Raw genomic sequence first — 72,089 nt, 5'->3', positions numbered from 1 at the left:
ACCGAACTAGGGTATGGACTTGATCCTTGTGCTAATCTCACTCCGATTCCTAGCACATTGTTTTCGTCATGTATCTTGCCACGATTGAGATCATCTTATCCAGTATAAATGCTTCGTAGATTAGGTTTGGATTGAAAATTTAGGGTTAGGTTTCCACCGAAACCATCTCAGATCAACCGAGTTGTAGAAATCGGTTCCACCGATTTGGCCAAGGCCATTGCACATGTGATTCTCGGTCTGACCGAGAATTGCAAATCGGTGCGACCGAGTTCAGGACTTTGTGAAACCCTAGCAGTCTCGGTGCCACCGAACTGTGACTCGGTCTGACCGAGTTCACTAGTTTAGGCTCCTAAAGCTGCTTCGGTATCACTGAGTTTACAAATCGGTAGATCTGAAATGCTTTCTGTGGAAAACTAAAACTAAGTTTTTAACTCATTTTTTGCAAAAAACCTCTATGCTTTGTGATGCTCATCCTCTCTATCTCATATATATCTATTCACAGGGCCTGCTGTCAGTGTTGGCGTGATGTCTGATCAGAGTGACAGCCAGAACAGGAAAGAAGAGTAAGTTCAGTTGAGTGAGGGCACTAGTCCCTCCAGTTCCTTAGATGAGGGCAACAGGAGCACTCCCAGCAACTTGCCTAAAGCTGCCACCAGGGCCAGAAAGAAGAGAACCTCAGAGTCTGAAGATGAAGACTATGTGGCTGTAGAGGATGAGGCTACTTCCAAGAAGAAGGTGCTCAAGAAGGAATACGGCACAGCTGCTGCCACTAAGCCAGGAATGCAAAAGAAGGCACCTGCAAGGAGAGTTGCCACTTCCAAACCTAGGAAGGTAGCCACTGGTGAAACCATGAAGTTCACCATTGAGTCTGATGATGATGCTGTTGGCCAAGAAAAGAAGAAGAACAGAGTCAGAACCACTTCTGCCAAGGTACTTGGCAAACCCTCTATGAGGAGAGACTCTGAAGATGAAGAAGAACAGGTTGTTGCACCAGCACCTAAAGCTCAGAAGCTTATGGGTGATGCCATCAGGTCAGGGGCTGCTTCATCAAAGTCCAAAGAAGCACCCAAGGCAGATGCTCCAAAGCCTAAGATTGCACCCAAGAGGAATACTAGGAACATTCTCGCTGGAGAGAAGAACAAGGCCCTAGTGCCTGAAGTTGTTGTTGAAGAAGAAGATGATGAGGAACATGTCTTGAGAAAGTTGAAGCCCAAAATTCCAGATCACAATGATGCTCATCCTGTAGCTGAGGATATGAAGCTGAGAAAGGATGCAGGACTCAGACAATGGAGGTTGACTGATCCCTATGCAGCCAGGAGGAGAACTGCTGTGGACTACAGGTTCCATACAAAGGAACAGCAGGATTTCTATGAGACAGTGCTGCTTGACAAGAAGCCAATTGTTTGTGATATGAGATGGGTGGACTGGAAATATATCAAGGAGAATGAAGAGCACTATCCTGGTGTGTATGACAATTTCAATGCTTGTGGAGTGGATGACTTTATTGGGAAGAAGCTCACAGAGTGGAATGATGAGCTTATAATGCAGTTCTACTCCACAACACACTTCTATCCAGATGGAAGGATAGTATGGATGTCTGAAGGTACTAGGTACCAATCAACTATTGAAGAATGGGCTAATCTGATCAATGCGCCTAAGGAGAAAGAGGATGACTTGGATGTCTATGCCAAGAAGAAGAAGGATCACAACTCTATGGCACATATGTACAAGGAGATCCCAAATGCCGTTGTTGACGCACACAAGTTTGGATCAGTACATTACCTTCTGTCAGGACTGCCAACCATCAACTGGATCCTCAGGCACACTCTTTTGCCTAAGTCAGTGTTGGGGAACATTGCAGAAAACAAAAATTTTCCTACTCGTTTCACCAAGATCATCTAGGAGTTCATCTAGCAACGAGTGATTAGATGCATCTACATACCTTTGTAGATCGTGAGCGGAAGCGTTCAAGAGAACGGTGATGATGTAGTCGTACTCGACGTGATCCAAATCACCGATGACCAGCGCCGAACGGACGGCACCTCCGCGTTCAACACACGTACGGAACAGCCACGTCTCCTCCTTCTTGATCCAGCAAGGGAGGGAGGAGAGGTTGAGGGAGATGGCACCAGCAGCAGCACGACGGCGTGGTGTTGATGGAGCTGCAGTACTCCGGCAGAGCTTCGCTAAGCACTATGGAGGTGGAGGAGGTGTTGGGGAGGGAGAAGGAGGCAACCAAAGGCCAAGGCGTTCAGGTATGAAGTCCCTCCTCTCCCCCACTATATATAGGAGGGCCAAGGGGGGGTGGCCGGCCCTAGGAGATCCAATCTCCTAGGGGGTGCAGCGGCCAAGGGGGGTTTCCCTCCCCCCCAAGGCACCTAGGAGGTGCCTTCCCCTCCTAGGACTCTTTCCCCCTTAAACCCTAGGCGCATGGGCCTATGTGGGGCTGGTGCCCTTGGCCCATTAGGCCAAGGCGCACCCCCTACAGCCCATGTGGCCCCCCGGGACAGGTGGACCCACCCGGTGGACCCCCGGGACCCTTCCGGTGGTCCCGGTACAATACCGATAACCCCGAAACTTGTCCCGATGCCCGAAACAGGACTTCCCATATATAAATCTTTACCTCCGGACCATTCCGGAACTCCTCGTGACGTCCGGGATCTCATCCGGGACTCCGAAAAATATTCGGGTTACTGCATATACATATCCCTACAACCCTAGCGTAACTGAACCTTAAGTGTGTAGACCCTACGGGTTCGGGAGACAAGCAGACATGACCGAGACGACTCTCCGGTCAATAACCAACAGCGGGATCTGGATACCCATGTTGGCTCCCACATGCTCCACGATGATCTCATCGGATGAACCACGATGTCGAGGATTCTATCAACCCCGTACGCTATTCCCTTTGTCTATCGATATGTTACTTGCCCGAGATTCGATCGTCGGTATCCCAATACCTCATTCAATCTCGTTACCGGCAAGTCACTTTACTCGTACCGTAATGCATGATCCCGTGACCAGACACTTGGTCACTCTGAGCTCATTATGATGATGCATTACCGAGTGGGCCCAGTGATACCTCTCCGTCATACGGAGTGACAAATCCCAGTCTTGATCCATGTCACCCAACAGACACTTTCGGAGATACCCGTAGTCTACCTTTATAGTCACCCAGTTACGTTGTGACGTTTGGCATAATCAAAGCACTCCTACGGTATCCGGGAGTTACACGATCTCATGGTCTAAGGAAAAGATACTTGACATTGGAAAACTCTAGCAAACGAACTATACGATCTTGTGCTATGTTTAGGATTGGGTCTTGTCCATCACATCATTCTCCCAATGATGTGATCTCGTTATTAATGACATCCAGTGTCCATAGTCAGGAAACCATGACTATCTGTTGATCAACGAGCTAGTCAACTAGAGGCTCACTAGGGACATGTTGGTGTCTGTTATTCACACATGTATTACGATTTCCGGATAACACAATTATAGCATGAATAAAGACAATTATCATGAACAAGGAAATATAATAATAATGCTTTTATTATTGCCTCTAGGGCATATTTCCAACAGTCTCCCACTTGCACTAGAGTCAATAATCTAGTTACATTGTGATGAATCGAACACCCAAGGAATTCTGGTGTTGATCATGTTTTGCTCTAGGGAGAGGTTTAGTCAACGGATCTGCTACATTCGGGTCCGTATGTACTTTACAAATCTCCATGTCTCCATCTTGAACATTTTCACGAATGGAGTTGAAACGACGCTTGATGTGCCTTGTCTTCTTGTGAAACCTGGGCTCCTTGGCAAGTGCAATAGCTCCAGTGTTCTCACAGAAGAGCTTGATCGGCCCCGACGCATTGGGTATGACTCCTAGGTCGGTGATGAACTCCTTCACCCATATTGCTTCATGTGCTGCCTCCGAGGCTGCCATGTACTCCACTTCACATGTAGATCCCGCCACGACGCTTTGCTTGCAACTGCACCAGCTTACTGCCCCACCATTCAAAATATACACGTATCCGGTTTGTGACTTAGAGTCATCCAGATCTGTGTCGAAGCTAGCGTCGACGTAACCCTTTACGACGAGCTCTTCGTCACCTTCATAAACGAGAAACATTTCCTTAGTCCTTTTCAGGTACTTCAGGATATTCTTGACCGCTGTCCAGTGTTCCTTGCCGGGATTACTTTGGTACCTTCCTACCAAACTTACGGCAAGGTTTACATCAGGTCTGGTATACAGCATGGCATACATAATAGAACCTATGGCTGAGGCATAGGGGATGACGCTCATCTCTTCTATATCTTCTGCCGTGGTCGGACATTGAGCTGAGCTCAATTTCATACCTTGCAACACAGGCAAGAACCCCTTCTTGGATTGATCCATATTGAACTTCTTCAATATCTTATCAAGGTATGTGCTTTGTGAAAGACCTATGAGGCGTCTCGATCTATCTCTATAGATTTTGATGCCCAATATATAAGCAGCTTCTCCAAGGTCCTTCATTGAAAAACTTTTATTCAAGTAGGCCTTGATGCTGTCCAAGAGTTCTATATCATTTCCCATCAAAAGTATGTCATCTACATATAATATGAGAAATGCTACAGAGCTCCCACTCACTTTCTTGTAAACGCAGGCTTCTCCATAAGTCTGTGTAAACCCAAACGCTTTGATCATCTCATCAAAGCGAATGTTCCAACTCCGAGATGCTTGCACCAGCCCATAAATCGAGCGTTGGAGCTTGCATACTTTGTCAGCATTCTTAGGATCGACAAAACCTTCCGGCTGCATCATATACAATTCTTCCTTAAGGAAACCATTAAGGAATGCCGTTTTGACGTCCATTTGCCATATTTCGTAATCATAGAATGCGGCAATTGCTAACATGATTCGGACGGACTTCAGCTTCGCTACCGGTGAGAAAGTCTCATCGTAGTCAACCCCTTGAACTTGTCGATAACCCTTAGTGACAAGCCGAGCTTTATAGATGGTCACATTACCATCCGCGTCTGTCTTCCTCTTAAAGATCCATTTATTTTCTATGGCTCGCCATACTTTGTTTTCATACATGGATCCTATCTCGGATTTCATGGCTTCCAGCCATTTGTCGGAATCTGGGCCCGCCATCGCTTCTTCATAGTTCGAAGGTTCACCATTGTCTAACAACATGATTTCCAAGATAGGGTTGCCGTACCACTCTGGTGCGGAACGTGTCCTTGTGGACCTTCGAATTTCAGTAGGGGCTTGATCAGAAGTATCTTGATCATTATCATTAACTCCCTCTCTAGTCGGTGCTGGCACCTCAGGAACATTTTCTTGAGTTGCGCCATTTTCCGGTTCAAGAGGTAATACTTCATCAAGCTCTACTTTCCTCCCACTTACTTCTTTCGAGAGAAACTCTTTCTCCAGAAAGGACCCATTCTTGGCAACAAAGATCTTGCCTTCGGATCTGAGGTAGAAGGTGTACCCAATAGTTTCTTTTGGGTATCCTATGAAGACGCATTTTTCCGACTTGGGTTCGAGCTTTTCAGGTTGAAGTTTCTTGACATAAGCATCGCATCCCCAAACTTTTAGAAACGACAGCTTAGGTTTCTTCCCAAACCATTATTCATACGGTGTCGTCTCAACGGATTTCGACGGAGCCCTATTTAAAGTGAATGCGGCAGTCTCTAAAGCATAGCCCCAAAAAGAAAGCGGTAAATCGGTAAGAGACATCATAGATCGCACCATATCTAACAGAGTGCGATTACGACGTTCGGACACACCATTACGCTGAGGTGTTCCAGGCGGCGTGAGTTGTGAAACTATTCCATATTTTCTTAAGTGTGCCCCAAACTCGTGACTCAAGTATTCTCCTCCACGATCTGATCGTAGAAACTTGATTTTTCTGTCACGTTGATTTTCAACCTCACTCTGAAATTCCTTGAACTTTTCAAAGGTTTCAGACTTGTGTTTCATTAAGTAGATATACCCATACCTACTTAAATCATCAATGAGGGTGAGAACATAACGATAGCCACCGCGAGCCTCAACACTCATCGGACCGCACACATCAGTATGTATGATTTCCAATAAGTCGGTTGCTCGCTCCATTGTTCCTGAGAACGGAGTCTTGGTCATTTTACCCATAAGGCATGGTTCGCACGTGTCAAATGATTCATAATCAAGAGACTCTAAAAGTCCATCAGCATGGAGCTTCTTCATGCGTTTGACACCTATGTGACCAAGGCGGCAGTGCCACAAGTATGTGGGACTATCATTATCAACCTTATTTCTTTTGGTACTCACATTATGAACATGTGTAGCATCACGTTCGAGATTCATAAAGAATAAACCATTCACCATAGGAGCATGACCATAAAACATATCTCTCATAAAAATGGAACAACCATTATTCTCAGATTTAAAAGAGTAGCCATCTCGAATTAAACGAGATCCCGATACAATGTTCATGCTCAAAGCTGGCACTAAATAACAATTATTAAGGTTTAAAACTAATCCCGAAGGGAGATGCAGAGGTAGCGTGCCGACGGCGATCACATTGACCTTGGAACCATTCCCGACGCGCATCGTCACCTCGTCCTTTGCCAGTTTCCGCTTATTCCGCAGCCCCTGCTTTGAGTTACAAATGTGAGCAACTGCACCGGTATCAAATACCCAGGAGCCACTACGGGCACTAGTAAGGTACACATCAATTACATGTATATCACATATACCTTTTGTTTTGCCGGCCTTCTTATCCGCTAAGTACTTAGGGCAGTTCCGCTTCCAGTGACCGCTTCCCTTGCAATAAAAGCACTCAGTCTCGGGCTTGGGTCCATTCTTTGGCTTCTTCCCGGCAGCTTGCTTGCCGGGCGCGGCAACCTCCTTGCCGTCCTTCTTGAAGTTCTTTTTACCCTTGCCTTTCTTGAACTTAGTGGTTTTATTGACCATCAACACTTGATGTTCCTTCCTGACTTCTACCTCTGTTGATTTCAGCATAGCAAATACTTCAGGAATGGTCTTTTCCATCCCCTGCATATTGAAGTTCATCACAAAGCTCTTATAGCTTAGTGGAAGCGACTGGAGGATTCTGTCAATGACCGCATCATCCGGGAGATTAACTCCCAGCTGAGTCAAGCGGTTATGCAACCCAGACATAGTGAGTATGTGCTCACTGACAGAACTGTTTTCCTCCATCTTACAGCTGAAGAATTTGTCGGAGACTTCATATCTCTCAACCCGGGCATGAGCTTGGAAAACCATTTTCAGCTCTTCGAACATCTCATATGCTCCATGTCTCTCAAAACGCTTTTGGAGCCCCGGCTCTAGGCTGTAAAGCATGCCGCACTGAACGAGGGAGTAGTCATCGAAACGTGCCTGCCAAGCGTTCATAACATCTTGTTCTGCAGGGAGAACGGGTGCGTCACCAAGCGGTGCTTGTAGGACATAATCTTTCTTGGCAGCTATGAGGATGATCCTCAGGTTCCGGACCCAGTCCGTATAGTTGTTGCCATCGTCTTTCAGCTTAGTTTTCTCTAGGAACGCGTTGAAGTTGAGGACTACGTTGGCCATTTGATCTACAAGACATATTGCAAAGATTTTAGACTAAGTTCATGATAATTAAGTTCAACTAATCAAATTATTAGTGAACTCCCACTTAGATTAGACATCCCTCTAGTCATCTAAGTATTACATGATCCGAGTTAAACTAGACCGTGTCCGATCATCACGTGAGACGGACTAGTCAACATCGGTGAACATCTTCATGTTGATCGTATCTTTTATACGACTCATGCTCGACCTTTCGGTCTTCTGTGTTCCGAGGCCATGTCTGTACATGCTAGGCTCGTCAAGTCAACCTAAGTGTTTGCATGTGTAAATCTGTCTTACACCCGTTGTATGTGAACGTCTGAATAAAACACCCGATCATCATGTGGTGTTTTGAAACAGCGAACTGTCGCAACGGTGCACAGTTAGGGGGAACACTTCTTGAATTTATTGTGAGGGATCATCTTATTTACTACCGTCGTTCTAAGTAAACAAGATGCAAAACATGATAAACATCACATGCAATCAAATAATAAACGTGACATGATATGGCCAATATCACATAGCTCCTTTGATCTCCATCTTGGGGCTCCATGATCATCTTGTCACCGGCTTGACACCATGATCTCCATCATCATGATCTCCATCATCGTGTCTCCATGAAGTTGCTCGCCAACTATTACTTCTACTACTATGGCTAACGCGTTTAGCAATAAAGTAAAGTAATTTACATGGCGTTTCTTGATGACACGCAGGTCATATGAAAGAATAAAGACAACTCCTATGGCTCCTGCCGGTTGTCATACTCATCGACATGCAAGTCGTGATTCCTATTACAATAGCATGAACATCTCATACATCACATATAGATCATTCATCATTCATCACAACTTTGGCCATATCATATCATAAACCACTTGCTGCAAAAACAAGTTAGACGTCCTCTAATTGTTGTTGCAAGTTTTACGTGGCTGAATTAGGGTTCTAGCAAGAACGTCTTCTTACCTACGTTAAAGCCACAACATGATTTGTCAACTTCTATTTACCCTTCATAAGGACCATGTTCATCGATTCCGCTCCAACTAAAGTAGGAGAGACAGACACCCGCCAGCCACCTTATGCAACTAGTGCATGTTAGTCGGTGGAACCGGTCTCACGTAAGCGTACGTGTAAGGTTGGTCCGGGCCGCTTCATCCCACAATACCGCTGAAGCAAGAAAGGACTAGTAACGGCAAGAGAGTTGACAAATCTACGCCCACAACAAATTGTGTTCTACTCGCGCAAGAAGAACTAAGCATAGACCTAGCTCATGATGCCACTGTTGGGGAACCTTGCAGAAAACAAAAAATTTTCCTACTCGTTTCACCAAGATCATCTAGGAGTTCATCTAGCAACGAGTAATTAGATGCATCTACATACCTTTGTAGATCGCGAGCGGAAGCGTTCAAGAGAACGGTGATGATGTAGTCGTACTCGACGTGATCCAAATCACCGATGACCAGCGCCGAACGGACGGCACCTCCGCGTTCAACACACGTACGGAACAGCCACGTCTCCTCCTTCTTGATCCAGCAAGGGAGGGAGGAGAGGTTGAGGGAGATGGCACCAGCAGCAGCACGACGGCGTGGTGTTGATGGAGCTGCAGTACTCCGGCAGAGCTTCGCTAAGCACTATGGAGGTGGAGGAGGTGTTGGGGAGGGACAAGGAGGCAACCAAAGGCCAAGGCGTTCAGGTATGAAGTCCCTCCTCTCCCCCACTATATATAGGAGGGCCAAGGGGGGTTGGCCGGCCCTAGGAGATCCAATCTCCTAGGGGGTGCGGCGGCCAAGGGGGGTTTCCCTCCCCCCCCCCCAAGGCACCTAGGAGGTGCCTTCCCCTCCTAGGACTCTTTCCCCCTTAAACCCTAGGCGCATGGGCCTATGTGGGGCTGGTGCCCTTGGCCCATTAGGCCAAGGCGCACCCCCTACAGCCCATGTGGCCCCCCGGGACAGGTGGACCCACCCGATGGACCCCCGGGACCCTTCCGGTGGTCCCGGTACAATACCGATAACCCCGAAACTTGTCCCGATGCCCGAAATAGGACTTCCCATATATAAATCTTTACCTCTGGACCATTCCGGAACTCCTCGTGACGTCTGGGATCTCATCCGGGACTCCGAACAATATTCGGGTTACTGCATATACATATCCCTACAACCCTAGCGTAACTGAACCTTAAGTGTGTAGACCCTGCGGGTTCGGGAGACAAGCAGACATGACCGAGATGACTCTCCGGTCAATAACCAACAGCGGGATCTGGATACCCATGTTGGCTCCCACATGCTCCACGATGATCTCATCGGATGAACCACGATGTCGAGGATTCTATCAACCCCGTACGCTATTCCCTTTGTCTATCGATATGTTACTTGCCCGAGATTCGATCGTCGGTATCCCAATACCTCGTTCAATCTCGTTACCGGCAAGTCACTTTACTCGTACCGTAATGCATGATCCCGTGACCAGACACTTGGTCACTCTGAGCTCATTATGATGATGCATTACCGAGTGGGCCCAGTGATACCTCTCCGTCATACGGAGTGACAAATCCCAGTCTTGATCCATGTCACCCAACAGACACTTTCGGAGATACCCGTAGTCTACCTTTATAGTCACCCAGTTACGTTGTGACGTTTGGCATACCCAAAGCACTCCTACGGTATCCGGGAGTTACACGATCTCATGGTCTAAGGAAAAGATACTTGACATTGGAAAACTCTAGCAAACGAACTATACGATCTTGTGCTATGTTTAGGATTGGGTCTTGTCCAGCACATCATTCTCCCAATGATGTGATCTCGTTATTAATGACATCCAGTGTCCATAGTCAGGAAACCATGACTATCTGTTGATCAATGAGCTAGTCAACTAGAGGCTCACTAGGGACATGTTGGTGTCTGTTATTCACACATGTATTACGATTTCCGGATAACACAATTATAGCATGAATAAAGACAATTATCATGAACAAGGAAATATAATAATAATGCTTTTATTATTGCCTCTAGGGCATATTTCCAACAGTCAGTTGATCACAAGATGATCAGAGGCCATGCTATCAATCTGCTTCACATATTTGGTGTGCCTCAAAAGTTCAAGGTCATGAGCCTCATAGTGTAAACTATCAAGAGGACAGCTGCTGACCAGAAGAGAAGTTGTGGGCATGCCCCACAGATCGAGGAGCTAATTAACTCCAAGATGGGCACTGGCACATACCTATTGGACAAGTATCACATGCCTATCTATCCAGATTTCAAGGACAACACAGTGGTTATGGATGAAGATGAACCATCTTCTGTGCAAGCACAAGCAAAGAAGGAGAAGGCAAGGATTGAAAAGGCTACAAAGATGCCTACTGCTGAAGAGGCATCTCAGTATTTCCTGAAGAGCAAGCAAGATCAGCTTGGCTATTTGATTGCCTCCACTCTAAGGATTGAGAAGGGATTGGCCACCCTGACTCAAAACCAGGAGAGCCTGGAGAGGATCATGGAGCAAAAGTTCAATGACTTGGATGTGAAGGTCACTAAGATACAGTCAGTTGTTGAGCAACTTCAAGATGACATGCAGGAGAGGAAGGGCAAGATAACCACTGATGCATTTGCTAGAGTGCCCAGAGCTCAGAGATCAGCTGCAGTGCCTGTTTCAGACACAAGAGCAACTTCATCTGCACCAGCTACAGCTCTAGCACCTACTCCACCAGCTCCAACTTCATCAACTGATGCTTTTGTCCTTGGCGTTATCTCTACACCACCAGCTGAAGACCAAGCCTGAGAGTCGATTTAGTACTATGCATTTTCTATGAACTTTTTGGTAACTTGTTGCCAAAGGGGGAGAAAAATGTATAGATCATAGGCTTCGAGAGAGAATGTTGTCTTTTTATTCTCTCTTGTTTTGGTGGTTGAACTTTGTTTGCTTGTTTGATACTTTATGCATGTGTGATACTTGGATGATCATGTGTTTGATCATATGCTACATTAATGCTTGTTGGATGACATTATCCTTTTATCTCTATATGATCATTCACTTTGCTTGGTGATGAGTGCATGTATTTTAATTATTATCATTTTGAGCGCTCCACCAAGATGTATGTGACATGGGAGAGTAACTCATGATCCTAACTCATTGTGCATTTGCAGTCCAAAGCAAATCTTAAACTATGCACAGATTTAGGGGGATCTCTCACATCTCACATACTTCTCAAAGCGACAATGTTTTTCAATCTTATTATCATTTGTCGAAGCTTTGATCTATATGTTGTCATCAATTACCAAAAAGGGGGAGACTGAAAGTGCAACAATCCCTAGGTGGTTTTGGTAATTCCTAACAACATATAGCTCATTGAGCTAACACTATTTCAAGACAAATATATCAGGAAAAGCTCAATGACTGGCATGGCATGGATGAGAAAAGTGGACCCCTCAAAATGCTAAGGATAAAAGGATTGGCTCAAGCTCAAATCTCAAGACTCTACATTTTATATTTTAGTGATCCAAGATCACATTGAGTCTATAGGAAAAGCCAATACTATCAAGGAGGGATGAGGTGTTGCTTAATGAGGTTCTTGCTCAAAGTGCTTAGTGATATGCTCCAAAACCCTCAACTACTTTCTCACATCCACATATGACCTAAACCAAAAGTCAAACTTGGACCCACCGATTCTTTCTATCCGGCACCACCGAGTTCAGATGTCATAGCCATTGCCACAAACCCTAGGCAAATCGGTCTCACCGATAGGGATCTCGGTCTCACCGAGATGGGATTGTAATCTCTCTGTTTCCCTTCGTAACATTTCGGTTCCACCGAGATGAGCGATCGGTCCCACCGAGATTGCAATGTAAACTCTCTGTTTCCCTTTCGTAACATTTCGGTCTCACCGAAATGAGCGAACCGGTCCCACCGAGTTTACCTGACCAACTCTCTGGTTAGCTTATTACCAAAATCGGTCCCACCGAGTTTGTGTAATCGGTCTCACCGAGATTACATTATGACCTAACCCTAACCATGTCGGTCCTACCGAGTTGCATGTCGGTCCCACCAAAAATCCTAACGGTCACTAGATTTGTTGAATCGGTCCGACTGAGTTTCTCAATTCGGTCCCATCGAGATTGCAAAGTTGTGTGTAACGGTTAGATTTTGTGTGGAGGCTATATATACCCCTCCACCTCCTCTTCATTCGTTGAGAGAGCCATCAGAACGAACCTACATTTCCAACTAACATTTTCTGAGAGAGAACCACCTACTCATGTGTTGAGACCAAGATATTCCATTCCTACCATATGAATCTTGATCTCCAACCTTCCCCAAGTTGCTTTCCACTCAAACCTTCTTTCCACAAAATCCAAATCCTGTTAGAGAGAGTTGAGTGTTGGGGAGACTATCATTTGAAGCACAAGAGCAAGGAGTTCATCATCAACACACCATTTGATGCTTCTTGGAGAGTGGTGTCTCCTAGATTGGCTAGGTGTCACTTGGGAGCCTCCGACAAGATTGTGGAGTTGAACCAAGGAGTTTGTAAGGGCAAGGAGATCGCCTACTTCGTGAAGATCTACCGCTAGTGACGCAAGTCCTTCGTGGGCGACGGCCATGGTGGGATAGACAAGGTTGCTTCTTCGTGGACCCTTTTTGGGTGGAGCCCTCCGTGGACTCGCGCATCCGTTACCCTTCATGGGTTGAAGTCTCCATCAACGTGGATGTACGATAGCACCACTTATCGGAACCACGGCAAAAACATCCTTGTCTCCAATTGCGTTTGAATTCTCCAAACCCTTCCTGTTACATTCTTGCAAATTGCATGCTTTACTTTCCGCTGCTCATATACTCTTTGCATGCTTTCTTGAATTGTGTTAAGATTGCTTGACTTGTGCTAAGTTAGCTAAAATCTGCCAAGAACTAAAATTGGGAAAAGGATAAGTTTTTATTTGGTCAAGTAGTCTAATCACCCCCCTCTAGACATACTTTCGATCCTACAGCAACCCATCATCTACTTATTACTTCCCAATGCCTTCCTCTAGGCCCAAATAATGGTGAAGTGTCATGTAGTCGACGTTCACATAACACCACTAGAGGAAAGACAACATACATCTCATCAAAATATCAAACGAATACCAAATTCACATGACTACTAATAGCAAGACTTCACCCATGTCCTCAGGAACAAATGTAACTACTCAGAAAGCATATTCATATTCATAATCAGAGGAGTAATAATATGCATTAAGGATCTGAACATATGATCTTCCACCAACTAAACCAATAAGCATCAACTACAAGGAGTAATCAACACTACTAGCAACCCACAGGTACCAATTTGTGGTTTTGGATACAAGATTGGATACAAGAGATGAACTAGGGTTTGAGAGGAGATGGTGCTGGTGAAGATGTTGATGGAGATTGACCCTCTCTCGATGGGAGGATCGTTGGTGATGACGATGGTGATGATTTCCCCCTCCCGAAGGGAAGTATCCCCGGCAGAACAGCTCTGCCGGAGCTCTAGATTGGTTCCGCCAAGGTTCCGCCTCGTGGCGGCGGAGTTTCGTCCCGTAAGCTTGCCCACAATTTTTCCCAGGGTAAAAGCCTTCATATAGCAGAAGATGGAGACCGAAGGGCCACCAGGGGGCCCAGGAGACAGGGGCGCGCCCAGTAGGGGTGGGCGCGCACCCCACCCTCCTTGCCAGGGTGTGGGCCCCCTGAGGTGTTTCTTCCGCTCCATAATTCTTATTAATTCCAAAATTAAGTTTCATGGAGTTTCAGGTCTTTTGGAGCAGTGCAGAATCGGTTTTCAATGTTTTCTCCTTTTCCAACCAGAATTCCAGTTGCCGGCATTCCCCCTCTTCATGGTAAACCTCATAAAATAAGAGAGAATAGCCATAAGTATTGATATATAATGTGTAAAAACAGCCCATAATGCAATAAATATTGATATAAAAGCATGATGCAAAATGGACGTATCAAGGGATGGCCGACTTGGGGAAGGGTTTCCCCTCCCCTTGTGCCGGCCTAGGGGGTGATGGAGTCCAACCCACCTCCCAATTCGGCCTTCCCTTGGGACGCCTCCACTAATGGGCCTTAGGGCCCATTAATTCTCCCCTAAAGGTCTTTTAGTATTTTCTTTAGTCCATTGATATTAAATAAATTATGAAAGCATCCTAATCAATATAGAACCTTTTATCATTCATTTAAAGTCTTTGAAAATATGTTCCGCCTATACATCATTACCCGGTAAACCCCGAAACTCTTCTGGTAACCCCAAAACGCTTAGGGTTTCTCTCGAAACCATTTCTTGTGTTCCTAGAACTATTCCGAGAATATATGCTCATAACTCTTATTCCATTAACATTCAACAGATCATGATTCCCTTAAACTTGTGACCTTGTAGGTTCATTAAAACATAGACATGAACGAAACTCTCTTTCGTTCAATGATCAATAGCGTAATCGTGGACATCCATATTGATCCAGATGAATACACGAATGATATTTGAGTGAACATTTGGTTATCATATGCTATTACCTTTTCTTAGTGATACTTTATAAAACCCTATGTGAGATATACCGGCATCCTCTTGAGTCCTTCTCATGCTCACTATATTGGTCTCCTCGTTACTGGTTTTGTTCTTCTTTCTCGTTAACATGTTCCGGCATCCCAGTGACCTAGTCATCTATGCCTGGCCAGATGATGATGGATGCAGTTACACTGAGAGGGCCCTAAGAATATCTCTCCGTCGTCAGATGAGCAAATTCCACTCTTGAGTTATCTAGTCATTTGTCATACTTCGCGATGAACCTGAAAGTTGTCATTATGATCTCCATGTTACATATGACATTTGAGAAACCCCAAAGTCCATCATCTAGTATGAAGTGACTACGACACTCTCCTGGTCTAAGGAACTAAAGCATACATTAACTCTCCGTGTTATATCAATGGACTTGTGACGGTTGCATCTCAAAGTATAACAAACGAGTTTGGGTCAATTCAATATGATCGTTCTTCTAACATCATACCCTCAATGTTGTCTTGGGATTATTGCTACACTTGACAAAATCCCAAGATCCAAAAAACATGATCAACGTACAACACTTGAGATAGTCCTAGGCAAGACTAGGAATCGGGTTTTGTCCTCTATCATTCCACACATGCTTATGAGTTTTCCTCCGAATCGCATATCCCAAAATCATAGCAGTTATAGCATAGAATATAAACTCTTAATTATAAATGTGAAAATAAATAATACAATATTATTGCCACTACGGCATACTTCCAATAGAAAACGTGTCAACAACGAGATTGAGTTATGACACATACACCCAGAGTTGTCTTAGTAGTGCACTGCTAAGAAAAAATTAGTTCTTCCAAGCCGCATAACATTAGTTTGACCTTGATCTTCATTCATGAAACATGATTTGAAGCAGCGTGTGGCATGAGGTGGGTGAGTGAGTGCATTGGTGTTCCTCTCTTTTGCTACAAGGAATGGTAGAACTCCTCACCATTTATATTGGTCCTACTCCTTTTTAATTAGCAGTGTGGTACTAAACTTGTTGGATGGTCCTACAAGTCGAATGGGCCTTTAAGATTTAAATGTTTTAGTTTTTTTAGGGAATATGTCGTCGCTTTATTTAACCAAAGCTCAGAATGTCATCCAAGATTACATCCAAGATACAGTCTGGGGGGCACCAAACCAGCTCATACATAAACCCTTCCCAACACCAACTCGCGCTAGCTTATGTGCGGCGACATTTGCATATCTACTAACTCGGGAAACTCTAAAACTCCACATGCGAGGCAAGCATCAGTTTTATCTCCCTAATCCATGGATCGGCCACCGACAAGTCCTGTTGCTCCTACGTAATTCTTTGCACTGTTGACAGATTGTCAAGCTCGACATGCACCCTTTCGAGGTTCAGCTCCAGCGCCATCTACAAAGCCTGCTTACAAGCTAAAATTTCAGTAGCCTTAGGGTCAGAAATATGTGGGAAATGGTAGTAGCTCCCAGCAATGAAGGCGCCATTGTGATCACACATCATAGCTCCCCACCACCGTTGCCACCAGATTTTGAGACCGCGACATCCGAGTTGATCTTGATCCACCCCTCATCCGACACCTCCCACTTCTGTCTAGTCCTTTCAGCAGGAGTTCGAACCCTTTCCTCATGAATGCCACGCCACTCCCGAACGTGATGCACCACACCGTCCATTATTTCATGCGCTGGAGCTATCTGCTTCCCATCACGAGCCTTGTTGCGAGCCAGCCAAAGCCCATACGCAGCTTGCATGATCAACTCTCTCTCCTCATCCTTGGCTCCAGTGAGACAATCAAGAAGCCATCTGTGCAGATCCCTGTGTGACACCAAACAGTCCAACAGAGTGGCCACAAAACAGCCCGAATCAGACTGCACCAGTTTCCAGAACAATCGAGAATGGGGGCCAGACCAGAATCTATGTTGAATGGTTTCCTCCCACCCACAAGCTGGACAGAAAACACCACCCTTATATGCCGACGATGAAGCTCCGAGCCCACGGTGAGACCATTCCGCAACAAACGCCAAAAGTTGATCTTAACCTTCCCATGAACATTTGTGTCCCAGAGTGCGAGGAAGGCCTTATGCTTATCAACCGAAGACGACGAGTCAGGCTATCCTGACCTCCTCTTATTCATTGACATCCTTAAGTGAAAGGCCGAGCGGACGCTGAAAATGCCATTTTTGTGAAGTTCCAGGCAAGGGTATCCTCAGTGCCTGGCCCTCCCACCGTGATTTTCTTAATATCAGAGGCATCCGAGGCAGAGAACATCTCATCAACTCTCTCAACATTCCAGGCCGTTCCATCCGAGTTTAACAAGTCAACAACCTTCATGACCCCCTGGAGATACTGCTGACCTAGTGGCCGCATGTATCCATTCCTTGGAATCCAGTTTTCATGGTGAATGTTGACCCGGGAGCCGTCACCAATTCTCCAAACTAAACCTTCCCGTAGCAGATCTCTTCCATGCAGGATGCTTCGGAAAGTGTATGAAGCATTTGAGGGGTAGGTAGATGCAAGGATGGAGCTATCTTGAAAGTACCTTGCCTTGAGAACTCTAGCAACCAGAGATGACGGAGAAGAGAGGATCCGCAAGGCCTGCTTGGCAAGAAGAGCTTGGTTGAATGCTTGAGGGTCTCTAAACCCTAAACCCCCATCTCTCTTGGGTGCACACATATTTTCCCACGAGACCCAATGTACTTTCCGTTCACCGTTCGTTGCACCCCACCAGAATTTTGAAGAAATAGAAGTCAGGTTCTGGCATGTCTTCTTTGCGAGGTGAAAACAACTCATGGTGAACGTTGGTATTGCTTGCAGTCCCGAATTGATGAGAATTTCCCTGGACTTTTTGGAGAGGCCTTGACCCTTATAGCCCCCTACTTTCTTTTTTGAGCTTTCCATCAAGTATTTGAAGGTCCCCTCCTTAGATCTCTCAACCAGTGTTGGTAGTCCAAGATACTTCTCACTCAAAGCTTCTGACTAAATCCCCACTTTCTGTTTCCAAAGAGTCTTATTCTCCACAGAACAACCCTTACCAAAGAAAATGGAGGGCTGATACGTCTCCAGTGTATCTATAATTTTTGATTGTTCCATGCTATTATATTATCTGTTTTGGATGTTTAATGGGCTTTATTATACACTTTTATACTATTTTTGGGACTAACCTATTAACCGGAGGCCCAGTCCAAATTGTTGTTTTTTTGCCCATTTCAGTGTTTCGCAGATAAGGAATATCAAACGGAGTCCAAACGGAATGAAACCTTCGGGAGAGTTGAGGGAGTCCTGGATTAGGGGGTCCTCGGACAACCGGACTATATGCTTATGCCGGACTGTTGGACTATCAAGATACTAGATTGAAGACTTCGTCCCGTGTCCGGGTGGGACTCTCCTTTGCGTGGAAGGCAAGCTTGGCGATTCGGATATGTAGATTCCCTTCTCTGTAACCGACTCTGGGTAACCCTAGCCCCCTCTGGTGTCTATATAAATCGGAGGGTTTAGTCTGTAGGACAACAACAATCAGAATCATAGGCTAGCTTCTAGGGTTTAGCCTCTACGATCTCGTGGTAGATTGATACGTCCATTTTGCATCATGCTTTTATATCAATATTTATTGCATTATGGGCTGTTATTACACATTATATCTCAATACTTATGGCTATTCTCTCTTATTTTACAAGGTTTGCCATGAAGAGGGCGGATGCCGGCAGCTGGAATTCTGGCTAGAAAAGGAGCAAACGTTGGAAACCTATTCAGCACAACTCCAAAAGACCTGAGACTCCACGAAACAACTTTTTGGATTTATTAAGGAATTATGAGCAAAAGAAACAGGCCAGGGGGCCCACACCCTATCCAGGAGACAGGGGGCGCCCGCCCTAGGGCGCGCCCCCTATCTCCTGGGCCCCCTGGTGGGCCTCCGGCGTCCATCTTCTGCTATATGAAGGGTTTTGTCCTGGAAAAATTCGAGGGCAAGCTTACGAGACGAAACTCCGCCGCCACGAGGCGAAACCTTGGCGGAATCAATCTAGGGCTCTGGTGGAGCTATTCTGCCGGGGACACTTCCCTCCGGGAGGCGTAAATCATCACCAACGTCATCACCAACGATCCTCTCATCGGGAGGGGGTCAATCTCCATCAACATCTTCACCAGCACCATCTCATATCAAAACCCTAGTTCATCTCTTATATCCAATCTTGTATCAAAACCACAAATTGGTACCTGTGGGTTGCTAGTAGTGTTGATTACTCCTTGTAGTTGATACTAATTGGTTTACTTGATGGAAGATCATATGTTCAGATCCTTCATGCATATTATTACACCTCTGATTATGAACATGAATATGCTTTGTGAGTAGTTACGTTTGTTCCTGAGGACATGGGTGAAGTCTTGCTATTAGTAGTCATGTGAATTTGGTATTCGTTCGATACTTTGATGAGATGTATGTTGTCTCTCCTCTAGTGGTGTTATGTGAACATCGACTACATGACACTTCACTATTATTTGGGCCTAGAGGAAGGCATAGGGAAGTAATAAGTAGTTGATGGGTTGCTAGAGTGACAGAAGCTTAAACCCTAGTTTATGTGTTGCTTCGTTAGGGGTTGATATGGACCCATATGTTTAATGTTGTGATTAGGTTTACCTTAATACTCCTTTTTGTAGTTGCGGATGCTTGCAATAGGGGTTAATCATAAGTGGGATGCTTGCCCATGTTAGGGCAGTACCCAAGTGCCGGTCCACCCACATATCAAATTATCAAAGTACCAAACGCGAATCTTATGAACGTGATGAAACTAGCTTGACAATAATTCCCAACGTGTCCTCGGGAGCTCCTTCCTCATTATTAGAATTTGTCCAGGCTTATCCTTTGCTACATAAAGGATTGGGCCACCTTGCTGCACTTTATTTACTTTATTTACTTTTGCTCGTTACTATTTATCTTATCAAAAAACTATCTATCACCTACTATTTCAGTGCTTGCAGAGAAAACCTTACTGAAAACCGCTTATCATTTCCTTCTGCTCCTCGTTGGGTTCGACACTCTTACTTATCGAAAGGACTACGATAGATCCCCTACACTTGAGGGTCACCAAGACTCTTTTCTGGCGCCGTTGCCGGGGAGCGTAGCGCTCTTGGTGAGTGGAACTTGGTAAGGAAACATTTATATAGTGTGCTGAAATTTTCTGTTACTTGTCACTATGGAAACTAATCCTTTGAGTGGATTGTTTGGGGTATCTTCACCCCAACCAGAAGAGCAAAGAGATGCTCCTCAACCTACTGAACTTTATGAAAATATTCACTTTGAGATTCCTTCGGGTATGATAGAAAAACTGCTAGCTAATCCTTTTGCAGGAGACGGAACATTGCATCCCGACTTACACCTTATCTTTGTGGATGAAGTTTGTGGATTATTTAAGCTTGCAGGTATTCCTGATGATGTTTTCAAAAGGAAGGTCTTCCCTTTATCTTTGAAGGGAGATGCAATGACATGGTATAGGCTATGTGATGATACGAGATCTTGGAATTATAAGCGATTGAAATTGGTCACCAGAAGTTCTATCCTATGCATCTTGTTCATCATGATCGTAATTACATATATAATTTCTGGCCTCGCGAAGGAGAAAGCATCGCTCAAGCTTGGGGGAGGCTTAAGTCAATGTTATATTCATGCCCCAATCATGAGCTCTCTCGGGAAATGATTATTCATACTTTTTATGCTCGGCTTTCTCTTGATAATCGCAACTTGCTCGATACTTCCTGTGCTGGTTCCTATATGCTGAAGACTATTGATTTCAAATGGGACTTATTGGAAAGAATTAAACACAACTCTGAAGATTGGGGTTCCAACGATGGTAAGGAGTCAGGTATGACACCTAAGTTTGATTGTGTTAAATCTTTTATGGATACCGATGCTTTCCGTGGATTTAGCTCTAGGTATGGACTTGGCTCTGAGATAGTAGCTACTTTTTGTGAAACTTTTGCTGCTCATGTTGATCTCCCTAAAGAGAAGTGGTTTAAATATAATCCTCCTGTTGAAGTGAAAGTAGTTGCACCTATTACAGTCGAAGAGAAGACTATTACATATAGTGATCCTATTATTCCTATTTCTTATGTTGAAAAACCTCCTTTTCCTGTTAGGATAAAAGATCATGTTAAAGCTTCGACTGTTGTTCGTAAGAGTAATACTAGGACCTATACACCTCCTGAGCAAATTAATGTTGAACCTGGTATTGCTATGATTAAAGAACTCTTGGATGAGGACTTAGATGGGCATGTTATCTCTTTCTTGGGTGAAACTGTTAATGTTGCTAGACCCAATACCAAGACACGTAGACCTGTTGTAGGCACGCCTGTTATATCTGTTAAAATTGGAGATCATTGTTATCATGGCTTATGTGATATGGGTGCTAGTGCTAATGCGATACCTTATGATCTTTATAAAGAAATTATGCACGATATTGCACCAGTTGAATTAGAAGATATTGATGTTACTATTAAGCTTGCTAATAGGGACACCATTAAACCTATTGGGATTGTTAGAGATGTTGAAGTCTTGTGTGGGAAGATTAAATACCGTGTTGATTTTCTTGTTCTCGGTTCCCCACAAGATGATTTTTGTCCCATTATTTTTGGTAGACCCTTCTTGAACACTGCTAGTGCTAAGATTGATTGTGAAAAGAATATTGTCACTATTGGCTTAGATGGTATGTCTCATGAGTTTAATTTGGCTAAGTTTAGTAGACAACATCGTGAAAAGGAACCATCTAGTAAGGATGAGATTATTGGTCTTGCTTCCATTGCTGTTCCCCCAACTGATCTGTTAGAACAATATTTGCTAGACCATGAAAACGATATGTTTATGAAGGAAACGGAAGAAATAGATGAAGTGTTCCTTAAACAAGAACCTATGCTAAAACATAATCTTCCCATTGAAATTCTTGGGGATCCCCCTCCACCCAAGGGTGATCCCGTGTTTGAACTCAAACCATTACCTGATAATCTTAAGTATGCTTATCTTGATGAAAAATAAATATATCCTGTTATTATTAGTGCTAACCTTTCAGAGAAAGAAGAAGAAAGATTATTGAAAACTCTAAAGAAGCACCGAGATGCTATTGGATATACCCTGGATGATCTCAAGGGCATTAGTCCCACATTATGTCAACACAAAATTTCAGTGGAGAAAGATGCCAAACCTGTTAGAGATCCTCAAAGACGATTAAATCCCAAAATGAAGGAAGTGGTGAGAAAGGAGATACTAAAACTCCTTGAGGCAGGTATTATTTATCCCGTTGCTGATAGTGAATGGGTAAGCCCTGTCCATTGTGTCCCTAAAAAGGGAGGTATTACCGTTGTCCCTAATGATAAAGATGAATTGATCCCGCAAAGAATTATTACAGGCTATAGGATGGTAATTGATTTCCGCAAGTTAAATAAAGCTACTAAGAAAGATCATTACCCTTTACCTTTTATTGATCAAATGCTAGAAAGGTTATCCAAACACACACATTTTTGCTTTCTAGATGGTTATTCTGGCTTCTCTCAGATACATGTATCAGCGGGGGATCAATCTAAAACTACTTTTACTTGCCCTTTTGGTACTTTTGCTTATAGACGTATGCCTTTTGGTTTATGTAATGCACCTGCTACCTTTCAAAGATGCATGATGGCTATATTTTCTGATTTTTGTGAAAAGATTTGTGAGGTATTCATGGATAACTTCTCCATCTATGGATCCTCTTTTGATGATTGTTTGAGCAACCTTGATCGAGTTTTGCAGAGATGCGAAGACACTAGTCTCGTCCTGAATTGGGAAAAGTGTCACTTTATGGTTAATGAAGGCATTGTCTTGGGGCATAAGATCTCCGAGAGAGGTATTGAAGTTGATAAAGCCAAAGTTGATGCTATTGAGAAGATGTCATGTCCCAAGGACATAAAAGGTATAAGAAGTTTCCTTGGTCATGCCGGTTTTTATAGGAGTTCATTAAGGACTTTTCTAAAATCTCTAGGCCTCTGACTAACTTACTGCAAAAAGATATTCCTTTTGTCTTTGATGATGATTGTGTAGAAGCATTTGAAACACTTAAGAAAGCTTTGATCACAACACCTATTGTTCAGCCACCTGATTGGAATTTGCCTTTTGAAATTATGTGTGATGCTAGTGATTATGTTGTAGGTGTTGTTCTAGGGCAAAGAGTCGATAAGAAATTGAATGTTATCCATTATGCTAGTAAGACTCTTGATACTGCCTAGAGAAATTATGCTACCACTGAAAAAGAATTCTTAGCAGTTGTGTTTGCATGTGATAAGTTTAGACCTTATATTGTTGATTCCAAAGTTACTATTCACACTGATCATGCTGCTATTAAATATCTTATGGAAAAGAAAGATGCTAAGCCTAGACTCATTAGATGGGTTCTCTTGCTCCAAGAATTTGACTTGTATATTATTGATAGAAAGGGAGATGAGAACCCCGTTGCAGACAACTTGTCTAGGTTAGAGAATGTTCTTGATGACCCACTGCCTATTAATGATAGTTTTCCCGATGAACAATTAGCGACTGTCAATGCTTCTCGTACTGCTCCTTGGTATGCTAACTATGCTAATTACATTGTTGCTAAATATATACCACCTAGTTTCACATACCAGCAAAATAAAAAGTTCTTTTATGATTTAAGACATTACTTATGGGATGATCCACACCTTTATAAAGAAGGAGTAGGTGGTATTATTAGACGTTGTGTGCCTGAGCATGAACAGGAACAAATCCTACGCAAATGTCACTCTGAATCCTATGGAGGACACCACGCTGGAGATAGAACTACACACAAGGTACTACAATCCGGTTTTTATTGGCCTACTCTTTTCAAAGATGCTCGTAAGTTTGTCATATCTTGTGATGAATGCCAAAGAATAGGTAACATCAGTAGACGTCAAGAAATGCCTATGAATTATTCTCTTGTTATTGAACCGTTTGATGTTTGGGGCTTTGATTATATGGGAACTTTTCCTGCCTCCAATGGTTATACACATATTTTAGTTGTTGTTGATTACGTTACTAAGTGGGTAGAAGCTATTCCAACTAGTAGTGCTGATCATAACACTTCTATTAAAATGCTTAAAGAAGTTATTTTTTCGAGGTTTGGAGTCCCTAGATATCTTATGATTGATGGTGGTTCACACTTTATTCATGGTGCTTTCCGTAAGATGCTTGCTAAGTATGATGTCAATCATAGAATTGCATCTCCTTATCACCCGCAGTCTAGTGGTCAAGTAGAGTTGAGCAATAGAGAGCTCAAATTAATTTTGCAAAAGACTGTGAATAGATCTAGAAAGAATTGGTCCAAAAAACTTGATGATGCATTATGGGCCTATAGAACTGCATACAAAAATCCTATGGGTATGTCTCCATATAAGATGGTTTATGGAAAAGCGTGTCATTTACCTCTTGAACTTGAACATAAAGCATATTGGGCTATTAAAGAGCTTAATTATGACTTCAAACTTGCCGAGGAGAAAAGGTTATTTGATATTAGCTCACTTGATGAATGGAGAACCCAAGCATATGAGAATGCCAAGCTCTTCAAAGAAAAAGTCAAACGCTGGCATGATAAGAGGATACAAAACCGTGAGTTTAACATAGGAGATTATGTGTTATTATTCAACTCTCGGTTAAGATTTTTTGCAGGAAAACTTCTCTCAAAATGGGAGGGTCCCTACGTTATCGAGGAGGTCTATCATTCTGGTGCTATAAAAATCAACAGCTTTGAAGGCACAAATCCGAGGGTGGTAAACGGTCAAAGAATTAAACATTATATTTCAGGTAATCCTATCAATGTTGAAACCAATATTATTGAAACCATAACCCCTGAGGAATACATAAGAGACACTTTCCAGAATGTGGTCTTCAAGCGCTCCCAAGGACAAGTTTTTCGAGAGGGTTATCAACCCCTATCTTGCGGAGGTGCTACATCACCCTCAAACCATTGAGATGTGTGAGGGGGTGTTGCACATCCGCGATGTGGAAGGACTAAGGCGTACCGGGAGAATGGAGACAAAGCTCGAAGCCATGTAACAAGATGTTTTCAAGTGTCAAGGGATGGTGGAGCATGGACTCAACGCTAACCAGATGATGATCACGGAGTTCACCAACAACCACAAGCTGGATGCCAAAGTCATTGGGGAGACCATCTTCAAGCTTCAAGAGAAAATCGAGCACCTCCATGCCCAGATTTATGACCTGCAAAACCAGAACTATGAATACGAATATAGATTCAAGCGAATGAGTTTGGCTGCAGATTTAAGGATCCCGGAGACTCAATTATCCTTTTATGATGGAGAGCCTATGCCTTGGAAGATGGATGACAAGCCTACTCCATCAACAACTCCTACTTCACCACCTCCGAAGAAATAATCACATGGGTATGGGTACTCCCCTTGGCAACTACCAAGCTTGGGGGAGGTGCCCCGGTATCGTATCACCATCACACTCCTATCTTTACCGCTTTATTTAGTTTGATCCTTTTAGTAGTATCTTGATCTATTAGTTCGAAGTTTTGATATCAAGTAGATTTGAGTTTTTCGTTGTGATCTCTTTTTGCAAGCGAGTCCGTGTGCTATCTATAATAAAGATTAGTGTTGAGTCAAGGGCTTTGCTATGTTGCTATGATCTTGAGAAAGTAGAAAGAACAAAAGAGTTCATATTGATCTTATGGATAGTGATAACTTCACACATAGAAAGTATGAGGCATAAAAATTGTTGAGAGTTGATGAACGTAGCCTTGGTCATCATTGCAATTAATAGGAAGTGATAAGGAAAGAGGGGTTCACATATAAATATATTATCTTGGACATCTTTTATGATTGTGAAGAACTCATGAAGTATGACATGCTAAAAGAGTTGACATTGGACAAGGAAGACAACGTAATGGTTTATGTTTTCCGACATCTCAGTTAAAGTATATTGTCAGTGACCTTCTAAACATGTTGAGCTTGCCTTTCCCCCTCATGCTAGCCAAAACTCCTTGCACCAAGTAGAGATACTACCTGTGCTTCCAAATATCCTTAAACCCAGTTTTGCCATGAGAGTCCACCATACCTACCTATGGATTGAGTAAGATCCTTCAAGTAAGTTGTCATCGGTGCAAGCAATAAAAATTGCTCTCTAAATATGCATGACTTATTAGTGCAGAGAAAATAAGCTTTGTACGAACTTGTTGTGGAAGTAATAAAAGCGACGGAGTGCATAATAAAGGTCCACATACAAGGGGCAATATAAAGTGACGTTCTTTTGCATTAAGATTTTGTGTATCCAACTCTAAAAGCGCATGACAACCTCTGCTTCCCTCTGCGAATGGCCTATCTTTTACTTTATGATTTACTTTATACTTGAGTCAAGGTGACCCTCACCTTTCCCTTTTTCATTTTATCCTTTGGCAAGCTCTTCGTGTTTGAAAGATCATGATATATATATCCGATTGGATGTAAGTTGGAATAGGCTATTATTGTTGACATCACCTAAAGGTGAATACATTGGGAGGCAACACAATAAGCCCCTATCTTTCTTAGTGTCCGGCTGAAACTCTATAACCACAAGTATTGCGTGGGTGTTAACAATTATGGGAGACTACGAGATAGTTGAGTATGTGAGCTTGCCGAGAAGCTCTATTAGTGACTCTTTCTGATGTTACAATAAATTGCAATTGCTTCAATGACTGAGATTATAGATTGTTAGTTCCCAATGAAGTTTTTGAACCATACTTGACATTGTGAATTGCTTATTACTTGAACATAGGAAATCATATGACAAAATCCATATATGTTGTTGTTATTAGAATGATCATGATGCCCTCATGTCCGTATTTTATTTTTATCGACACCTCTATCTCTAAACATGTGGACATATTTTTCGATTTCGGTTTCCGCTTGAGGACAAGCGAGGTCTAAGCTTGGGGGAGTTGATACGTCCATTTTGCATCATGCTTTTATATCAATATTTATTGCATTATGGGCTATTATTACACATTATATCTCAATACTTATGGCTATTCTCTCTTATTTTACAAGGTTTACCATGAAGAGGGGGGATGCCGGCAGCTGGAATTCTGGCTGGAAAAGGAGCAAATGTTGGAAACCTATTCTGCACAACTCCAAAAGACCTGAGACTCCACAAAACAACTTTTTGGATTTATTAAGGAATTATGAGCAAAAGAAACATGCCAAGGGGCCCACACCCTGTCCAGGAGACAGGGGGACGCCCCCCCCCTAGGGTGCGCCCCCTATCTCCTGGGCCCCCTGGTGGGCCTCCGGCGTCCATCTTCTGCTATATGAAGGGTTTTGTCCTGGAAAAATTCGTGGGCAAGCTTACGAGACGAAACTCCGCCGCCACGAGGCGGAACCTTGGCGGAATCAATCTAGGGCTCTGGCGAAGCTGTTCTGCCAGGGACACTTCCCTCCGGGAGGGGGAAATCATCACCAACATCATCACCAATGATCCTCTCATCGGGAGGGGGTCAATCTCCATCAACATCTTCACCAGCACCATCTCATCTCAAAACCCTAGTTCACCTCTTGTATCCAATCTTGTATCAAAACCACAAATTGGTACCTGTGGGTTGCTAGTAGTGTTGATTACTCCTTGTAGTTGATACTAATTGGTTTAGTTGGTGGAAGATCATATGTTCAGATCCTTCACGCATATTATTACACCTCTGATTATGAACATGAATATGCTTTGTGAGTAGTTACGTTTGTTCCTGAGGACATGGGTGAAGTCTTGCTATTAGTAGTCATGTGAATTTGGTATCCGTTCGATATTTTGATGAGATGTATGTTGTCTCTCCTCTAGTGGTGTTATGTGAACATCGACTACATGACACTTCACCATTATTTGGGCCTAGAGGAAGGCATAGGGAAGTAATAAGTAGATGATGGGTTGCTAGAGTGACAGAAGCTTAAACCCTAGTTTATGCGTTGCTTCGTTAGGGGTTGATATGGACCCATATGTTTAATGTTGTGATTAGGTTTACCTTAATACTCCTTTTTGTAGTTGCAGATGCTTGCAATAGGGGTTAATCATAAGTGGGATGCTTGTCCATGTTAGGGCAGTACCCAAGTGCCGGTCCACCCACATATCAAATTATCAAAGTACCGAACGCGAATCTTATGAACGTGATGAAACTAGCTTGACGATAATTCCCAATGTGTCCTCGGGAGCTCCTTCCTCATTATTAGAATTTGTCCAGGCTTATCCTTTGCTACATAAAGGATTGGGTCACCTTGCTGCACTTTATTTACTTTATTTACTTTTGCTTGTTACTATTTATCTTATCACAAAACTATCTATCACCTACTATTTCAGTGCTTGCAGAGAAAACCTTACTGAAAACCGCTTATCATTTCCTTCTGCTCCTCGTTGGGTTCGACACTCTTACTTATCGAAAGGAGTACGATAGATCCCCTACACTTGTGAGTCATCATAGATCAACTCTTGTAATACTCATATAATCAAGATCAGTCAAGTAGGAAGTAGGGTATTACCTCCATCGAGAGGGCCCGAACCTGGGTAAACATTGTGTCCCCCGCCACCTATCACCATTACCCTTAGATGCACAGTTCGGGACCCCCTACCCGAGATCCGCCGGTTTTGACACTGACATTGGTGCTTTCATTGAGAGTTCCACTTTGACGCCGAGAAAAGGTTTGATGGCTCGCCTTGTTATCAAGGACAACATCACCTCTGGGGGAGCCCTGGCTTCAGGCCAAACCCTCCGACTAGGCGGCTTCGTCATGACCGCCCGTTCGGCCGCCGTACCGACGATGACTTCTCGGGTCATCAAAAACAACCTCCACATCAGCTTGGAATACACTGAGCAGATGGATCCAATGGAACTCTCGTCCTTGAACGAGCTCTTGGATCGCATTGCCTCCTTGGGAGTCGCTACGGACTATGATCGGGTTGGGCTTAAACTCGATCAAAGAGAGATTAACTCTCCGTCGGTCACCCATCAGATAGCGGCGGTGGAGGAGCAATGCAGCGATTTCTTCCTCTATTCCAAGGATGAACTATGTCCGGATTCCCGAGCTCTTCGAGCTGGATACCCGTTTGCGGGAGGACATGACCCAAACTCCGAACTTAGAATCGGACAGCGGGCCAGAAAAATTGGGCAACATCCCGGAACCTAAACCGCCAAGTTCGGAAGGTCCTCTGCCCCTGGGTCTCAGATTGGGTCAGGGTTCGGACTTTAATCCACCCACCCACCCAGATACAAGAGATCTTTCCCACATTAGACAACAATCCTAAGAGACAGTACATCACTTTTGGGCCAGATTCCTCCTTGTAATGAGCAAGGTCAAGGATTATCCCGAGGAAGATGTAATCTCATTCTTTGGCAAAAATTGCACGGACAAGGGAATCCTTAAAGCCATAAGTCACCGTGATATATCACACTTCACAGACTTGGCGGCCATAGTATAGAAGTACTATGCGATGGAAAGCACCTGGAAAACCCAAGCAAAATTCTGGGATCCTCCGGCTTTCACTAAGCCCCTCGTCCGAACTAAAAGGGTGCACTCTCGTAAGTCACCTGATCCAATTACAAAGAAACCAAAGCCCACTACAGGGCGTGGAACCGTATTGGAGGGATGGCTCAACGGGCCATGCAAAATTCACACCACATCGGATACCATACCAACACACAGCCTTAGAGCATGTTGGATACTTTGGCAGGTGGCCAAGAGCAGCGAGGATCTCCTCATTAACAATACCGCAGAGCATCATCCCGCAGAAAATAACAATACAGTGCTGACAGTCTTTGAGACTTTTGCCTCAAATAACAGGTGCAAGAGATCACTCTGCGGCCTCGCCGAAGTCTTCCACGTTGCAGCAATAAATCCATGGAACGACACGGCCATAACATACAATGCCAGTGATGAACCTCAATTCCGAACAGTCCGAGCACCAGCCGTGTTGGTCCTTAGTCCAATTGTAGACGGCTTCTGGCTTACTAGAGTGCTCATGGATGGAGGTAGCGGATTAAACCTCGTCTACGAGGAAACTCTCAACAAAATGGAAATAGACAAGAGCCGGATTGAGCAAAGCAGCACTACCTTCAGAGGAATTATCCCTAGTCGGGAGGCACGATGTGCGGGAAAAATCACACTCGATGTGGTATTCAGCACGCCGGAGAATTACAGGTCTGAAGAGATAACATTCCAAGTGGCCCCATTCAGTAGTGGATACCACACCCTTCTAGGGCGGGACGCATTCGCGAGCTTCCAAGCAATACCCCGCTACGGGTACATGAAGCTCAAGATGCCCGGGCCCAACAGAATCATCACTCTAGCCAGTGATCCGGACGTAGCACTCCGCACCGAAAACAAAACCGCCGCCCTGGACCTTGAGGCATTATCCGAAGCCCTCGCGACCGAAGAACTAACTGCGCTGCACTCCACAGTGGACAGGGACAATGTGATACTCGACAAACGATCCAAGTCCACCTCTTTCAAACCACCGGACGAAATAGTAAAATTCCAAGTCCACCCAATGGACTCTACAAAAACAGCATCCATCGGGGCACAGCTGAACCCCACAATAGCTGCCGCACTGCAGGCGTTCTTACGCGAGAATTCAGACATCTTCGCCTGGCACCCTTCACACATGCCAGGGATCCCACACAGGCTGGCCGAGCATAGCCTAAATATATTGAAGGGATACAAGCCGGTCAAGCAGACTCTACAGCGCTTCTCAGAACCCAAATGACAAGCCATGGGAGAGGAGCTAGCCAAGTTACTCGAAGCCGGATTCATCAGAGAAATAAAACACCCGGAATGGCTAGCAAACCTGGTAATGGTACCAAAGAAAGACAAATCCTGGCGCCTATGTGTCGATTTCAAGGACCTCAATAAGGCTTGCCCCAAGGATCCCTTCCCTCTCCCCCACATCGATCAAATCATCGACGCTATCACATGACATGACTCATTGTGCTTCCTCGACGCATACTCTGGATACCATCAAATCAAGATGGCAGAGTCCGATCAAGCTGCAACGACATTCATCACTCCTACGTCCCTTTCTGTTTCAACACCATGCCTTTCGGGCTCAAAAACACCGGTGCAACCTACCAATGCATGATTCAGACATGCTTGGAAAAACAAATCAGCAAAACAGTTGAGGCATACATAGACGACGTGGTCATCAAAACCAGACACGTCGAATCTTTAATAGACGACCTGAGGCTCACGTTCGACAATCTCCGAACATATGACATCAAGCTCAATCCGGAAAAATGTGTTTTCGGCGTTCCTGCCGGAAAGCTCCTGGGCTTCATCGTTTCCTATAGAGGAATTGAAGCAAACCCGGCTAAAATCCGAGCTTTGTCACAGTTGGCTACCCCAACAGACCTCAAGCAAATCCAGAAATTAACTGGATGCGTGGCTGCTGATGTCTACTACACAACCTTCTTCTTGTAGACGTTGTTGAGCCTGCAAGTGCACAGGTTTGTAGGACAGTAGCAAATTTCCCTCAAGTGGATGACCTAAGGTTTATCAATCCGTAGGAGGCATAGGATGAAGATGGTCTCTCTCAAACAACCCTGCAACCAAATAACGAAGAGTCTCTTGTGTCCCCAACACACCCAATACAATGGTAGATTGTATAGGTGCACTAGTTCGGCGAAGAGATGGTGATACAAGTGCAATATGGATGGTAGATAAAGGTATTTGTAATCTGAAATTATAAAAACAGCAAGGTAGCAAGCGATAAAAGTGAGCGTAAACGGTATTGCAATGATAGGAAACAAGGCCTAGGGTTCATACTTTCACTAGTGCAAGTTCTCTCAACAATAATAACATAGATAGATCATATAACAATCCCTCGACATGCAACAAGAGTCACTCCAAAGACACTAATAGCGGAGAACAAACGAAGAGATTATGGTAGGGTACGAAACCACCTCAAAGTTATTCTTTCGGATCAATCTATTCAAGAGTTCATACTGGAATAACACCTTAAGACACAAATCAACCAAAACCCTAATGTCACCTAGATACTCCATTGTCACCTCAAGTATCCGTGGGCATGATTATACGATATGCATCACACAATCTCAGATTCATCTATTCAACCAACACAAAGTACTTCAAAGAGTGCCCCAAAATTTCTACCGAAGAGTCAAGAATGTGTGCCAACCCCTATGCATAGGTTCATGGGCGGAACCCGCAAGTTGGTCACCAAAACATACATCAAGTGGCACATGATATCCCATTGTCACCATAGATAAGCACGACAAGACATACATCAAGTGTTCTCATAAAAGACTCAATCCGATAAGATAACTTCAAAGGGAAAACTCAATTCATCACAAGAGAGTAGAGGGGGAGAAACATCATAAGATCCAACTACAATAGCAAATCTCGGGATACATCAAGATCGTGCCATAAAGGGAACACGAGAGAGAGAGAGAGAGAGAGAGAGAGATCAAACACATAGCTACTGGTACATACCCTCAGCCTCGAGGGTGAACTACTCCCTCCTCGTCATGTATAGCGCCGGGATTATGAAGATGGCCACCGGTGAAGGATCCCCCCCCCCGGGGGCAGGGTGCCGGGAAGGGATCGTGAGAGGTTTTTGGTGGCGACAAAGGCTTGCGGCGGCGGAACTCCCGATCTACCTTTTTTCGATGTTTTTAGGGTACATAGGCTTATATAGGCGAAAGAAGTCGGTCGGGAGGTGCTCGAGGGGCCCACGAGACAGGGGGCGCGCCCAGTAGGGGGCACCCTCCTATCTCCTAGTCTCCTCGAGGGTCTTCTGACGTGAAATCCAAGTCTCATGGGTGATATTCTTCCAAAAAATCACGTTGCTGAAGGTTTCATTCCCTTTGGACTCCGTTTGATATTCCTTTTCTTCGAAATACTGAAACAGGCAATAAAACAATAATATGGGTTGGGCCTCCGGTTAGTAGGTTAGTCCCAAAAATGATATAAAAGTGTAAAGTAAAGCCCATAAACATCCAAAATAGGTAATATAATAGCATGGAACAATCAAAAATTATAGATACGTTGGAGACGTATCAGCTGCCTTAAGCCGCTTTATCTCCCGATTGTGAGAAAAGGCACTACCTCTTTATCGCGTTCTTTGACGCACCGAACACTTCGAGTGACGGATGCGGCTATGGCCGGACTGGAAGAAATAAAGGGCCTCTTGGCCAGCAACCCAATCCTGGCCGCACCAAACATTGGCGAACCCATGTTGTTATATATAGCTACAACTCACCAAGTTGTAAGCGCAGTGCTCGTCGTCGAACGAGAGGAGGACAGACATAATTTCCCGCTTCAAAAGCCGATATACTACGTATCTACTTTCCTCACACCATGCAAGTCACGGTACTCACATTATAGCATACACGGTCTTGATGGCATCCCGGAAACTATGACACTACTTTCAAGAGTGTTCAATTATGGTGGCCTCCGAAGTACCACTCAATGATATAATAAATAACCGCGATGCCATGGGCTGGATCGCTAGATGGGCCATCGATCTCCTCACGTTCGACATTATATATAAACCACGGCGAGCCATTAAATCGCAAGTACTGGCTGACTTCGTCACCGAATGGACAGAAGCCGAATTCCCTAAAGAGTATGACACGTACTCCAATTGGATCATCCACTTTGACGGCTCTAAGATGCTGACTGGTCTGGGAGCGGGCGTGGTCCTGACATCCCCCATTGGAGATATAGTCCAATACGTACTCCAAATATTATACACAGACTCCAACAATGCAACCGAATACGAGGCTCTGTTGCATGGTCTTCGGATGGCAGTCTCCATGGGCATTCAACGCCTAGAAGTGTGTGGGGATTCGAACCTCGCAATATCTCAAATAAACGGAGATTTCGACTCCAAGGACCCCAAAAATGGCGCCTTATCCTAATGTCGTCCTCACAATGTCAGCTCGGTTCGAGGGACTTGAATTTCATCATGTGGTCTGAGAAAACAATCAAGCGGCGGATATCCTCGCCCGCATCGGCGCTAAGCGCGACCCCGTCCCACCTAATATCTTCTTGGAAAGGCTATTCAAGCCATCCATGGTGTGGCAAGGGGAGACCGATAGTACTAGTCCAGATCTGATCACAACCCCACAGCCCGAACACTCTGACATAATTGGATGCTCTGCCACCGAAATAACACCTTCGGCCCATGTAATCATGGCTGTCATCGCCCCCTGGACAGAACCCTTCTTAGCCTACCTAAATAGGCAAGAACTCCCCGAAGACCAAAATGAGGCACGTTACATTATGCGGCGCTCTAAAGCCTACAAGGTCCATGAGGGAGAGCTTTATAAGAAAAGCGCTACCGGAGTACTCCAAAGATGTATCTCCGAAGAGGAAGGGCGGTAGCTCTTGGCCGAAATTCATGCTGGACTAGGCGGACACCATGCTGCAGCTTGGGCCCTTGTAAGAAAGGCCTTCCGTACAGGTTTCTACTGGCCGACAGCCTGAGCAGACGCACAGGACCTCGTCCAACATTGCGTCGGTTGCCAGCTTTTCGCCAACCAAAGCCATACGCCACCTACCGCACTCCAAACAATCCCCATAACTTGGCCCTTTGCGGTCTGCGGGCTCGATATGGTCGGACCCCTTAAAGGAGGAAGCCATAAGAAAAAAATACATGTTGGTCATGGTGGATAAATTCACCAAATGGATAGAGGCCAAACCAGTTAAAACGGCCGAATCTGGACCAGCGATAGACTTCATATCAGGGGTCGTGCACCGTTATGGTGTCCCCCACAGCATCATCACCAATAATGGCTCCAACTTCACCGCCGACGAGGTGAAAAATTGGTGCAGAAACATGGGCATTAAGCTCGATTACGCCTCTGTCTATCATCCCCAAACTAACGGTCAAGTCAAACGAGCAAATGGTCTTATTATGAGCGGCATCAAACCCAGACTAGTGCGATCCTTGAAGGAATCAGACACGCACTAGGTCGAGGAGCTCGACTCCGTACTATGGGGACTGCGGACCACGCTAAATCGCACTACCGGATACACACCATTCTTCATGGTGTACGGTGCAGAGGTGGTGTTGCCCTGCGATATCATTCATGACTCACCTCGAGTGCGCATGTATGAAGAGAGACAAGCCGAGCTTGATTGGCAGGACAGTTTAGATGCCTTGGAGGAGGAGCGCGATGTTGCAAAAGCTCGTTCCGCATTCTATCAGCAACAGGCTCAAAGGTATCAAAGCAGAGAAGTATGGGCCAAAACTTATAATGTTGGCGAACTCGTTCTACACTTACCGAAGAAGAAAAAGGACAAGCTCAAGCCCAAGTGGGAGGGTCCCTTCATCATTGATAAAGTTCTCACCGGAGGAGCGTACCGCCTGCGTGATGCATCAGATAATCGACTCGGGCCAAACCCATGGAATGCGGCCAGACTCCAAAGATTCTACGCCTAGCGCCGAACTTCGTGTTCGTCTCCTTCCCTCCACCTTTTTTAAGTCATACCCTCTCTCTTTCTTTCTTTCTTTCTTTCTTTCTTTTTTATGGCCCTAAAAAGTTTTATGTGTGACTCGACTACACACTCTTGATGTACTATGCACGCTCATTATACCTGGGGGCTTCTTATACAAAAGCTTAATATAATTACTTTTAGGGCATCATGCCCACCGCATATGTCTCTTTTCCATATGTACCTTTTCTTCACCATTATATGCATCGATATGACTTAAGTTTTGGCCAAGCTGGGTTGCCTGGCTCCTGTGTTTATGCCCTACATTCCCGTTAGTTCGGCTAGGGCATAAGGGGAGCACCTTTATGATTGTTACTGCCGGGTATGCCGGACGTGTACCTCAGACTGAGTGAAGCCGAAAGCTAGCGTTCTTAAGGGAATATTCGGTCGGTGAACTAAACATGTTTCTTACCTGTTACAATACAAATCCCCGGATGTTTTACATACTGCGTCTCTGTTCACAGTTTGGGCATGCACATTAATGCATGCGTACCCAGGGAAAGGAACCCTTAACGGAACTATTCTCCCTGGAAGATGTTTCTTACTATCCATGTAATATAACATAGCTAGTTGGATACTTGTCTGTTCAAGCACTTATGACCCCTACGCCTGGTTTCCACGTACCCCGGTTTATATAACTGAGCGGGTATTCGGAAACACTCAAGACTGTCAGGTCCGGAGGCCGAAGCGAAAAGGTCCGCCATGACAAATGATTTACAATCCGGCTAGTGACAAAATATGACAATTGAAGTACACGGTCACTTAGACCCACACACATCTTCTTCTATGCCATCCAATAGGTTGTCTAGCCTACAATCATGTTGGGAATACTTTACGGCTAATCCTACCTGGTCGTATACCAGACTAACGGGAATCTCTTTCCCATATGACCCTACTGGTCCGACCAGGGCCATGTGATTCGGATCAACCTTGGTGTACCATGTTTTTACCATGGCCCAGGCTTCCCTCGCACCTTGTCGGCAGGCCGATATCTTCCATAATTGGAAGCGCCGCCGCGCTCCCTTGAGCAGCTGTACAAGCTCCCCGATGCTTCCGGGTAGGGAGTCGGATGGCCACAAGGCCTTGGCAATACCATGCATCACTTGCCGAACTTTTTCATGCAGTTGTGAAAGCTCTTGCAGAAGATCGCCTGATGATCTTGGCATCTCCTCTTCAGGACGACCAGTCAATATACCTGCAGACATAACTCTGTTAGGCCCGCTTCTTCGCCAAAGTATATAAAGGTTCGTTTGATCACATACTTAAAATGCCGAATTGAAGCCTTTTATTCTCCTTCACGGAGTCCGCAAGCTGGGCCCGAACATCTTTCAATTCAATGCCCAGCCGGGTATTGGCATCCTGGAGATCGTTTTTCTCTCGCCTGACCTGTGTAAGCACGCACTCGCTAGCCTCTAGTTGTTATTGAGCTTGTTGCTCATCCTCTTGTACGATCTCCGGATTCACTCCGGGATTGTCTGCAGAATCTATTGTTAGATTTGCAAGCATGCCGAATACCAACTGGTACACGTAGACAAGTATTACCAGATGAGGCCTTCTTGGATTCCTCCATTCCGGCAACTGCGGTCCTTAGCTGGGCTTTACACTCCTCTAGCTCTTGAGACATATGGGTATTCTTCTCTGTAACAACCTATTCATACAATGATCCCTAAATCAGTTGTACCAACTGTTTCAAGTCTCAGGGGCTACTGATACATAATTATCAGATTTTGCTTACCCGTATATCTTTTAAGTACTGGTATGTGGCTCTAGCAAGCCCATCTTGAGCAGCTCGGATGTATGCGTCTCCTGAGTTGAAGGCATTGAACGCCCCTTCGGAGAAATTAGGGTCGCGGAGTACAGCCCGCCGACGCCGATGATTCATGACGCTCTCCACCTCGGAATTTGTAGCGGATATTCTATCCGCATCCTCTGTAGGAGGATCGTCCAGTGTTGTCCTCATGTTGGCCTCCCCTTGAGGCCGGTTCTGGAGTCCGGCTGGTAGAAGCCTGGCCGGTAGGATCTCCGGACACAGTCCGACGAGTACTCTTTCTGCCAGGACATAGTGGGCATTGTTATATTTTAAAGATGATAATCACGAAGCAGGTTTTAAATCATACCTCTTCGATGGCGTCTCAGTCCTGACCGCTTTCCTTTTAAGCCTGCCCATCTTGGGCGCCCCTTGTTGGTGAGTCGCCGCAGGTTCAGCACGGCGCCCCGATGGCCTTCCCTATAAAGTACAATACATGTGCAGTGGGTAAGGCATAGAGAGGGGATCCTTTTCAGAAGTTAGGACTCCTGTTTTACTTACATGTGATGCAAGGAGCAGGCCGGGATAGTCGGCAATGATGGCCACCAAGGCACCATTGCAGCTTGCCTGGTAAAACTTCCTGTCGACAAGCTCCACAAATATGTCCGGATCTTCTTCGAGTCCGGGGTCGAGGGCCCGGTCGGGGTCCTCTGACTGTGGAGGCGGGTTGTGGACCTCCCTCACAGCTTTTCGCAGTTCCTATTATGGACTGGCAAGGTAAATATTTGCGATGAAAGACTGTGGAAAAGAATAAAGTTGAGTAAAAGATAACAACTCACCCAGCTAGGGGCGTTGTATATGGAAAATCCATCTCGTGGCTTAATGCGGATGAACTCGTCTTCTTCTCCTTTATACAAATTGGACAATATTTTCGCCAGAGCGGTGGCGGAGTCCGGACCTTTACGACCACAACGGGCGGCATCGTCTTCTCCGTTGAAATGCCACATGGGATGCCCCCGATACTGGAGTGGCTGCACCCCCCGCATTATGCATATTGACATAACCTCGATTGTTGTCAATCCTGATTTGGCCAGCATTTTTATCCTGCCCATCAGTTGAAGGACCTCTCTGCTATCTTCCTCCTGGGGGCTCCGGGGATGCCAGCTTCGGTGTTTCTTCAATGGGGCATTTGTGAACTCGGGAAGACCCAACCGGATAGGGTCAGGAAGGGATACATCCTTTACATAAAACCACTCGGAAGGCCAGTCTTCGAATATCTTCTTCGGAGTGCCGGATAAGTATCCGGTCCCGGCGATGCGCCATATTTCGGCTCCGCCCACTTGGCATATTGATCCCTCCTGATTGCGAGGGACAAGGCAAAACACCCTTTTCCATAGCTCAAAATGAGCTTCGCAGCCCAGGAATAGCTCACAAAGGGCGACATAACCTGCGATGTGCAGGATGGAGGCAGGAGTAAAGTTGTGCAGCTGGAGGCCATAATACTCCAGGAGCCCGCGGTGGAACGGATGGATTGGAAATCCGATGCCCCTCAGCAAGAAAGGGACAAGGCACACTCGCTCCCCCCTGGATGGGTTGGGGAAACTCTCCGCTTGCTCCCCGCCGTCATAGGTGGCTAATCCGGCTCGGACGGGGACAAGATATGTAGGTGGGAGAAACCCCTGGGTCTGCAACTCCATTAATTGACCGTGGGATATGGTGCACTTCTCCCAATCACCTGTCTTAGCGCTATGGGAGCGAGAGGAGGAGCTAGGGCGGCCGGCCATGATGGGATGGTTTTTTCGGGCGTGCTCTGATGAATCCTCGCTTGGGGTAGATGGTGTGATTTGGATATGAGGATCCCTGTCTCTTTAATAGACGATTTATTTACGTGGTCAGGGTGGCAAGTGTAAAAATGCCCCGACTTCTCGCATTCGCTCGACACGTGGAGACTGCCATTATTAAGGTATAGAAGCCGATGAGTGCAACATTAATGGGAAGCCGGACACTACTCGTTACAACAGGTACTCTGGAGAATTTGGAGAAGAACCCGCCTTGCAATGCCGAAGACAATCTGCGCACCGGACTCATCGTCATTGAAGCCTGGTTCAGGGGCTACTAAGGGAGTCCTGGATTAGGGGGTCCTCAGACAGCTGGACTATATGCTTATGCCGGACTATTGGACTATCAAGATACAAGATTGAAGAGTTCATCCCGTGTCCGGGTGGGACTCTCCTTTGCATGGAAGGCAAGCTTGGCGATCCGGATATGTAGATTCCCTTCTCTGTAACCGACTCTGTGTAACCCTAGCCCCCTCCAGTGTCTATATAAACTAGAGGGTTTAGTCCATAGGAGAACAACAATCAGAATCAAAGGCTAGCTTCTAGGGTTTAGCCTCTACGATCTTGTGGTAGATCAACTCTTGTAATACTCATATCATCAAGATCAATCAAGCAGGAAGTAGGGTATTACCTCCATCGAGAGGGCCCGAACCTGGGTAAACATTGTGTCCCCCGCCTCCTGTTACCATTAGCCTTAGACGCACAGTACGGGACCCCCTACCCGAGATCCACCGGTTTTGACACCGACAAGAGTCGTTTTTGGAACAAACGCAATCCAGGAGACTTGGAGTGGACGTCAAGGAAGAAACAAGGCGGCCACGAGGCAAGGAGGCGCGCCCAGGGGGTAGGCGCGCCCCCACCCTCGTGGGCCCCTCGTGGCTCCCCTGACCGACTTATTTCGCCTATATATATATACTCTTATACCCTGAAAACATCTGAGAGCACCACAAAACCCTATTTCCACCGCCGCAACCTTCTGTACCCATGAGATCCCATCTTGGGGCCTTTTCCGGCGCTCCGCCGGAGGGGGAATTGATCACAAGGCTTCTACATCAACACCATAGCCTCTCTGATGATGTGTGAGTAGTCTCAGACCTTCGGGTCCATAGTTATTAGCTAGATGGCTTCTTCTCTCTCTTTGGATCTCAATACAAAGTTCTCCTCAATCTTCTTGGAGTTCTATTTGATGTAATTCTTTTTGCGGTGTGTTTGTCGAGATCCGATGAATTGTGGGTTTATGATCAAGATTATCTATGAACAACATTTGAATCTCCTTTGAATTCTTTATGTATGATTTTTTTATCTTTGCAAGTCTCTTCGAATTATCAGTTTGGTTTGGCCTACTAGATTGATCTTTCTTGCAATGGGAGAAGTGCTTAGCTTTGGGTTCAATCTTGCAGTGTCCTTTCCAAGTGACAGCAGGGGCAGCAAGGCACGTATTGTATTGTTGCCATCGAGGATAAAAAGATGGGGTTTATATTGATTGAGTTTATCCCTCTACATCATGTCATCTTGCCTAATGTGTTACTCTGTTCTTATGAACTTAATACACTAGATGCATGCTGGATAGCGGTCGATGTGTGAAGTAATCGTATTAGATGCAGAATCGTTTCAATCTACTTTTCGCGGACGTGATGCCTATATACATGATCATGCCTAGATATTCTCATAACTATGCACTTTTCTATCAATTGCTTGACAGTAATTTGTTCACCCACCGTAATACTTATGCTATCTCGAGAGAAGCCACTAGTGAAACCTATGGCCCCCGGGTCTATTTTCCATCATATAAGTTTCTGATCTATTTTATTTTGCAATCTTTGCTTTCCAATCTATATCATAAAAATACCAAAAATATTTATCTTATTATATCTATCAGATCTCACTTTTGCAAGTGGCCATGAAGGGATTGACAACCCCTTTATCGCGTTGGTTGCAAGGTTCTTATTTGTTTGTACAGTACGAGGGATTTGAGTGTAGCCTCCTACTGGATTGATACCTTTGTTCTCAAAAACCGAGGGAAATACTTACACTACTTTTTTGCATCACCCTTTCCTCTTCAATGGAAAACCAATGCATGCTCAAGAGGTAGCAAGGACTTATTTAGATTTACCTTTTGGCCTGAGGCAGTCTCATATTTCTCAAGAATATCTCTAAGAGCCTTCATACTCTCCTCAGAACCCTCAAGGAATACAATGATGTCATCATCAAATAACAAGTGTGTGATGTGGGGGCCAGTGCCCCCAAATGACACACCACTTATGGTATTATCACTCTGAGCTTTTTTAACAGAGTTGAGAATCCCTCCACACAGAACAGAAAAAGGTAGGGGGAGAGGGGCTCCCCCTGTCGAAGCCCTCTGGAGGGCAAGAAAGACCTTGAGAGACCACCATTGAGTTCAACAGAGAAGCTAGCAGTAGTAACACATCGCATGATCATAGAAATCCATTGATTGGCAAAACCCAACTTGGTCACCATTTCCTCAAGAAGAGGCCACTCAACCCTGTCATAGGCCTTCATCATATCTAGCTTCACCGCACAAAGACTTCTTCTTCTTCCTAGTTCGGACCGCATGCACACATTCGTAGGCAACCAGCACATTATCAGTAATAAGATGTCCCGGGACAAATGCACTTTGTTCTTCAGAGATGAGAAAAGGTAAAATAATCTTCAGTCTATTAGCCAGGACCTTTGTTGCAAGTTTATAGTGCGAATTACATAGACTTATAGGCCTGAACTGAGACATTGACTCCGGAGAACTTATTTTGGGTATCATGACAATCACTGTGGCACTAAAAGAGTTTGGAGTAGCAGCCCCATTCAGGAAATCCTTTATTGCAGCATAGACATCTTCCTTGACAAGCGCCCAGTGGCGCTGATAGAACAAGGTCGGTATCCCGTCTGGGTCGGGTGCCTTAGTTGGGCCCATTTGAAACAAAGCAGTTTCAATCTTCTGATCAGAAAAAGGAGCAGTGAGTTTAGCATTCATATCATCAAAGACCGCTGGGTCGATGTTGCTTAACACCTCTTGCGCCCCAGCCGAGCCCTCTGAAGAAAACAGCTGCTCATAGAAAGATGCCGCAACTTCGCGCATATCCTCATTCACAACCGAGCGAGAACCATCTTCTTTAACAAGGGCTTTAACCGTGTTTTCCCTCCTTCTATGGGTAGCCCTAGCCTGAAAGTACTTTGTATTTTGGTCCCCCGCCTGAAGCCAATCAACCCGAGACCTGTGTCTGTACATGATCTCCTCCCGCTCGTAGGTCTCTCGAAGCTGGTCCTCAATCTCCCGCGTCACCTGGTTATAACCAGTTTGGGCGGCATGCAGCCTAGCATCCGCAAGCTGTTTTTTTAGTTTGGCAAAAAAAATGACTGTGAACTGTGGGGCAAAACCCCCACAACATTTCAAAACTTTATTTAAGCCATAGAGACAGTTACAACAACATGATCTAAATGTATCTAAATGGACGAGGTTCACCGATGTTTGTGCATGGAGCCATCTCCATGGCTTTAATCAATAGAGCCTGGTGATCCGACTCTTCAGTAACAATGTGTTCCACAACTGATTATGGGTAGCACTCCAGAAATGTATCCGAACGGACCGCTCTATCCAGCCTCACCTTGACATTGTCACTGCCATCCCTCATGTTATCCCAAGTATAAGGGAAACCCGAGAAGCCCATGTCCGCTAGGCTGCAGTCGGCCAAGCAATCCCTAAACTCCTCCATTTGGGCGAAACTACGCAGATTACCCCCCAACTGATCAGTATAAAATAGTGCCTCATCGAAATCGCCAGCACACAACCAGGGCAGGTCATCCTGAGATCGCAGATAGCGGATCGCCTCCCATGATTTATTTCAAAGCTTCGTCCTTGGCTCACCATAGAACCAGTGAATCTAATAGTTGTTCCATCATGAACAATGGTAGCATCTATGAAATATTGACAACACGGTCGCACCATTACATTAACATGGTCTCTCCACCACAACGCTAAGCCACCACTTTTCCCCACACAATCCACCGCAACACCATTCTGAAAGCCCAAACTCCACCTTATTCTTTCCATAGCCCTAGACTTATTTTTTTGTTTCACACAGGAACACCACCATAGGATTGTGAGACCGAACAAGGTCCCGTAGTTCGCCAACTGTCGAGGCCAATCCCAAACTCCGACAGTTCCAAGATAGGAGATTCATTGCTCCCTACGGCCCTGCTGACCAGGGTCCGCCGCTTGTTCATTGCTTTCAAAGATGTGATCAAACAATGTAGACGTCTTGCGTCTCGTATCGCGAATGAAGGCATCTTGTGAACCTTGTCTGTCCAGCTCTCCCTTAGCAACCCACATCTCTCTTGTTCCTCTCTTCCTACTCCCAGTCCTCTCTCTGCCCTAAGAAGAACTACCAGGATGATGAGAACTCTCCCTGTGATGTTGTTTTACGTAGTAACCTTTGCGTCGGGGTCGCTCCCCATGCATACCGGGTTCATGCATACCGGGTTCACCCAGTGGATCCCTCGCTTCCATCCGGTACAAGCTGTGATCACTTCTGTCATACTCAGCAAACCGATACGCCTCCTGGCCTTTGTAGCCACCGAATCCCTCCCTTCTTCCAACTGGCCTGTTCGTATCTGGCCTTCTGTGATTACTTTGTTCGACCAGTTTGTCTCTGAGATCTCTATCCCGCCGCTGCTCCAAACAATAACGAAGATCCTCCTGCTGGGACCCCCTAAATTGGCTTGCATCCGAATACTTGTTATCATGTGATTCCCTTCCCTGTCTAGAGCTGCCGCCAGTGCGGCACTCACCAGAGGAAACAAAGTCAGAGCTGAGATTTGGTTTTGAGGGAATGTCTCGCACTCTCGGGTGCTCCAAGCGAGCCCGAGAACCTTCACCACTCTATGAGCTGCCAAAACTGTTAGTCCTACTCGATGCAGCGGTAGAAGCTGTTAGATAATAACGAGAAATAAACAGGACAGAGAGGCACGAATTTTTACGTGGAAACCCTTGAGGGAGAAAACCATAGATGCATGAAGGCGCAATCACTATGATGGAGGAGTATTACAAGCACGAGACGACAGACCGTCTTAGGTGCGACTACATGGGGTATATATGAGGGGCAATACATAAGAGTCCTTGTAGGACAAGTAAACTAGTTGTACTCATACGTGTCGGTACCAACGCAAAGGCCCACACCGTATGTACTACGTCTAGTCCAATACAGTATAATTTGGATCACAATTTAACAATCTCCACCTTGATCCAAATTCCCTCAAGTAGTCAAAGAAATTAAATAACTCCATCCAAATCAGCATAAACACCTTGTGCGTCAAATTCCATAGGACTAATGAGAAATACCAACTAAGCCTGAGCGAAGCTCAAACTTATTGGTTGGAACTGGCTTTGTCATCATATCAGCAGGATTATCATGAGTACTTATCTTGCATACCTTTAAATCACCTTCAGCAACAACATCTCGAATATAGTGATATCTGACATCAATGTGCTTTGTTCTCTCATGATACATTGGATTCTTCGTAAGATATATAGCACTTTGATTGTCACTAAACACGGTAGGGCAAGATGAATCTCCACAAAGATCAGTATATAAACCTTTCAACCAGATAGCTTCTTTGCATGCCTCAGAAATAGCCATATACTCGGCATCAGTAGTGGAACAAGCCACAATAGACTGCAAAGTTGCTCTCCAACTCACAGCACAAACACCAATGGTGAAAACATAACCTGTGAGTGATCTTCTCTTATCCAAATCACCAGCAAAATCAGAATCAACAAAACCATCAAGTCCATCTCCAGTTTTCCCAAACTGTAAATAAGCATTATAAGTACCTCGCAGGTATCTGAAAATCCACTGAACTGCTTTCCAATGCTCTTTTCCAGGATTAGCCATGTATCTACTGACAACACTCAATGCATAAGATAAATCCGGACCAGAACAAACCATGGCATACATAAGTGAACCAATTGCACTTGAATAGGGAACTCTAGACATGTACTCAGTATTGGAATCTGACTTAGGACATAAAGCTGATGACAATTTGAAGTGTGCAGCTAACGGTGTACTGACCGGCTTGGCATTATGCATATTAAAACAATGAAGAACTTTATCAATATATCCCTTCTGACTTAGATATACTTTTCCAGACGGTCTATCTCTCGATATTTCCATGCCAAGAATTTTCTTTACTGCACCCAAATCCTTCATCTCAAATTCATTACTCAATTGCTTCTTTAGTTCATTGGTATCTGACATACTCTTTGCAGCAATAAGCATATCATCAACATAAAGGAGCAAATAAATAGTTGAACCGTTGACAGTTTTCAAATAAACACAACTATCATAATTAGACCTTTTGAAACCTTGAGAGAGCATAAAGGTGTCAAATCTCTTGTACCACTGTCTAGGGGATTGCTTCAATCCATAAAGAGATTTCTTTAACTTACAGACAAGCTTTTCTTTTCCAGGAATAACAAAACCTTCAGCTTGTTCCATATAAATATCCTCTTCTAATTCTTCATGTAAGAATGCAGTTTTAACATCCAATTGTTCAAGCTCAAAATCATGCATGGCAACAATACTGAGTAAAGTGCGAATAGAGCTATGCTTCACAACAGGAGAAAAGACTTCATTATAGTCAATACCTGGAATCTGACTGTAACCTTTAGCAACTAACCTTGCTTTATATGTTGTCTCATCATTAGGAGAAACACCTTCTTTCCTCTTGAAAACCCACTTGTAACGAATAGGTTTCTTCTCTCTAGGCAATTTTACTAAATCCAAAGTGCCATTCTTTTCAAGTGATTCCATCTCATCATGCATAGCAGTCATCCACTTATTACAATCACTAGAAATAATAGCCTCGGAATATGAAGAAGGCTCAGCATTACCTTCAATTTCTTCTGCAACAGATAAAGCAAAAGAAACAATATTGCACTCTTCAATTAACCTGTTAGGTTTATTAATACCCCGCCTAACTCTGTCACGTGCAAGATTCCAACTGGGTGGAACAATAGGCTGATTTGGAGTGGGAGTGACATGTTCATCATCAATGACGGGTTCGTCATGTGCATCAACATTTTCATTACTAGATGTATCACCTGAATCAATAACATGCTCCACCTGAACAGTAGGATGTTGAATAGTAGCATGTTGTTCACTCTCAACAGGAACATTAGTAGATGGAACATCATGTAATATAGCAGATTCATTAAAGACAACGTTTCTGCTAATAACAACCTTCTGGGTTTCAGGATTCCACAATTTAAAATCTTTAACACCAGACTTATAACCAAGAAAGATGCACTTAACAGCCCTAGGCTCCAACTTTCCATTATCAACATGAGCATAAGCAGTGCAACCAAAAACTCTCAACTGTGAATAATCAGCAGGTGAACCAGACCATACCTCAATTGGAGTTTTCTTATTAAGAGCAATAGATGGTGAACGATTAATGAGATAACGGCCTCAGCCCAAAAACGCCTATGCAAACCTGCATTGGACAACATGCAACGGGCTCTAGAAATAATGGTCCTATTCATACGCTCAGCAACACCATTTTGTTGAGGAGTATAAGGAATGGTGTAATGTCTGACAATGCCTTCAGACTTGCAATAATTCTTAAATTGCTTAGAACAGAATTCCATACCATTATCAGTGTGAAGTATTTTTACCTTCCTTTCAGTTTGCCTCTCAATCATAATCTTCCACTCCTTAAATGCTGAGAATGCTTCATATTTATGCTTCAAGAAATAAGGCCAAACTTTTCTCGAATAATCATCAATAATAGTCAGCATGTAACTTGCACTACCTAATGACTTCTTGCGAGATGGTCCCCATAAATCAGAATGGACATAATCAAGAATACCTTCTGTTGTATGATTCGAAGTGTTGAAATTCACCCTCTTGTGCTTGCTGAAGATAAAATGCTCACAAAAATTCAATTTACCAGGTTCATATCCATAAAGGAGACCTCTCTTATTTAACTTTGCCAAACCGTGGTCACTCATATGTCCAAGACGCATATGCCAAAGGTTAGCAGCATCACAATCAGAATTCTTTGAAATAACTGGAGTAGCGTTACCTAAAACGGTAGAACCTCGAGGGTAATAAATACCATTGGTCGAACTTAAGTCACCTTTCATCACAACAAGGGAGCCTCTGGTGACTTTCAAAACACTATCTCCACCTGAATACTTGTACCCCTTTGCATCAAGGGCACTAACAAAGATAAGATTTCTCTTCATCTTCGGAATATACCGAACATCTGTCAAAGTTCTGATTGTGCTATCAAACATCTTGATTCGAACGGTACCTATGCCTTCAATCTTGCATGGTGAATTATCAAAACCCAAAACGAAACCAGCAGAAGTAGTGAAATCAAAAGTAGTAAACCAATATCTATGCGGGCACATATGGAAAGTACATGCAGTGTCAAGTACCCACTCATCATTGGTCTCAGCACATCCAGCAATAACAACAAGAGCATCATCGGAACTATCATCACGAGCAACGTTAGCAGAATTTTCACCTTGTTTGTTACCTTTTCTCTTTTCCTTGTTCTGCAACTTGAAACACTCTAAGATGTCATGCCCATCTCTCTTGCAATATCTGTAATACTTCTTGTCTCTGGATTGTGACCGACCCCTGTAGCCGTTTTTACTTTTGCCTCCGTTTCCAGTATTGGAGTTCTTCTCATTTGTCCTGCCACGAACAGATAATCCCTCGGCTTGGGGTGAACTTGAACCATCATGAGGCACCATTAACTTCATCTTATCCTTGGAGTTCAAAGCTTCATAAACTTCATTAAGCATGAGAGTATCACGACTGTATAATATGGTGTCTCCAAAATTGGTATAAGAACTTGGCAGTGAACAAAGTAACATTAAAGCAGTATCTTCCTCTTCATACTTAACCTCCATTGCAGCTAGATTAGATATGATCTCTTTAAATTCTGAGATATGATTCAAAACATTACCTCCCTCGGGTAACCTGTGCAGGAATAATTTTTGCTTCAGATGCATCTTGCTGGTGAGATCTTTAGTCAAACAAATCCCTTCCAGCTTTAACCATAGAGCGGCGGCAGTTTTCTCGCTCAAAACTTCCTGTAAAATATTATTATGCAAATGAAGTTGAATTTGTGACAAAGCCTTACAATCAATTCTTTTCTCCTTAGCAGTCCAGTCCTGAATTCGGTTCTTCCCAAAACTATCCAGTGCTTCATCATAGTTGGACTGTGCCAACGACGCCCGCATCTTGACTTGCCATAGGATAAACCTTGTGTCAAGGTCTAGCAGCGGAAAATCGTACTTCATGGAAGCCATGAGTCGATTAAATCTGTGTACACAAAGTAATACAAGCTGGTAGAAAAATTCTTGATAGAATTAATATGCAGATCAATCGGAGCTAGATTAGATAGCACCTGATAGCTTAGAACGTGGACGTAGCGGAGGCAGAATGGAAATCTAGATGGCTTCCCGTGAAACAAGTACTAACTGAAGTAGTACTTAATCAATCAGATCTCACAAATCATGCTGCAACTAGTACTTATACTAGTACGTCACGGCCACTCGAATTGTTGGCAGCGTACTTGCTTCTTGAATCATTGACGCGTGAGCAGCAGCAGCTCCCCGAGACTTGAAGCCACTCCATGCAGCACCAGCGGCTCGGTAACGTGCGGCTGGCCGGCTGCAGTATCGAAATCGATCTTCACTTGGATTCGGCGGATCGCCCAAACGTGCGCCGCCGTTGCGCACGTAACCTAATCTCTCGTCTTAAAAATCTCGTATCTGAAACTTGGCTCTGATACCACTTGTTAGATAATAATGAAAAATAAACGAGACAGAGAGACACAAATTTTTACGTGAAAACCCTTGCGGGAGAAAACCACGGACGCACGAAGGCGCAATCACTATAATGGAGGAGTATTACTAGCACGAGACGACATACCGTCTTAGGTGCGACTACATGGGGTATATATGAGGGGCAATACATAAAAGTCCTTGTAGGACAAGTAAACAAGTTGTACCCGTACGCGTCGGTACCAACGCAAAGGCCCACACCGTATGTACTACGTCTAGTCCAATACGGTATAATTTGGATCACAATTTAACACAAGCATCATCCTTTCCCTAGTGATTCCGGTCCAGGGAGGCCTTGAGCCATTCTCCTCATTGATGAGAGGAATCCAAAGGCGGTTTGCACACCCCTGCCACATGGACCAACCTGCCACACTCAAAGCAAAAGTGTGGAACTTTCTCATAATGAAAATCAAACCAAGTACCTTCCTGATCATCCTTCATTTTCTTTAGCTTGAAACACCTGACCAGGGGCTCATAAACTGAGATAGTAGCTCTCACACACAAGTGTTGGCCCCTGACAAGGCCATCACTATCAGCATCAGCCTTGACCACCTCTCCAAGCCAGTTGCTCAGAGCTTTTACAAAAGCTTCCGTTCTCTTGTCCGGAGGTAAGTCATCCACACGGACCCAAATGTCAATCTTATCAAAAATCATCTTCGAGGGTCTAACACTTCCTTAATAGTCTTTCATAATGAGCACACAAAAGTCATACTGCCACGGACAGTTGTTAAGGACATGTCTCCAGTCTCCTTCACAGCCAAAATCCACAACAAAGATGTTGGAACCCATATCACGAAACTTTGCTTCCTTATGGAGACCCCAGGCCCTAATCAGAGTTCTTTCCGGCCCCGATTTCTTCAGGGGCCGATGAGAGCATACCTTGCCAACCGCAGACCACCGAGAAGCCTTGGGGTAAGATTGATCTTCGTCCTCAAACACCATCCCATCAGCCTCCTTGTCCAGCAGCGTCATACTACCCAACCTTGCAGACAAACTGGCCGCCAGATCCGGAGTTTTGCAGCCCGCCGGAGACATCTTGGCCCCCGAACTATCAGCCTCGCCCCTCTTCCGCGCCGGGGTGGTTGGAGTCGCCTGCATGAACGGGGGGTTGCCTCCTCCTCCGAAACCGCAACTTCCTTGCCGCTCACCTTCTCCGCCATGGCCTCCGCCCCTAGCGAAGATCAGCAAAACGTCGACCAGCGTCCGGGCCGCGCCGTCTCAGTCCCGGTCGCCGCCGCAGCCAAACCACCCCCAGCAGGAAACCCTAACCCTAGCGCTAGAGCCCGATCGCCTGGCAATCGCCTCTAAACGCCTTAGCGCTTCCCCCGTGGTGGACCCTCTATTGATTTAAATATTTTAGTTGGTATGTGGTACAAGATTTAGTGGGTAGAGACCTATAAAATCTAACAATATGTATACATCCATATGTATGTGCTTTCTCCTAAAAAAGGTATGTGTTTATTTATTTCAGTTTTCTAACTTCAGCAAAAAAATCATCCTGCTGCCTGTCTAGCTTGAAATTGTTTTCATACTACTCCCTCAGTTCACAAGTAGTATGAAATATTTTAGACATTTTAATACAGACTATATAAGAACTGAAATGGGTGAATAAATACACCAAAACGTGTTTATATACATCTGATTAAAAAAAGTTAGAACATCTCTTGTAGTACTCCTTAGACCAGGAGAGTGTCGTAGTTATTTGTGAAGTGTGAACGGAGAGAGTAGTACCGATGCTCATTCTAGGAGTAAATTTCAGATGCGTAACTCAATTAGCTAGCTTGAAATTGTTTTGTTTTACTCCCTCCGTTTCTTTTTAGTTCGCATATAAGATTTGGTCAAAGTCAAATTTTATAAAGTTTGACCAACTTTGGAGGAAAAAATATCAACGTTTACAATACTAAAGCTATATGGTATTAAAGTTAATTTCATGATGCATCTAACAATGTTGATTTCATATTGTGAATCTTAATATTTTTTTTATAAACCTAGTCAAAGTTAACAAAATTTGACTTTGACCAAATCTTATATGCGGACTAAAAAAACGGAGGGAGTACATGGGGTGATAGAATCGCTCTCAACTCCGCCCCGGGCGACCTGCTCAGTTGCCATTCGCTCGGTATTACCGCTGTAACACTTAGAGACACCATCAAATCCAAACGCATCGTTTGTACACAAGCACAAGTGTACCCAAAACAATCCGTTAATTACTCCCATAATATCGAGCACACCCATCGAGGGTATCGTGTTTGCCGAAAGAAAAGGAATAAACGAGTAAGCTAGTGCCGGAGTTCTGAAACAAGAAAGAAATAAGACAGCGATAGTTGTCTATATAAACCACCCGAATCAAACGCCATAAGCACCCCACCAGCAAGTCTAGCGCATGCAGGGCAGCCGAAGCAGGAGCTTACTTAGCCCAAGCAATGGCGTACACTAGCCTCGCAGCCCTGGGCGTGCTCGTGGTCCTACTACTGCAGGCGTCAACCGGCACCGTCGCCCGCTCGTCGTCGGCCGTGTCGGCGTCTAAGGTCTTTGGCATGCCGGCGGTGATGTCACTCAACGGGTTCGAGCGCGGCGAGGACGGCGGCCCGCCGGCAGAGTGCGACGGCAAGTATCACAGCGACAACGACATGCTGGCGGCGCTGTCCACGGAGTGGTACCAGGGCGGGATCCGGTGCTTCAGGGCGATCCGCATCACGAGGGCGGACAACGGGCAGAGCGTGCTGGCCACGGTGGTGGACGAGTGCGACACCGCGCACGGCTGCAAGAACAACATCGTGGACACCTCCAGAGCCGTGTGGAGCGCGCTCGGGCTCGACACCAACGTCGGCGAGGTGGCCGTCACATGGTCAGACTCCTGAGTGAACCGCGCCGATCCGTCGGTCGCTGAATAATTGGCTGCGCGTGCGCGCGCGCAACGCCGCTGCGGGCATTCGCAAATCGCAATGTCTGTTTTGTTTCCTGTTTTTACATACACGTACGTGCGTATCCTCTCGGCTGATGCTGCCATATACGTAGCCTAAATAAACGATGTTTTCTTCCTCAAGATCGCACGGGAGAACTGTGAGCATATCTCCTACGTACTACTCCTACAATGTATGCATGCAATGATAAATAAGATCAATTGGGTTATGGAAAAGCTGAATGGAGTGAATCGTCTTTAATAAAATCCCTTGTTTATATAAAGCTTCACACAGTAGCGACGTGATGTAATTCAGTTAATGAGAAGTTTTCAGACTCCATATGCTGAAAATCTATCATGAAAGTTAAGGATATTCATGCAAAATTGCTATTCCTACTAACGGCTCCTACGAAAAAGCTAGGTACTGCTAGAGAGAGCTAATAACTGCTAGAATAGCGTCAAGAGAAGAAGTAGTGCATAAGAGCATCTCCAACGGCCGCATAAAAATTCCGCGCTCAATAAAATTTATAGCGCGCCATTGTAGCACTTTTAATGCGCCGGGACCAACTTTGCTTTAGCAGGCGCCCAAAAATGCGCGCCCAGAAAGCAGACAGTGCAAATTGTGAAGCGCGCGCAATCAGGCGCCTAAAATATGCTGTGCGCGATAGCGTTTTTCAGCGCGCGTCCAAAAACTTTTAGCGCTACAGCTTCTACTGGAGCTGTCCGGCGCCCAAAAAAATAAACTTTTAGTGCGCGGAGCTCTTTTTGGGCGCTTGTTGGAGATGCTCTAAGAATTTTGTAAAACTAATGTGCAAGAATAACATCCCTCATATTTATATGTTGGGAAGGAAAATTAAAGTGGATTCTAGATATTTCAATATAGACGATCCATATAGACATAGTTTAGAGTCCATATTGGGTCTCTAAAAAAGACTTATATTTAGGAACAAAGGGAGTAATGCGTAAGAATAGCATCACTCATATTTATATGCTGGGAAGGAAAATTAAAGTGAATTTTAGAGATGTTGCCGGAGCTGTAGAAAGATAATTAGATAATCAGACCCTCTAGGGAAGCAGTATCCTCAATTGCTTAACATTTGCAACGTTCCTAACTGCACTGTGCGGTAGAGCATAAATGTGAAATTTGCTGCCTTCTTTTGTAGAAGACCTTCCTCTGATCTTATCGATCGTATCAGTGGAACAAGGTTCAGGATTGCATTAGTTAGGAACTTAAATATGTCTGATAACTCTGATGTTAGCAGTTGGTCCTTGGGGTCCAGTAACAAATTCTCCACAAAATTTGTCCATGAGTGGTTAGGAAGTTCGTTAGCAGGTTGCGATTACAAGTGGATTTGGAAATCAAAGATGCATTTTAAAAATCAATATTTCCTATGCCAATTGTCACAAGATGTTGTCTTGACTAGAGACGTGACGAAACATGGGAAATGGCCTGGTAATCCTAGGTATTCCTTGTGAAATGAGTGGGAGATGCCCCAACATTTACGGTTAGTTCGGTTGATGTTCTGGTCACAAGACGCATGGCCTGGAGCCTGCCTGTAACGTCCCTGGTGGTTGTTTGGTTGTTTTCCGGGGGGAAAAGCTACCAACCTGTGAACCAGGCAGCAAAATTAGCCTGGCAGGCGTCCCCATCCGGTCACATTGAGTCAGGCTAACACCTGCCTGACACTAATTTGCCAGATTACAGATGGGCAGTGGGTTGTTTCTGTCAGTTATACAATTTTTTAGTGCTCCCAGGCCAAGTCATGATCCAAACAAGTTCTCCCTAGGCATGCCTGCCCCGGCTGAAAAATGCAAAATCCCAGACCAGGCCAGGCAGCGGTTTTGTCAAAGCATGAGGCCCATGCATGCAACCAAACTAGCTCTTATTCTTCTTATGCCAACATGACAGGATTGTTTGGCGTTCAGTTGTGGCGCGTTTTTGGGTATTGAATTGTATCCTAATAACATTTGGCAATGTTTCTCCTGGATGCATGCCTTTTTACCTAAGTTTGAGAAATTCTATAAGATTGGCTTGGCAGCTTAGGCAAGTTTTTGGCCCTTGAATTGTGCCCCAATAACATTTGACTCACAAAGGCTGCATTTGAATTCAAGGGGCCAAAAACTCCTTTGTGAGTCACTGTTTGTTACTTGTGCATCCTTGTGTCATTGGGCAGGTCTTCATCGGGATGCGACTAGAGAGACGATGAACAGAAGGAGCTGAGATGCTGAGAGCTATGAGTTCGTTGCTGATGAGGATTTGCACTGCTGTTGACAGGGAGACATCATATTCATGACTAGATATCATCAACGTCAAGCTTCATTTTGTGTCCGTGTCTACTCCATTTGTTGAACTTTCGACTGATACTTGTTGTTTAGAGATAGCTCCTAGGGTGCTAACAGGTTTTCTCTCCGCGGCAGATGGTTTGATTTCGTCCATGTGTAGTGGGTTCCCTGTTAGTGTGTTGAACATGCTCTTTCTTTTTACCTTTCATGGGTCTTGTTATAAGATTGTTGTATTTCTGTCATGAATGTAATCGAAAGGGCTTGCGCTGGGACGCCCCTATGTCTCGCTTATAGCGACACCTAGGGAACCTTCTCGTGAAGGGGAGTCCAAGATGGGCCTGCCGAGGCACACAGGAGGACACAACCTCCTTTTTCTGTTTTATTTTCACGTTTTTCGTTTTTGTTGTTTGGTTTATTTTTTTTACTTTTGTTTATACTCTCAAATACTCTAGGTATATATTAAAAACCCACTCTACATAAAAACATTTGAAAAATGTTAATCAAGCATTTAAAAAAATGTATAATGTGTATAGAGAATATGTTTATCACGTATACAAAAAAATATTGCAAAAAAAAAAACAATGTGTATGGAAAGATTGATCATGTATTTAAAAAATATTTAGTCACGCACTTGAAAAAACTGTTGAACAAGTATTTGAAAACTCTCAATCAAGCATTTAGAAAATGTTAAATGTGTAACCATGTATTAATAAAATGATGAAATTTTATGATCATGTATTTAAAATGTTAATCAAGCATTTAAAAATGTTAAATCTCTATAGTAAAAATGTGGACCATGTATTGATAAAATGATGAAAGTTTTTAATCATGTATTTCAAAATGTTAATCAAGCATTTAAAAATATTAAATGTGTATAGTAAAAATGTCGATCACGTATTAAAAATGATGAAAAATTGATTATGTATTTTAAAATGTTTATCAGGAATTTGAAAAATGTTGAAAGTTATTTGAAAAATGTTAGTCAAGCATTTGAAAAATATTATATGTGTATAGAAAAAATGCTGGCCATGTATTAAAACAGAGATGAAAAAATTTCATCATGTATTTAAAAAATGCTGATCAAGTATTTGAAAAAAATATTGAACAAGTATTTCAAACATCTTAATCAAGATTTTCAAAAATGTTAAATATGTATATAAAAATGGTGAACGTGTATTAAGAAAATAATATTGTATTTAAAAAATGTTAATCAAGTATTTTACAAAAAATTAAAAATGTATAGTAAAATGTTGACCATGTATTCAGAAAAATATAATTTCATATTTGAAACTATTCAATCAAGCATTTGAAAATATTAAATGTATGTATTGAAAAATTGTTGACCATGTATTCGAAAAATGTTAAACTCATATTATTTTAAAAAATTTAATATGCATTAAAAATATATTACATACCAAAAATGTGTATAGAAAAACAATAAATACCCAAGAGGGAACAAAAGAAAACAAGAAGGAGAGAAACAAGACCGAAGAAAAATGAAGAAAGAAGAAAAAAGCCATTGAAAACCAAGAAACAAATAAAATTAAAAAATAGAAAAAAAGGAAGAAAAAAAATGGAAACTGGGAAGAAAACCGGTGAAAAAACAAAAAAGAGAAAAACCAGTGAAGCCCGAGTAAGAAACAAAAAAATGGTTAAGCACAAATAATAACAGAAAAACTGGAGAAACTAAACAAAGAAAACCCAAAACAGAAACAAACATGAAAAATCAAAAAAAAACTTGCAAAACCAGCGAACAAAGCGCAGCGAGCGAGCGAACTCCATCGAAAAACTAGCGAACTGGAAAAAACCACGAAACTAGGCCCGTCAAATATCTCCATGGCAGAGGATAGAGCTTCAGCGAGACAGAAGTCCCACTTTAAGCAGAGATATAGTCGTCGCGGTTGCGCCGGGTTTAGGAAAAAGATAAGGCTGCGCTTGGTGTAGATGTAATTTAATACACATGTATTAAATCTCCAGGTGTAATTTACATGCCAATAGTTATTTTCGCCTGGAAACCAAAACGACGGACAGAGATCAGTAACTTTTACAGGTGTAAGTGAAGGAAAAACGAGGATCCAAGCAGGGCCTTAAAGCTTCACACATTCTGAAATTCGAAGCATTTGTCAGGCTGGGCGGATTAGGGTCGGCCTTGCAAAAAGCCCAACCTTCAAAAGACCACCCAAAACCACCCGGAGCATCGTCACGCCGGGCGGGTTAGAGCATCTCCAGCCACGCCCAGCCCCACCGACAATGTCTCCGCCACGCCCACCAGCACAGAAGCCGCGCCGACCAGTCCGGAAGCCGCGCCGACTCCTCCCGGCCCTCATACGCCGACGACGCTGCCGGAGGTTGCGCTCGACGTTTGATGCATTCCTCCCGCGTCCTTCCTTTTTTGTACGTTGAACTACTGCGTGTCCTTTCATTTGATCACCGAACTGTGGCACCGATTCGCCGAACTATTGCGATGATCTCCGGTTTACGTTTTTTTGAACGGGAACGATCGAGTTCGAATATGGGGCGCCTTGGGGAGGGGGGGGGGCACCTGGGGACGTGGCTGGGGAGAAACGAACCCCCAGGGGCCAATGTAGCGCCGGTTCGTCCCCAGGACGCTCTTTTTCGGCGACCTGAGGGCCGAACGGCTGGAGATGCTCTTATGGTCGGCTTTGCAAAACACCAACCTTCAAAAGACAGACCTGAAGTTTTTGCCTCGGCACATGTCACCCCTTGCCGTCAGCTGGACGGTAGCTACAAACACGGCCATGCGATCGGACGGTTGGAACTGAGTCGTGTGCTGAGCCCTGCCGGTGCCCGTTCGTTCACATCAATTGCCGTTCAATTATTATGATGGAATTATGACTTGGTTTGGTTCAGGTCCTTCGGTTGCTATGGAGCTAGCTATGATTGATATACGGTATTTCACCCGGAAAAGAAAGTATTATCATGGAGTCAGCCAATGATGTTAAGACATTGCCTCCCTTCAGGGCCCGATATTCAGCAGCCTAGCCTTCCAATAACCAGCGAAAGAAAATGGGTCATCTCGCAGCAACGAACTGGCGATCTTCTTTGTTTGTTCTGTTCACATCTCTCTGGCCATAGACAAGGGATCTTCAACGGACCCATTTTCCTTGAAACTGTCGGGCAGGCAACCCAAGTGAGTGAAGAAACTAATGGTACACAGTTCCATTGCGTCATTGAGGAGTTGATCCTTGAGCCTGTCGGGGAAGCTCCAAATCAGTAACCTGAGCCTGACGGGTGCCACTCGCTGTCTGCACTGAATATCCTGCAGGGCACTCATTAAAGTATCCACAATGCTTGTCTCTTCTGACTTGCACTGATGACCCCGTTGGAATTTGTAAATCCTGCAAAGACCTGCCGTCCATCATCCCGTCCCATGCATGGCTACTGGCTAGTCCCACTCCACCACCAAATAATCTTGTCCCGCTCAGCAAAAAACTACATATTCTGCCGTCCGAACTATATATTCCGCTGTGCACTCAGTAATTGTTGGCTCATCTTCGACTACGGGTGTGTTTGGTAACATGTATGGACCTAGCCTAGTTGTTCTCTCTCGTATTGCTGAGTGTAGACATGCTGAGTCTATGCAGTTGCTGTTGTTTGACAGCGATGTATGCCCTGAGACATGCTGAGCTGAGACTTTCTTTGGCAGCCTGCATTTGCTTAGACATGCTGAACAATTTCAAATTCCGAACATTTTTTTGAGTGATGAACAAAATTGGAAAAAATATGAACACAAATTTAAACATATTTTGAAAATTTACAATTTTTTGAAATTCTATTTTTTTTGAAGAATTAAAATAAATTTTGATATTCTGAACTTTTTTGAAAATTTGAATATATTTGAAATTCTGAGCTTTTTTGAAAATTTAAACAATATTTGAATATTTGAATAGTTCATAAAAAATTAAATAAATTTTAAATTCTGGATTTTTTCAAAATTCAAACAATTTTTATTTTATTTTGAAATTCCGAACATTGTTGATTTTTTTTAAAAAAATATTGAAATTATGAACATTTTTTGAAAATTTAAACAATTTTGAAATCCTAGATTTTTTCAAAAATTTAGAGAAATTTTGAAATTCTGAATTTTTTAAAAAAATTAAAATTCTAAATATTTTTTGAAAATATAAACATATCTAGACGTGGTTTGGTGGGTGGGGACGAGTGTCAGTGCCAGCATGGCTGCCTCCATGCACCCTGTCTGGGGTGCATGAGATGAGCATAGCCGAGGGCCCTTTTATGCATCAGATGAACATAGCCCATGTGAGCTCATGCACCCTACCAAACAAGTAAAAGTGGGTCGGATTGAGAACATTTACCCTCAGACACCCTTCATGCACCCTACCAAACACACCCTACATGACTATATGGGGCAACTGTGTTTACATGAAATGGGGAATTCAAAATTCATTTGTAAGATGAAGGCGCTCATGCCATTTGATAGGTCAAAGGGGTCCAGTACGTATAATGACACTTTGGTCATACTGCCTCTGCTTTTCATTCACGTACAGCTAGTAGCACTGCACCACGCTACACGTTCCGTCTTTCCTCTCTCCTGCAAGTGCAGCCGACCAGTTTAATTTGGAATTTCGGCCAACAGCTAACTGCAATGCCAGCAAAGCCGGCCAACACAGTACACGTGGACCCTTAGCCATACGTGCTGCGACACGCCCTCGTGTCTTTGTCTTGGAACGGGTGCACGTGACCTTTAAAAGCATGGTTAATAATATAGCCAGCTCGCCTAAAAAAATAATAATATAGCCAGCTGATGGCTATAAAAAACCATCATGTCATCTATAACCATCATCTATATGCACTCATACAATAATGTTGGCTATTGCATTAGTACTTTCTTTCACCTTCTCTCTATCTTTTTCTTCACATTTATTACATTTACCTAAGAATGCGCATATAGCTCGACTCTTGCACGAGAGATCACTCCCCTTACTTTTTTACATCTCTCTTCTTCATATAGGCAAAAATGTCATGTAAGCGGGCTATAAGCCGGAAAGTCCTTTCTAAACCCGAGCTCAAATGAGCTCGGGTGAACAGTAAAATCAAAAAACATTTTAAAGATGTTCAAAAATTCTGAATTTTTTCTCGGTAAACTTTGACAAATATTCTAGCTGCTTGCAAAATTTCATCTTCAGATCACATTCGTACAAGGCATGCCAAAAAAAAGAAAATCATTGCTCCAAAATGCTTTGGAAGTAGCAATTTCAGAGCATAAATTTTGTATTTTTTGTCACGCCTTCCACGAATGTGATCTGAAGATGAAATTTTGCAAGCAGTTAGTTAGAAAATTTGTCAAAGTTTACCACAAAAAGAATTCATAATTTTTTGAACATTTTTAAAATGTTGTCAATTTTACTGTTCACCCGAGCTCATTTGAGCTTGGGTGTAGATACTCCGCGTCCGCTATAAGCCCACTATTGTACTTGCTCTAATTTGGTGGTCTGGCCATGTTATTTCTTTTGTCGTTTTTCTCAAATATATATATATATATATATTCTCTTCCTCATATTTTCCTCCTATACGCACGTCCACCAGAAACTTAGGGCAGCTGTGCTAGGAAAAAAAACTTAAGGCATCTTCGACAAGATTTTTCGTTCCGCCTCTATTTGTCCGTGTCGCACTGTCATGGATCGAATTTGTCATCCAACGGAATCCTTAGTTACGAGTCTGGCCCTCAAATCGAAGGGAGTAGTGCCCACACAAAAAAAAAATCTCAAATACGCACGAGTGTGTGTATCATCTTTTATAGAAGAAGGGGGAGGGGGATCCCAACCACCGTTGATGTTACATAGTGTTAAACGCTACAGCAACATCAACACCACGTGAACAAACCACCACTCCACCTCATTGTTCAAGATATCTTCCGATACCCCGATAATCGGTCGATTTATCGCTTACAGGTGTCTGTCCGATAAGATAAACCGGCCGATAAATCAGCCGATATGGCGCTAAATCGGCCGATATACCGATAAAATGGCTGATTTACCCCTTATCTTGGGTCGACCGATAAGTTCCCGATAAGCGATATCCCAACATTGCTCCACCTACAAAACACATTGTACTGGACTCCTCACTACTCACTACCCGCCCACCCTACCAGAAGTTCAAACATACTATCGACTTTACCCTCCAGCAAGCTCGCCTGTTGCCAAGCTCTACCCTCGGCGACGATGCGCCTGACTACCATCTGTAGCGATGGGGAAGCACCATCGAAGACAATTGCATTCCTGTGCTTCCAAAGCTCCCGAATCCCAAGGGTGAGAAGCGCCCGCAACTCATTCGGCTTGTGAACACCTGACGTTCTCGTTGCACACTAATCCTTGAGGGTGTCTTGGGCCGTTGGGGACCACTGCGGTTTCCCTAAGGCCGAGCACAAAGTTCTCCAGACTGTTCTAGCGAACACACATGTCAGAAGGATGTGATAAATGGTTTTGTCCTCCTGGTCACAGAACGGGCAAACATCCTGGTGCGGGAGGCCGCGTCTAGCAAGCCGATCCGAAGTCCAACATCTGTTTCTCATTGCCAACCAGGTGAAGAAATGACACTTCAGAGGGGCCCGAGATCGACAGCAAAAGTCCGCCGTCGGCACCACCTCCCTATCAGCGAACCGTGCAGCATAGGCAGATCGGACCAAGAACTATGCGTTCGGTTCCCAAGTCCAAGAAATGGAGTCGGGACCTGTTCCTGAAGCTGAACCCCTTGTAGTCGCTGCCATACCTCCAGATAATCCATCAGAGCTTTGTATGCCATGTCGGGGCTGATGTCCCAAGTCCAGGAGCCGAGCGAGATGGCCTCGTGTACCATGCGCGTGTTCCTTGCTCGCTTCGAGACCCTTTCGTAGAGTCCAGGTGCGAACTCATGTATCCGCAATCCATGTAACCAACGATCTTCCCAAAAGAGTGTGTCCTTCCCATTCCCGAGCGACACCTTGGTAGTTGCTGCAACTACCGCTAGGGATTCCTTGGGGAGAGCAAGTGTGAACTCCGCCCAAGGTTGTTCCCGATCCACCCTGCGTAACCAGGCCCAACGAGCTTGCATAGCGACATTGAGCCACCTAAGGCACGGAATCCTAAGGCCTCCAGCCCATCCTGGCGTGCACACCTCCTCCCAAGCCACCGAACAGTGCCCACCATTGTCCTGAGCTTTGCCGCACCAGAGAAAACCTTTGATTATTTTGTTCATGGCCTCTATCGTCTTTGTAGGTAATTCCAGGGCAAGCATCGCATGTAGAGGAATCGAATAGAGAACCGAAAGGACCAGAATAAGTCTACCACTCTTTGGCAGGGTCACCGCCTTCCAGGTAGGCAAGCGCGTAGCCAACTGCTCCACCAAACCTCTCAGTTGCGCCGCAGATGGCTTCTTCAGGCTTAGGGGAAGGCTGAGATACTTGCATGGAAAGGATCCAATGCGACATCCCAGGATGCCCTCAACTCGCGCCACCTCTTCTTACGAGCATCGTATTGGCGTAGCCAATGTTTTCTGCATGTTAACTCGAAGGCCGGACGCCACTCCATACATTTCGAGAATCCTTGCTATGGTTGCCAGGTCGAAGCCCACTGGTTTTAGGAAGACAATCACGTCCTCCTCGAAGATCGACATGCGGTGTTCGAATCCCGCGCGCGCCAACGGGGTTAGCAAGCCGGATTTGGAGGCCAACTTGAAGAGACGATGCAATGGCTCCATGATGAGGATAAACAACATCGACGATAACGGTCCACCTTGGTGAAGTCCGCAACAGTTGAAAATCGGGTCCCCAGGCACCCCATTCACCATGATGCGCATTGTGGAGGTAGATAGAAGCCCCACAATCCAGGATATCCAACGTGTGCCGAAACCCATGCGATGAAGAACTTCGAGGAGAAAAGGCCACTGTACCGTGCCCACACGAATATCTCACATGTACCCTTCCTTGTCTCACTTTTTATCTTTTTTTAGATATTCCCTTGTAACATTTTATAAGATATTTTTAGATTCCATGGCAGTGTCAAAAAACATCTTATACTCCATGGAGTATTATGTTATGGAGTGAGTACATTTTATTCTTTGTCCTTTGCTGCATTTTTGCCGCTTCATCTTGTCGTATCGCTGCCAAGCCACCGTTCTTGGATATTGCTTGGTCTCTCTGTTGCATGGGTACCCTCCCCCACCGATGTTTGAAACTGCGCATGCCATGTGCTCGGCGAAATGCCATATGGCGTATTTCTATGTTTTCGTTTTTTGCGGGATAATGTGTGTTTTATTCCTTGGAAACAGAATTAGAGTCTGCTAGTACATCATGTGTAATGCTATCTGGCACACATCACAACCAACAGGCGGTGCTACCACCAGATCTTCCTATACTAGCTAAACTATGAGCAACTCTATTTTGATGACTGATAACCCACAAGTATAGGGGATCACAACGGTTTTTTAGGGTAAGTATTTAACCCGATTTTATAGATTCGACACAAGGGGAGCCAAAGAATATTTGAAGGTATTAGCAGTTGAGTTGTCAATTCAAGCACATCTGGAGATTAATTATCTGTAGCAAAGTGATTAGTAGCACAGTAGTATGATAGTTGTGATGATAGCAGCAGTTGTAACGGTAACAGTAACAGTGGTAGTAGTGATATTGTAGAGGTAACGATAGCAGTAGCAATAGTAGTAACTCAGCAAAAACAATATATGATAAATTCGTAGGCATTGGATTGGTAACTTGTTGGATGATATTCATCATGAGACAGTTATAACCTAGGGCGATACGGCACTAGCTCCAGTTCATCGATATAATGTAGGCATGTATTCCGTAAATAGTCATACGTGCTTTACTAAAAGAACTTGCATGACATCTTTTGTCCTACCCTCCCGTGGCAGCGGGGTCCATATTGGAAACTAAGGGATATTAAGGCCTCCTTTCAGTAGAGAACCGGAACAAAGCATTAATACATAGTGAATACATGAACTCCTCAAACTACAGTCATCACCGAGAGTGGGCCAGGTTGTTGTCACTCCGGAGTTGTCGGATCATAACACGTAGTAGGTGACTATAACTTGCAAGATCAGATCTAACACATGGATATAATGATGAATTCATAAATGGTTCAGATCTGAAATCATGCACCCGGGCCCAAAGTGACAAGCATTAAGCATAGCAAAGTCATAGCAACATCAATCTAAGAACATAGTGGATACTAGGGACCAGGCCCTAACAAAACTAACTCGATTACATGATGAATCTCATCCAACTCCTCATCGATCAGCGAGCCTACGAAGAAATTACTCACTCCCAATGGGAAGCATCATGGAATTGGCGATGGATATGGGTTGGTGATGATGAAGAACGAAGATCCCCCTCTTCGGAGCCACAAACGGACTCCAGATCTGCCCTCCCGAGGAAGAACACGGCTTGCACTACAAAAAAAGACACATCCGTGACATTTTGGGTCGAACAAAAAAATAATTCTGTCATACTTATGACACTTCTATGACGATAATTGTGACAAAACCCGGTATCATCATAGATGTGGTGGGCTCCTACTTATATGACAAAAAATCATGACAGAAAATGGGCTTTTCGTCCTCGGCGGGCTGGAGACGCAGTTGCATGACATTCTTTGGGCCGTCCATGACGGAAAAAACCATGGTAGAAGTGAGGGCGAGGAAAATTTCGGCGAGTTCTCGGTTACGGTGGGAGGTCAGGGGCCGAGCGATGCGCATTTCTCTCGTACACGTACGCGCGTGTGTGCGAGGCGTTGGCTCTAACTGAACCCGAGCAAGGTGTTGGGCTCTATCTAAACCCGAGCGATTGCACTGCAGGTTATGCGTTACTGAACCCGAGCGATCGATTGATGGTTGTTAACTGAACCCGATCGATGCTGCCTTTGGATGAACAGTGAGCGTTGCGGGGGGGGGGGGGGGGGGGGTTGGATGAACAATGAGCGGTGGGGGTGGATGAACAAGACCCCGTGGCGTTGCCTCTGGATGAACAGGACCCCGATCGATCGAGCCGGTTGGGGCTAGATGAACAGGACCCCATGGAGGGATGGATGAACAGGACGACCTCGTGAAGGGCTGGATGAACAGTAGATGAGGGAGGGGTGGATGAACAGTATCCCGTGGAGGTGTGTTTGAACAAGAGCCCGTGGAGAGGGGTGGTTGAACAGTAGCCGGTGGAGTAGCGCGGTGTGGAGGCTGGATGAACAGGAGCCCGTGGAGGCTGGAGGAGGTCGACGGTGTATGAACAGTAGCTCGTGGAGGCTGGAGGAGGTTGATGGTGGAGATGAACAGTATCTCGTGGAGTCCCATTTTGTGGTACGCCACACCCCTCCCGATGAACAGGACCCTTGTTTCAACCATCGCGCTCCAACACAAGTCCGTTTCGTCCGTTTTGCGGTACGCCACACCCCTCCCGATCAACAGGACCCCCGTTTTGACCGTAGGAGGTCCGTTTCCTCAGTTTTGCGGTACGCCAGACCCCTCCTGATGAACAGGATCCCGTTTCGAACGTGGCCGGTCGAACACAAGGCCGTTTCCTCCATTCTGCGGTACGCCAGGCCTCGTTTCCATCACATGTTCCGTCCAAGCCCTCCCGATGAACACGATGACTTATTCCGTTCCGACCCAACCGGTTGGCTCCCCGTGAACACAACGACGACGCTGTTTCTCCATTACGACCCAGCCATGTACACGAGCCCTGGCCATACGTACGCGCGAGTACGCGTTCGAGACCCCGCCCGTATGTACATATACGTGGCCGTATTTTCTTTCTTGCACACTGGCCGCTGTACGTACATGTACATGCTACGTGTGTGCCTCTACATCCACTAGTACTTATGTACACATTCGCGAACAGAATGACAATGCTACGTACGCTTCGACCAGGTGGGTCCCGACTGTCAGGCACTTCCTTGCGTGCAAAGATGTAGCTGGTGGGTCCCAGTAGTCAGGGGGGCGAATCATTTTTTTTGCCCGGACGCATTTCCTTGCGTGCGAAGATGTAGCTGGTGGGTCCCAGCAGTCAGGGGAAACGTTTTTTTCACAAAATACGGTGGCCCTTCCGGTGGGTCCCCGCTATGAGGGGATCCGGATTGCCTGCTCCCTCCCATGCTCCCACCCGTGCTCCCACTTCATCCTATGACTATCTTTTTTCCTTTTTCTTTTCTAATCTAATCATCTCCCCCCTGATTTTAAGGGAGTGGGGCCGGGCCTTATTTTGTTCCAATCAAATCAAGCCACGTATGCGGGAGCACGGATGGGCGCACGTGGAGGGAGCAGGCAAGTCTCATCCGCTGTCAGGTGGAGGAATAATTATTTTGCGTGTAATAAGGAGGCACTTCCTTGCTGCGGCCATGGACCCAGCTGTCTGCCTCTCCACGTACACTCCACGTCCGATGGAAACCGTTCCTTGACCACGTTGACCACGCCACGCCGAGAGCACCAGGGCGGTGGAAAACGGCGAGGCCTAGGAAGGGGACGACGCGGAGCCGGGGAAGACGCGGCAGTGGATGCCCACGCGTAGAGGAGTATGAGGGTTCACTCGTTCAGCTGTGGTGTGAGGCTGCCATCACCGCAGAATAATAGGGGGTGCGGGTGAGTAGAGGGATGGCCTGGCCAGCGGTGGGAGTAGTAGGGGGCGGTGAGGCCTCCGCGGCATCACAACCGTCCACGGGAGGCAGGAGCATGCGGCACGACCGGCACTACTTTGGGCGGCTGGAGCAAGAAGACCAAAGGTTGAAGAAGCACTCCGGCCGTTGGATGGACATCGTACGGTCACTGGAGCTAGAATCGTTCATATTGACTAAGTTGACAAAGCCCTCCATCCCCGTCAACTTAGTAGGCCCACAAGTCAGCCTCCCACCAAGGTGGATCCCAGCTAGCAGGGGGAGTATTCATTTTTTTGTGCGTAACAAGGAGGCACTTTCGGTGGGTCCGAGCTGACAGCGGGTGGAATGTTTCTTTCGCGAAATACAGTGGCCCGTCCGGTGGGTCCCAGCAGTCAGGGGGGAAACGATATATTCGCAAAATACGGTGGCCCGTCCGGTGGGTCCCTGCTGTCAGGTGGAGGAATCATTATTTTGCGCGTAATAAGGAGGCACTTCCTTGCGGCTGTCGTGGACCCAACTGTCGGCCTCTCCACGTACAATACTCTTTCGATGAAAGTCGGTCGTTGACCACATTGACCACGCCGTGCCAAGAGCACCATGGCGGTGGACGACGGTGAGGCCTAGGAAGGGGACGACGTGGAGCCAGGAAGACGCGACAGTGGATGCCCACGCGGCTGCGGTGTGAGACTGCCGTCGCCGTAGAATAACAGGGGGAGTGGGTGAGTGGAGGGATGGCCTGGCCAGCGGTGGGAGTAGTATGGGGGCAGTGAGGCCTCCGCGGCAGCACAACCAGCCACGGGAGGCAGGAGCATGTGGCACGACTTGCGCTGCTTTGGGCGCCTCGAGCAAGAAGACCAGAGGTTGACTAAGCACTACGGTCGTTGGATGGACATCGTACGGTCACTAGAGCTAGAATCGTTCATATATTGACTAATTTGACAAAGCCCTCTGTCCCCATCAACTTAGTAGGCCCACAAGTCAGCCTCCCACTATGTTGGGTCCCAGCTGGCAGGGGGGTATTCATTTTTTTGTGCGCAATAAGAAGGCACTTCCTTGCGTGCGAAGATATAGTTGGTGGGTCCGACCTGTCAGCGAAGGGAACTTTTTTTCGCGAAATACAGAGGCCCTTCGGGCGGGTCCCAGATGTCAGGTGGAGGATCATTATTTTGCGTGTAATAAGGAGGCATTTCCTTGTGTGCGGCCGTCGACCCAGCTGTCAGCCTCTCCACGTACAGTCCACTTCCGATGGATGTCGTTCGTTGACCAAGTTAACCACGCCGCGTGGAGAGCACCAGGGTGGTGGACGATGGCGAGGCCTATGAGGGGAATGACACAGAGCCGGGGAAGACACGACAGTGGCTGCCCACGCGGTGGAGAGTACGAGGGTTGACTGGTTCGGCTACCGTCGTCGGAAAATAACAGGAGGTGTGGGTGAGTAGAGGGATAGACAGGCCAGGGATGCGAGGATGAGGGGCTGTGAGGCCTGGCCGGCGGCACAACTGACCATGGGAGGCGGGAGCAGGCGGTTCTGACGGCGCTGGTTTGGGCGGCTGGGGTAGGAAGATCAGAGACTGAAGAAGCACGATTGCCGTTAGATTGACATCTAACTGTCTGACGCTGGTAGAGTCGATTATTGACTAAGTTTCTTTTTTGAGAAACCTTGTGTACGCATGAACTTAGTAGGCCCACAAGCCAGCCTCCAAATCTGTGGCAGAGAACATAAAGCCCATTTGCTATTTTTTTTATAATTTGCAGCCCATTTGCTAATTCTTAAGTAATTTATTACAGCCCATTTTCTCCCGAGGACCACGGTCAAAAAGTTCAACCTTATTTTGCATATTTCGGTGGAGTCTGAACTGTTATAATCCCGAAATGATAAACATTTTTTTAAGAACTTAGTGATTTGCCAAAAAAATCGTTTTGTTTTTGTAAGCAAATAAGACGTGGGACACTTGAGTTAGTTTAAGGGAAAACTAGTGGTAAAAAATCAAAGTTGGGTGGAAAAAACAACAAAAATAAGGATGTAAATATGAAAAGGGAATTTTATGTGTTTTCAATATAATGATACGTGTGTATGAACTAGTAAAACTATAGGTAGAGATTAGAAAACGGATGTAGGACATGCATTTCAAGAGGAAAATAGAAGTGAGCTGTGTGTTTGATTCAGTAAAAAAACTGCCTGCGGATGTTGTAAGACAAAATATAACTAATGCTGGAGCCAGAGGCCAATAGATACCTGCTGGATCTTTGTGCCCCGTTGTCGTCATGGGCTGGGCCTATTAAAGACAAAACCAAGCCTGGGCAGTCTACAGCCCAGTTGAAACTTGCTCGACCTGAAAAAACAATATACGTGCTCAATTAACGAGAGAATTCTGCAAGTACAGACTGATAACTGGGATGCAGCAGGGATATTGTTTTTTCATCATGATAATAAGTGCATGCACTTGTTTCGAAAAAATTGGAGAACTGGGAATTCAAACGGCAGGTGCTTATGCTACCCATCAAATAAAAATGAGGTGCCTGAAAATTCATTTTGAAACAAATGATTCAGCTTTATATCCACGTCGACCGTCGGCATGATGGTTGGAAGCAAATGCAAGTTCATACCAAAAGATCGTTAACAACAATACCAACTTGCGGACGACAAGGTAGTATAACTACCAATACCAAACTAACTTATAATCTTTTTACTCCTGGCCCTAGTGTTCGTCTGGTACAAAATCTTGCAGAGGACCAGCTCACACTCCTTCTCTTGCTCTAGGTCCCTGAGGTGGTACTGGTGCATCACCCAGTTGGTCCTCTGCTGGTCGAAATTCTTGTTGGTGTGCAGCACCAGAACCTTTTTGTTGCCCGTCTGTCGGCCGTTGAGCATCACTGGTAAGGTATTGCCGGTCTTGTGCCACATCGCGTGCATGCCATATTCCGACTGTATCTTGCGACGCGTCCACGTGCCCCTTTTGAACGCCCTGGAATTGCGCTGGAAGAAGTGCTTCCTTAGGCCACTCAGTGTGATACCTGTAGTATTGTCGAATACAGGTTTTAGTGTATGTAGTTGGCATTTTCATAACATCTTTGGCATGTTGCAGTCACTTGTTTCACTTTTTATTAAATGTCAAATTGTAATTGCTTCACCAGGTCTACGTCTAAAAAGAAAAATAGAGCTAAAGGAATATGTTTGTGCAAGTAGACAGCCGATCGGTGTCTTACCTGGAAGTTTCTCAGGTTGGGTGTAGCATATGCCGTGCTCGCTGTCAATGGTTGGTATGAATAAATCGATGAGAGGGTGAGATCTCGCGCTGCCAGCACTCACTTTGGCCTCAAGGTGCTCGATCAGCTCCTGATCCGTGGGATCGAACTTGACGCCAGCCGGCAGCACCGGCCAATCCTTCTTCGACTTGCATCGGTAATTCCTGTTATATGGTACTTAATGTATGATCAATCGACTGTTTTAAGTGAATGATGAAAGATTTCGACAGATAAGTGGTACTCCAAATCTGAAGTCCAGAATACCCGAACACGCCTCCGGGATTCTTGTGTCACCTCACGCGCAGCGTGTTGTCATGTCAATTCAATGTGTGGACATGATGAATAATTTTTTTTTGAAACTGGACATGATGAATAATTTGACCGACGTATACTAGTACTGCTACCTTACTACTTACTAGTCGTATTTAGTGTCACAATTTATAAATAGGTTTAACTAACAAGTACGCACTTAAAGCCTAATAGATATATATGGCTTCTGCACAGCATCTCCATCATCATTATCAGTACATCCTACGCAGGTGAGTTAGGATGCACTTGATCCCAGGAAGGTATCTATCCTTCAAACCAGAGGAGTGCTTCAAACTAACAACAGTGTGTACATAATATCTAACAAAAGAGGGTCGTGCTACAGCAGCAGAATACATGGTTCAGTCTAGATATCAGCATGGATCAAGTTGTGCATATTTGTTGTTGGCATGAACCACATCGCCGCATGTCGGGTTTGCAAAAGCCATCCATCGCATGGAAGATTGATGCCTTTCACACACTGAAGATTATCTGGCAACAAGCCGTGTCGACGAATCTTTGGATATGGTGATTCATGAAATCCATGGTATGATGTGTAAACACAGTCTCCCCTGGCGAATGGAAGTTGCATAGCATGGTAATCATCACCGGTGATATGATCGATGATTGGTTGGATGATCAGATAATTGAGCCCGAGGAACAAGGAGTGGTTACCGAGGCTATAAACCCGCCTCCAGTTGAATACGCCTGGCCCAACGGAGCTGGGATCTTTCTCGAACACGAAGCAGCCATAGCCATCAATGTCACGAACGCCCCATGCATTGTACTGCATGTGGTTCGATGTAATGGTTTGGTCAATTTGGTACGTGCAAATGAGCATCAAATGACCGCCGTCAGCTGAGCAAGCGATAAACCACCACCCATCGGCTGGTATGATTCCAGGTCTTGGAATCATGAAGGCCAGTGCATTTGTGTCTGCTGCAACAATTCAAATTAGAGACCAAAAGGACAAAAATAAACAATCATGTTCAGAGTATGTGTGGAATTAAGATTATTATAACAGTGACACATATCATAGATAGAGAATTGCAATGCCGTGGTCATAATCATACCCCAAGTTAAAAAAATAAGCCAATGGATTTCATATTCTAGCAATATGTCATGGTTCAAACATCATGTAACAATGAGAGAAAAACAGCTATGAAAGAGCCTACTCATATTCTACCATAGCACTTACTACTACTGTTCTCATATCAACTCTAAGCAATAACATGCATTGTTATAAAAATCTTGGAAATGAGAGTAACATATAGCAATCATGATGTTATGCTCATAATATGTATTCTAACAATCATTAGATGCCAATTGTTCTCATATCAACTCTTACAATAACATGTGTGGTCATAAAATCTAGGAAATGAGAGGAACATATACTCCCTCCATCCCAAAATAACTGTCTTAAGCTTAGTACAACTTTGTACTAGAGCTAGTACAAATTTGAGACACTTATTTTGGGACGGAGGGAGTAGCAATGATGTGGTTATAGACATAGTATTTATTCTAAATTTGTAACACTGAACAGGCAGTCGTATTCATAAGGTAAAGATGAGATGAGATAGAACAATTACACGATGATAGATTCCACCAGTATAGACAGCCAATCTGTGCATCGACCGCGTAAACGATGCCATCATGCACTATAGCATCAGACAGAAATGTTGCCTCAACAGGATTGATGATAAGCCATAACCATGTATGGCGACCGGATTCCAGATAGACTAATCCCATGTCGAATAAGGCAATGAGCTTGTAATCCATGTAGTCTTTTGATGGTGTGGGCACTTTGCATTTTACAACTTTCAGCAAACAAAGGTCGAGCCAAAAGCTTGACACGTCTCGTGCGTAGTAGGCAGGAGTGTCCAGCGGGCTGCGAGGCTCGATGGCGGCGGTATCCAATGATGGAAGGGTGATCTCTCGCTGGGTGTAGATATCCACGAGATGTCACGGACTACCAGATTGGTGGATGAGGACGATCCAGTTGGCCTTCATGCCCGCCCAGTAGTGGCCGCGTATGAAGGCCAGGTGGACGGGTAGTGGTAGCATGTCTAGGGGCACCACGGCAACCTCCGTAGGATCGTCAAGTCGGTGTCTGGGCCACCTGAGCATGTCTAGGGGCACCACGGCAACCTCCGTAGGATCGTCAAGTCGGTGTATGGGCCACCTGTGAGGATCGGGCATCAGCAAGCAGGGTGCCTTGAAAAGAGCCAGTCGGTTGCAGACGAGTAGATGGTACAAAGACATCGAGCATGCGGCCAGATGGACGTTGCTGAGTAGGTCCATACGATTACAGATCTGCTCCAAGAGAACATCGGGGAGGGAATTCCAATCGCGGCTCTGCGTGTCAGTCGGTTCTGCCATTGGGGTTTTCGGTGCCTATGAGCCAGCGGGGAAGTGGATTTGGGCGGGCGAGCGAAGAAGTTTCTCCTCGTGTGGCCGAGCAGTGAGCGGGGGGGATATGGTACGCGTGAGCTACCAAGGAAGATGGCGCGGGCGGGCGACCAGTGAGCGGGGGTAAATGGTGTGCGGCCGAGGAAGAAGAAGAGAGGAGGAAGAAGAAGAGAGGAGGAAGACGAGTGGAAGACGGAGAAGAAAGTGCATTAAATCTCAATTCTACTAGTACTACTACCAGGATATACCGTCCTTCGGAGTGCAAATAGTT

Source organism: Triticum aestivum, chromosome 1B, assembly GCF_018294505.1.
Source record: "Triticum aestivum cultivar Chinese Spring chromosome 1B, IWGSC CS RefSeq v2.1, whole genome shotgun sequence".
Classification (NCBI taxonomy): Eukaryota; Viridiplantae; Streptophyta; class Magnoliopsida; order Poales; family Poaceae; genus Triticum; species Triticum aestivum.
Note: the sequence above shows the minus strand (reverse complement) of the source record.